General features: G+C 53.8%; 1 protein-coding gene across 8 annotated transcripts; it reads left to right on the top strand.

Annotated features, from left to right (window-relative positions):
- Nucleotides 1–2,166: 2,166 nt before the first annotated feature.
- Nucleotides 2,167–27,648, top strand: WDR5 (WD repeat domain 5). 8 transcript variants are annotated; one of them, XM_081267314.1, is made up of 15 exons: nt 8,854–8,977; nt 9,983–10,158; nt 11,118–11,284; nt 11,900–12,008; nt 12,347–12,420; nt 12,731–12,820; nt 12,972–13,061; nt 13,212–13,295; nt 17,468–17,523; nt 20,897–20,943; nt 23,133–23,208; nt 23,831–23,864; nt 24,135–24,209; nt 24,842–24,929; nt 25,732–27,648. In XM_081267314.1, the coding sequence occupies exons 3-15, from the start codon at nt 11,204–11,206 to the stop codon at nt 25,830–25,832; spliced, it is 1,005 nt and encodes a 334-aa protein (XP_081123440.1). In that variant the 5' UTR covers nt 8,854–8,977; nt 9,983–10,158; nt 11,118–11,203; the 3' UTR covers nt 25,833–27,648. The 8 variants fall into 8 exon arrangements, with proteins under 8 accessions (XP_081123442.1, XP_081123436.1, XP_081123440.1 ...); XM_081267312.1 differs by having other exon boundaries at nt 9,983–10,163; XM_081267313.1 differs by lacking the exons at nt 8,854–8,977; nt 9,983–10,158 and adding exons at nt 10,412–10,444; nt 10,756–10,863.
- Nucleotides 27,649–62,494: the final 34,846 nt, after the last annotated feature.

Here is a 62,494-nt window from a genome sequence, read left to right as displayed (position 1 = left end):
GTCCCGCCCATGCTAGGTAAGTGCTCTACCACTGAGCCACAACCCCAGCCCAGCCCTTTTTATTCTTTTTTTTTTTTTTAAAGAGAGAGAGAGGAGAGAGAGAGAGAGAGAGAGAGAGAGAGAGAGAGAGAGAGAGAATTTTTAATATTTATTTTTTAGTTCTCGGCGGACACAACATCTTTGTTGGTATGTGGTGCTGAGGATCGAACCGGGGCCGCACGCATGCCAGATGAGCGCACTACCGCCTGAGCCACATTCCCAGCCCCCTTTTTATTCTTGAGACAAGATGTCATTAGGTTGCGGAGGTGGTCTGGAGCCTGCGTTCCTGGCCTTGCCTGGCCTCCTGAGCGGTGTGGTCCTGGGTGTGTATACTTCTAGTGCTGTTCTCTCCACACCTTCAGGCTGTTCTGCCCGCAGCAGGATTTTCCAGCTATCTCCATCTTCCGTGGCTGTGGCTGTCCCAGCACGTGTACCAGGGCCTGTCAACCTGTGATCTCCTCATTACCCACAGTGCTGCTTGAGCATCCCGGCACCCTGAGCCCTTTCGCAGGGCTTCCTGAGAGACAGGTTCCTGGAAGGGAACTGGGAAGAATCCTGGTTCCAACGATTGGTGTCCATTTTTACTTCACTTTTAGGGACCATGGTTTCTCTCAGTTAAACCACCTCCACCACCCTCATAGTTCCCATGCCTGAGGCCCCAAGATGGATGAGGAAATCAAAGTCTGGGGTCAGAACCACCCAGAACCTTCCACGCCCTCTGCACCACACCTCCTCCTTCGCCCCAACTTCAAGCCAGCCCGCCTCCCAATAGCAGGCTTACAGTGGGGAGGCAGTAGCCACAGGGCTGGGCAGGGAGGCCACTCCCAGCTCCACTGCTGGCCCAGGGTGGAGTGGCCCTGCAAGACAGCTGCAAAGAAGCTGCAGACTCCAGACCCTGGGCTCAGAGAGGCCTCCTCCACACTCCTGCCACCTCCACCCAGAGCTGGCTTTTTTTTGGTGGTGGGGGAGGAGGAGGTTAAAGACCCCAGGGTTTGGAGGGAAGGATGGGCAGATGGAGGGGCCCCCTTGGGGGAGCTGGGGTGGAGTGAGCTGGCTTGCAGCTGCATGGGCAGCCAGTAGGGAAAGGCCTATGGCTTTGGCCCCCTGCTTCCTGTGTCAGCTTTTCTATTTTAGGCCGGTTGCTCCTCCCTTGGGGAATGCTCTGGGGGCCTGTGGGAAAGGCAGAGGCAGGCCCTACTGGGGCCCTGTGCTCCTTTCTTCAGCCCCCTTGGGCTTTCCATTCTGTGTGGGGCTCAGGCGTAGCTGGCATGCTCCCCCAAACACAGGCCACCCCTTTGAGAATGTTCCTGCCTCCAGCCCCAGCCAGGGCGGTCCTGGATTTTATCCCAAACAAACAATCCTCACGGTGAAACTACGGAATCCTGCAGTCCAGGCCAAGAGGCAGCAGGGGAGAGGGTGGGAAACTCTGCTCCGGAGGAAACGCCAGCCCCATAGGCAGGCAGCAAAACTGGTGTGGACACATCATGCCCACAAGGAAAGGGCCAGTGTGGCTCCAGGACATGGGTGGGCACTACGACCACCACGGAAGAACAGAGTAAAGCCTCAGCCTGTTATCTCTTGCTGTATGGCCTTGGGCAAGGCATGGAGGCTCTCTGAGCCCCATTTTCATCATTTATAAAATTCAGAAGAATGCCCATGTTTGGGCCAGAGGAGGCTTTTAAATCCTCAGGTGAGTAAAAGGCATTCAGTAGGCACTCAGAGGAACTACTGCCAGGGATTTTAAGAACACAGATAAATGGAAATCGTTTGGCTTGATGGGAAAGGAGAGGTGAAAGATTAGTAGCCAAATCTGTATTTCTTTCAAAATGGCTCTATAAACCATTTTGACCCCCAAATCTCAAGCATTTGAAAAATGGCCTTTGAGAGAGGCCTTTGGGGCCTCTGCACACAGGGACAGCCCCTCGGCCCCGGAGGTGGGCGGGCCGGCCGGCGGCGCCAGGTGCGGCCCGCGCTGGAGGGCTGCATTCCAGGCATTCCTGCCGGGGACCTGCCCGCCGCGCCGGGACCGCGCCGTCCCTGCCGCTTCCGGGCGCGGTGGCTGAGTCGTAGCGCCACCTGCCGGCGCAGCGAGCCCACGCAGAGACCTCGGCCTGCGTCCGCCCCGAGGTCGGGCCCCGGGACGCAGCAGCCCCCGGGGCTGCGCAGGAGGAGGTGGCGCCGGTGTGCGTGTGACCCCAGCGAGCGCTGTAGCTGCTGTCAGTAGTGAAGGACAGGGACGGTGAGCGACCCCGAATGCCAGCAGGGACAGTGGTGCCTCGAGGTGGGGCAGCCCACGTGACCAAGTATCCTGCGATGTCAGGAGACCGGGGCTGCACGGGGCCGGACTTTCTGTTCTGAAACCCGGAGGGTGTCCGGCACCCGGGATCGTACTCACTTTTGGGGCTAACCTGGAGGGGCCACCTAGATAGGCCCGGAGAGGGGTCCTGATGCAGGGAGCAGGCTGCAGGGTGAAAGGGGGCGGAAGGGATGTGGAAAAGGCCTGGAAGGTCACCTGGCCAGGCTGTAGAGGCAGAGAACAGGCGCTGGGCAGATGCCACCGACCCGTCCTCAGGCGGGGCAGGACTGGCTCCTCCTGTCCAACCTGCTCCTCTGCACCTGGGAAACGGGCCAGCAGAGGGCGACTACCAAGGCCTGGTCCCGGTTAGGAGAAGCTGTCAGTTGAAGGCCCTTGAGACCCAGGGCCTGTCCTGATGACCACCATGAAGGTGCAGGAACAGGAGAGAGGGCCCAGGGACCAGAGGACTAGCGTGAATCCCCCAAAGGCTATCCTGGCAGAGTTATGGGGGTGGGGGATTTACACCAACCCCACCTACCTGGGCTGGCTGGGAGCCCCAGGGTCTTTGGCAGTGTCAGCAGCTCCTGGACCTTGAACAGTGGCCCAGTGGTGGCAGGCCATCCAACCTGGAAATCTGGTGAGCAGAACCCCGGGCCCTGGGCATCCCTCCAGGTCCCTTGACTTCCAGACACTCCCTGGTCAACTGCCATCAGAATCCACCTCTTACCCACCGCCAGCTCTGGCTGGGCTGGCCATTTAAGAGCCAGCACCTGTCCTGCTGCAGGGCACCATCACTTTCTGTTAGGTCGATGGAGGTGGCTGAGGAACAAAGCACAAGCAACCCGTGCAAGAGAAACACCAATCAGGCGCTGACAGAACCGCTGGCGAATCAGCGGGGTCTCCTGGCCAGCTCTGGATCTTGGGGGGTGTCCCCCCCAATTCCCCCAACGCCCTGTAGGACAAGGGACTCTAAAACCCCTTTTCCTATGCCTAGCCCTCCCTTCCTGCCCTAAGCCCAATAAAAATTTCAGTCCGGTCCAGCCCCGGAGCACTTTTGCTCAGACCCTCGTCTTACCCTGTTGGTCTGAGGGTCCCGCCCAAGAGCAAAATCTCCATTAAGCAACCTTTTTAAATCTGCCCCCTAACTGGGCGTGGTGGTGCATGCCTGTAATTCCAGAGACTTGGGAGGCTGAGGCAGGAGGATTGCAAGTTCAAAACCAACCTCAGCAAAAGCAAGGCGCTAAGCTACCCAGTGAGACCCCCATCTCTAAAAAAAAATATACAAAATAGAGCTGGGATGTGGCTCAGTAGTTGAGTGCCCCTGAGTTCAATCCCCAGTAGAAAAAAAAATTGTTTTGCCTCATTTTGGTCGACACTGCCTGACCTTACACCTTCCCCCCTGGGGTTGGCTCTCTCCACTGCCCGCACATGATGTCTTGAGATGGGGAGTCCACTGTTACCCAGGAGATGCTCCTGGGTAAAATGTGGTTTTCCAAAAGCTTTAAGCCCTAAGGAAGGTGATACTTTAAATTTCAGCTTTCCTACTTCAGAGACACCCTCCTCCTGTTCATGGGGTCCTCTCTTCTTCAACCTTAGCACTTATCATTCGTTTATATACCCGCTCACCTTCCTTCCATAGACTACCTACCTGCCCATCCATCCATTTATGCATCCACCACCATCCATTGTCCATTGTTAGGGTCTGAATCTGAAATGTGCCCCCAAGATTCATGTATTTAGGGTTTGGTTGCCAAAGCAGCAATATTCAAAGATAGCACTTTGGGGGCAGTGATGGATCATGAGGGTTCTGACATCATTGATGGGTTAACCCATTGATAACTGAACAGACAGCTGAAAGGTGGTCAGAACTGCAGATGTGGGGCCTGGGAGGGTGATCTTGTCCTCTGTCTCTGCTTCCTGGCTGCTGTGAACAGAAAGCCTTCTGCTGCCCTTCCACCAGGATATTCTGCCCACTCTCAGGCCCAAAGTCATGGAGCCAGCCCACCATGGGCTGAAACCATGAGCCAAAATAAATCTTTCGTCCTTTAAGTTGTTTTTCTCAGATATTTGTCACAATAGAAAAAGTTGAGTACACACCCATCCACCATTCAACCATCCACCCATTCATCCACTCATCCACCAACGTATCTCATCCCATGACCCACAGATGTCCTCAGAGAAGAGTTGTCTCCAGAGACAGGCCTGGGAGTTCCTGGAGAGAAGGGGGAACGCAGGACCAGTAGGGTTCTTGGCGCACTTGAGGGAAAAGGATTTCAGCATGCGCTAGTCAAAGGCACGGACAGGCTTATTTAGGAAAGTGGAGACACATTCCAGGAGAATGTGGGTGATCTCGAGAGTTTTGGGGTGAGTAGGGAAAATACAGTCAATGGAGAATGTGGACCATATCCAGAGGAAGAGTCGCCCATTGGTGTGGGGTGTTAGTATTTATAGAGGGGTGGTTGCTTGGGGCTGGACTACAGGGGGAGCCGGGGCGGAGCTACACACTCTCATGCCTGTTTTCCTGGGCCTGCCCATTGCCCTCAAGTTTCTTCATTGCAGACCAGGGCATGGGCCAAGGGGATGGGTAGGTGGCACAGGAGTTGAAACCATCAAGGGTGCTTTCTGCATTTCAATGGTTCATGCGTGTTTTCCTTGAGACTCTGTATCTCTTCCTTTGATGTGTCCCCAGATTCCTATCTCAAATCTATCTAGTCCTCCCCCATCCACCCACCAATCCATAAGAACCCCTAAGGGCCACTAAGTTTTTGTATTTTGGTACTGGAGATGGAACCCAGGGACACTTAACACTGAGCCATGTCCCCAGTCTTTTTATTCTTTATTTTTATTTTTATTTTTTTAAAGAGAGAGTGAGAGAGGAGAGAGAGAGAGGATTTTTAATATTTTATTTTTTAGTTCTCGGCGGACACAACATCTTTGTTGGTATGTGGTGCTGAGGATCGAACCCGGGCCGCATGCATGCCAGGCGAGCGCGCTACTGCCTGAGCCACATTCCCAGCCCTTTATTCTTTATTTTGACACAGGGTCTTGCTAAGTTGCTTTGGGCCTTGCTGAATTGCTGAGGCTGGCCTTGAACTTGCGATCCTCCTGCCTCAGCCTCTGGAATTGTTGGAAAGTATTTTGGATTTGATTGGGTCGGACCTGAAGTGTACAGTGCGGAGGGCTGGAGTGGAGGGGGAGGGGGAGTCTGAGCATGTCCCTATGGATTGGAGGACATAGGAAGCCCATTCTGAGTCTTCAACAGGGGAGTGACAAATCAGAGCTGGGGTTTTAGAAGTTCCTCTGGAGTGGTTTGGAAAAGACCAGGCCTGAGTTGGGGCTAGGGTGGGGCCGAATATGGAAGGATTTGAAAGCCTTCTGAGAGAGGTGGAGGGTTGCCCAGTCCCTGTCTGGTCCAGGCAGGTGGGTGGAGAGAGACAGAGAAGCCATTCTTCATGGGATGTGGCTTCCTCCCCTGCCACAGTCACTGCCTTGTGCTCCAGGGCACCTGGCCCAAGGGAGCAGCAGGCCTCCTGGGCACACAGACCCACAGGGAGCTGTCTCTGTTTCCTTTAAGGGAGGGGATTTCAGACTAACTGCTTCTCTGGGCTCCTGTAGCTATAGCAACCGCCCACCCTCTGGCCTGGTATTTTGGTAGAGGTTCCTGTAACAGAGGTCCACTTGCTGCTCTGCCATTGCAACTTACTCTTAACGGACATGTTTCTTTGTTGCAGTTGGCAAAAGGTGTGACATATGCAGTCCAGGGGCAGAAATAAAGAATGTCCACGCGCTTCTGCCCTAGTCAAGGCTTTATTCACTCAACTCGCTCAATACAATTTCACTCTGTAGGTTCTTACTCAAGAAAACGGCAATCCTTAATGCTGGGCCCTGCAATAGACATAATCAATCCACAGCAAAGAATCCTAGAGTAATTAATTCACAGCAAACAATCCTAGATTAATTAATTCTAAGCCTGCAAACACACTTAATCATGACAGGCTAATGACAGACATTCCTTCTGCATATTAAGCTCAAGTGCCAGGTCTAAAGTCTCAAGCCTTAGGCTCTAAGTCCACAGATGCCCACTCACTCAGATAGCAGTGATCAGGTCAGGAACCAAGGCAGGCTTCTCCTGGGACGGAGCAGGCGGCTGGCTGAGGAGGGGGTCCTAGGGAGAAGTTACGGCTCTCACCAGGGTCAAGATATGGCTGTAGAGTTGGAGAGGGTGAGGACCAGGCAGAGGATCAGCAAACAATGACAGGTGATGGGACGTCAGTCCAGGTCCTCATCAGGCTCTCCAGCTTGTGGGCGTCAGTTTCGGCGGCTGAATATCTGTTCATTTACTCTATTATCTATACTAAATTTTTGGGCTTTTGACCCCTTTTCAATCCTTATCAGCTACCACCAGATTTCTCAGGGACATCATTTACCCTGGGGTTAAAGCATCTGGCCTGGTGGTCCCCACCCTGAGCTTTTCACCTTTACTTTTTTTTTTTTTTTTTTTTTAAGAGAGAGTGGGGGACACAGAGAGAGAGAGAGAGAGAGAGAGAGAGAGAGAGAGAGAGAGAGAGAGAGAGAGAGAATTTTTAATATTTATTTATTTTTTCTTAGTTCTCGGTGGACACAACATCTTTGTTGGTATGTGGTGCTGAGGATCGAACCCGGGCCGCACGCACGCCAGGCGAGCGCGCTACCACTTGAGCCACATCCCCAGCCCTCACCTTTACTTTTTATCAGGTCTTTCCCTCTTATCTGAGGAGGCCAGCTTTCCAGAGCCTTCTCTCTGAGTTTATCAGGGCGGGGAGAAGTGACTTGTTTGTGCCGGGGAGCCATATAGAGGGCTCTGTTAGGCAAGTGTGGTGAGACTGCAGGTTTCAAACTGGAGTTTTTAAAATGGACTTGCTTAGGCTCAGGCCCAAGACCATCCTCACATTCTTTCCTTTTCTCTCCCCGATACTCCCTAATTAATTGCTCCTTCTCCCTAATCTCAGGGGGAAGCAGGATTAGCAATCCATCCTAGGCAGAGTTACCTGTCCTTGAGCACATACATACACACCACAGGAACAAAGTAATTCAGACTTTGGGGATGGTTCCAGAAGATCTCAGAAATGACTATCTCCCAAGTTAACAAGTGAATTACAGCTCCAACAGAGAACACATGCTTTTGAATCATCTCCTTAAAAGCCTCCTGCTCCCCTTGATGGGCAGAATCACAGCCTCTGGGACAGGAGTTCTCTGTGCTTTTTCTAGAAAGCAATAGAACTTCTTTTCCTCAAAACCATGTCTTTGTTATTGGATTGGCATGGGGACAAGGATGGAGCTTTAACAGTTCCTGTGTCATTTGGCACGCTTTTTTTTAAAAAAAATCTTTTGTTTTTTAGTTGTAATTGGACATAATACCTTTTTTATTTTTGTGTGGTGCTGAGGAAAAAACCCAGTGCCTTGCACATGTTAGGCAAGTGCTCTACCACTTGAGCCACAACCCCAGCCCTCACTTTTTTTTTGTACCAGAGGTAGAACCCATGGGCACTTAACCACTGAGCCAGCCCTTTTTAGGTTTTATTTTGAGACAGAGTTTTGCTAAATTTCTGAAGCTGGCTTTGAACTTGGGATTCCCAGCCTCAGCCTCCTCTGCAGGAATTACAGGCGTGCCTGGTGCTCTTTTAACTGGAAGACAGAAGGCTGTAGAGTACCCTACCTAGGCCTGTGTTGAGCCTTGGGGCTGTGGGGTCATGCCACCCTAAGATTTGAAGACCCATGAGGCTGCAGAAGACCAGCTTAGGCTCTCCTCCCGCCCCGGTGGCCTCCTCTCTGGGTGTCACCTTCCTCATTTGTAAAGGGAGGCAGAGGAGGACGCCAGGAGAGAAGGCTGTGCCACCACCCACCCACAGCAGAGCAGCCTGCAGGCTCACAAAAGGGACCGGGAATTCACGTACACTTCTCTGGGTGCCAGGAGCAGGAATTCTGGTCACCTTCCCCCTTTGACCGCAGTCATCTGGCGCCATCTAAGGGGTAGTTACAAGGTGCCAGAGGCTTTAAAAGCTAGTCTAGGTGATGGAGGGCCGGTTCGGCAACTGCACGTGTCACCCCGCCCCTCCTACCCTCAGGTAGCCCCCGCTCCTTCTCCACAGGTGCCACTCTCCCAGCCTGCCCGGACCCGGGTGCACAGCTCTCTGAACCAGCCCTCTCTCCCGAATAAGTCCGAGTTTGAGCGGGCGGACAGGGAGGCCACCTGGCTGGGGCGGCCCAGGAGCGCTGCCCTGCAGGGGTCAGGCGTGGGCCCTCGAGGGACCAGGCGCGGACGCCGGTCCTGGGGCGCCGGCCCGGGCCGTACCGGCGCAACAGACCCAGCAACACGCTCCAGCGTGTTCCTAGAAGGAACAGGCGAATGGCCCACATCCGCCAAGCTTGAGCTAACGCTTCCGGTAGAAAACGCGGGTCGTACGCGGCTCCTTTAAGGCGGTGCGCCCTCCAAGGCTTTATGGCCCTCGCTGCCGCCCGTCGCCCCACCCCGCCGCCCCGCCCCCCGCGCACGCGCGCCGCCGCCCGCCGCCCGCGCCCCACCGCGTCCAGCTCGTCCGCGCTCGCGCCAGGCGGCGGCTGCCGCGACGCCCGCCCGCCCGTCCGTCCCGCCGCGGCCGGCAGGTAAGAGGCGGCGCGAGCCAGAGATGGCGGAGCGGGCGGGCTCCCGCAGGACCGCCGCACGTGTCCGGGGCCTCGGTCCGCCGCCGCCGCGTGATTCCTGCCGCCGACCCCGGAGCCCGCCCGCCCTCAGTGTCCCGCGTGCGCCTCCCGCGTCGCCCGGAGGGACCCCGGCCGCGGGCTGAGGCGGAGCGCACCCCGCTCGCGGCGTCTGCGGTCCCCGCGGCAGAGGCGCGCAGCCCCGCCACCTTCGCGCAGGTTTGAGCGCGGCTGCGGTACCCTCCCAGCCGCGCGCCGGGTCCGAGCCGAGCCCGCAGCCTGCGAGGGGGGGAGCCCCGGGAGCGGCCGACTGCCCCGCCGGGGCGCGGGGCCTGATGCGCGCGGACGGGGGCCACCCAGGTCACCTTTCTTGCGCTCTTTCCCCAAGGCCCAGCCCCCGACCCTTGGCCTGCTGCCTCAGCACTTCCTAGAACCCGGGCGTTCAGGGAAGGTGGCCCTGGACCCCACTCGGTGCAGTGGGAGCTGGTTTTCTTACATGTTAAGTGTTTTGCTCTCCTGAAGGTTTCTTGTAAGACCATCCTGTGTTGTTCCTCACCAGGGGCCGCCTGCCTACCTCCAGGTGAACGCTGCTTTAGGGGAGAAGGAACTGCTTCCGCAGCCCCCACTCCCCAGTGGTCCAGACCCAGCGCCACAGCCCCTTGTGTTGTGCTGGTGTGGTTCACCGGGGTTGGCGCAGGGCTCAGGTCTTCTCCGCTCTCAGCTTTGTTTGGGTCTCCTTGGTTCCTGTCTCTCTGATGCCTGCCCAACCCACAAAGGAGATGGATGGTGGCCTTGGGGTTACATCAGAGTGTCTAGGTTGTATCGAGGATAAGTAGCAAGCAGCTGGCATTTACCAGTGCTTTGTCCCCAGAGAGGTCTGCAGAACCCCCACGCCCACCCTGCCCCTGGGCTTTAGGCACAGCACTATCCATCTCTGGGTGGACTCTGTTGCAGGTGACTCTGTTGCAGGTGACAGCGTGGCTACACCAGTGTCCTGTGCGGTGGAGTTGTAATTTCTCTCCCTTTGAAGACCAGACATGCTCCTTTTGATGGCCTGTTTCGCCTTAGTGTTACATGGGCCTGTGCAAGACTTCAGTCTGAAGCTCCAAGCTAGAATTTACCGTGTGCAGACTCATTTTCGAATGGTAGAGCTGAGTATCAGTCCAACCAGTGGCATTTGCAAGCATGTCTGTGGCTTCTCTTTTAACGATGCGTCCCTGGTTGGATAGCACCTTCATGAGGTGTATTCAGGTCTGTCATGTTAGAGGAAACAGTCATTGGTTTTGGACTGAGATTGTTAAGCTGAAGCTGGATTGAGCTGCAGTTTTTTTCCCTCTGCAGTGTGAGTCTTAATGCAGGATGCCCAAGCTGCACCCTAGGCTGCTTCTCCGAGGGCAGGATGTGGAAACTCTTGGGGAAGAGCCCACTCTGGTATATTCTTGCGGTTTTTCAGTAGTACTGCATGGGCTTGGGGTCCTGTGAATGTTGGTGTTCGGAAGGCAGCCTTGCATCTGCAGTCTGTGCAGGGAGCAGCGAGGCCCACCCATAGGTGCTGACCACTGGCTTCGTACTCCTGTGTGTTCACACAGAGCTGTTAACATGATTGCATCCCCTAGGCTTCATTTTATGGTTTGGATGTGCTCCCAGGCTTGTGCACCCTGAAGCTCAGTGTCCTGACATTTGACAGGTTGGTTTCTGTCACGAAACCTTTCTTTTCTTTTTTTCTTTTTGATGTGTCAAAGGCTCCTGGAATCCCGTGTGTTTTGTTTGCATGCTTTGTGCTGCATTTCTGCAGATGCCTGGATAGCGTAATAGGAAGCCCTGCTCTGTGTCTTAGGATCACAGAAGAGGTGAGAGCAGGAATATCTTGGTGCCAACTGAGAAGTGGTGGTGGGAGTTAGGGTAATAGTTACATTCTCCAGTTTGGAACAGCTTCTTTCACGGCAGGTCTCAATATGGTCAGGTTTTTCTCTTTCTTATCCTTTCTCCTGGAAATTAATTGGGAGGGGGATAGTATGTAGATAGAACCCAGGGCCTTGTGCATGATAGTGAGCTACACCCCCAGTCCTGGAAATTAATTTTCTAAAAAATGATTTGTTTTTAGGCCTCCATTAAAGGGTTTGCTTAGCAGATAGGCTATTCCCTTGTGACTCTCCACCAGAGGTTTCCTGCCACGTGGGCTTCAGAGCAATGGCCACGGAGGAGAAGAAGCCCGAGACAGAGGCTGCAAGAGCCCAGCCCACCCCCTCCTCATCCGCTACACAGAGCAAGGTGTGCTCCTGGGGCTCCTTGGGGTCTCTGGGAGGTTATTGCAAGCCAATTGTCTAGCCTCCTCTACTCAGATAAGCTCCTTTGTGAGAAGCCACTTTTATTCATCGGCCACTTATTGTAATGACTGCCTACTGTGTGCAGTGTCAAGGATTCCCACATCTGTCACCTAGGGGGCAATGGTGGGGGGTTGGTTCTGATTGTAAATCTGTGGTACCCAGAAAACATCTCTGAGTAATCATCCCATCCAGCCCCATGTTCCATCTGTTCTGCAGACCCCCTCCCCAGGCACAGGAAGCAGGGCCTTCAGACGCCCTCTGGGAGGCCTGGGCATGCTGGAACTGTGTGGACTTGGTGGCCATGCCTGGTGTTGAGGACAGGGCAGGGCCCCAAGGGACCTCAGACATGTATCTGGAATGGTGGAGTTGCTGTGCTGAGGGGGGAGTGCAGCAGAATCAGGGCTTTGACGGGGATGTAATGGGCTGAGACTTAGACCTGGTCAACATGAAGGATGATGTTGGGTGGTTGGTGGGCACTTGGTGTCTCACTGTGGGAGTCCAGGCAGTGACCAGGCAGTGTGGTTCCTTAGGCTCACTTTAGCTGCACTCTCTCCAACAGCCCACACCTGTTAAACCAAACTATGCTCTGAAATTCACCCTGGCCGGCCACACAAAAGCTGTGTCCTCCGTGAAGTTCAGCCCCAATGGAGAGTGGCTGGCAAGCTCATGTGCGTATCATGGAGCACCTCAGATAATGGGATGGTGGTCTGAATCACAGATAAGAGTGGGGTGGGTGTGCTTCCCAGGGGCTTGTGGTAAATGGCATGTTCCTTCTCTGAAACTGAAGAATCACTGCTTGTTGAAATTGTGCCAGTTACCTTTCTGCAGTGAAGGGGTAGAGTTGGGGGGGCTTGCCCCTTCTACTTGTGACTGTGCCTTCGGGTCCCTGAGTGATCTGAGCTGGTTGGCAGGGGCTTAGGTTGTGGGACAGCTCAGGCTCTGGCCTTTGGGTAACTGGACAACTATATTCCTACCCTGAGCATCAGCTCCTTTTCATTTCTTTCAGCTGCTGATAAACTTATTAAAATTTGGGGAGCCTATGACGGGAAGTTTGAGAAGACCATCTCTGGTCACAAGCTGGTAGGTGTGGGGAGCAGGTGGCTCTGGTGCTCTTGGGAGGGAGGTACAGCTTAATGCCCTCAGCGTGTGATTGCCTGCTGCTGCTCTCCAGCCGTTCAGCTCCACAGGTGTGCGCCTGTCTGTCTCTGAGGCCAGCAGAGCCACTTTCTCTGGGCTCTCTGCCATCTCCTCTGGGCCAGAGTGTGTCTTCCTGTGGCTAACACTGGCCAGAGGATTTCCCCAGGGGGAATGATGAGTGTGGGGACTTTGGCCTTTTGCTGGCCAGTGGTGTTTTGTCCTAGAGGATGGTTACTGTGTTTTTCTCCTCAAGGGAATATCGGACGTAGCCTGGTCATCAGATTCCAATCTCCTCGTTTCTGCCTCTGATGATAAAACCTTGAAGATCTGGGATGTGAGCTCGGTGAGTGTCATTGGTCCTCTGTGGGCGGAGGTGGCTGAGGAGGGGAAGGGGCCAGGACAGGTGGAACGGGATGGCGGTTGCTCACAGTCATCGCTGGTGTCTGGGGAGACAGCCCCTGGGAGCCACGTGGTCTCATCCTGCTGTGTTGTAGGGCAAGTGTCTGAAAACGCTGAAGGGGCACAGTAACTACGTCTTCTGCTGCAACTTCAACCCACAGTCCAATCTCATCGTCTCAGGGTCTGTAAGTGCGCTGCTCTCTCCTCTGGGAGACGCTGTGGGTGTGCTGTGTCCTGTGCCCATGTCCAGCATGGGACAGGCAGGTCTGGGTTCTGGGGCCTCTGTCATCGCCCTTCCTTCCCATAGTCATTTCAGTCGCCTCTCTTGTCTTCAGTTTGATGAAAGTGTGAGGATATGGGATGTGAAGACGGGGAAGTGCCTCAAGACTCTGCCGGCTCATTCAGATCCAGTCTCAGCTGTAAGTCCCCTTGATGGGTGCATGTGGCTTCACCTGGCACACTTCTGCTGGTGTGCAGCCTCTGGGGCTGAGACCTTTTAGGCCTGTGTGCTGTGGAGGAGAGGGAGTGGGTGCCTGTGAGGAACACCCCAGGACCCCTTGAAGGCTGGGAGGCCAGTGGCCATGGCTTTCAGGGGTTTTCCCCCAGAACTGACTCCCATAGGCTATGCCTGGAAGGGTGTAGGAGAAGAGGGAGCTCTGTGTCAGGCTGGGTGACCACAGTTAGGTGAGTTCTGTGTGTGGGGAGCTGATGGGTGGCGGGGCCTGCCCAGTCATGGAGAGAACCATGGGGACCCCTGGTGGCAAGGGCATGGGGTCTGTGTCCTGCCATTGCACACGCACCATCCCAGTGTGCAGAACAAACGGACAGGAGTCATACTCTATAGAATGTAACAAACTATTGTTTAAGAGAGTGGCCCAAGCCAGTGGCACACGCTTGTAATCCCAGTGGCTCAGGAGCTGAGGCAGGAGGATTGTGAGTTCAAGGCCAGCCTCAGCAAAAAAGCAAGGTGCTAAGCAACTCAGTGAGACCCTGTCTCTAAATAGAATACAAAATAGGACTGGGATGTGTCTCAGTGGTTGAGTACCCCTGAGTTCAATCCCTGGTACCCTCACACCCAACAAAGAAAAAACACATTTAAAAAAAGAGTGGCCCAAGGCTGGGTGAAGCTCTGGCTGAGTGCTTTCTGGACATTCATGAGACCCTAGGTTCCATCCCAGCACCCCACAGACAAGGTGCTCGAAGGTCTCTGTGTTAACAAGAGCCCCAGGTGGTTTTGTAGCCACACTGTGGATGGAAGGATTGCAGAAGGATCAGGCATGTGGTTTGTTTTAGCCAGCACGAGTGGCTCACTTTTCTTTTTCTTGGTGCTGAGAACTGAACCCAGGGCCTCACCAGTGCTAAACAAGCCACAGCCCCAGTCATTTTTTTAGTTTTCGTATTCTGGGACAGGGACTCACTGAATTACATAGGTTGGCCTCTCAAACTTGTGATCCTCCTACTGCAGCCTTCTGAGTAGCAGAGATTACAGGTTTGCATCTCTGTGCCTGATGGAGCTGCTCACTCTTTGAAGTCCTGGTGGTATAGGATTTTAAGCATTTTTGGCCTTGGAAGGCTTTTGCCCAGCTAAGACCACATAGCAGACAGACAGGCTACCTGGCCCTTGCTGGCCCAGAGCCGCTGCTAGCGCATAGGGCACTCTGCTATGAGAGGTATGCAGGCAACAGTGCGCACAGGACTGGCTCAGCCTTGTTGTCAGCCCCTGCCCCCCAGCATCTGAGACCCCGGTAGAACTGGCTTTCACATGGGCTTGTGAGTGAGCCAGGAAACAGTGTCCCCAAGGAAGCAGGGGCTTGGGAGCTCCCAGTGGTGAGGGCTGCGGGGCTGTCCTCCATGGGTTTCCTGCAAAGGTTGTGTGTGCACACTTAGTAGAAAGGCAGGCAGGTGAGGAGTCTCCTGAGCTCTGCCCCAGCTGGTGACAAGAGCTGGTGTCCTTGGTGCCTGGGCTTCTGCTTTGTGTGCGTCTTCAGCCTTCCTTGCTGCTGTTCTGTTTTTAGATGACAGTGGTGATGTCTGTTGCTTCATAAGGTCCCTTGGGTGTTCTGGTTGTGTGTATCTGTGGGCCAACATGGGAGGCCACATACCTTGACGGATGCCTTTGGTGACCTTGCTTGTATCTATAGGAGTGACCGGTTTGTACTGCGTTGGCACTTGTGGGACAGCTGAGCAGGCATATCTTGAGCTGGATGCTGGGCTGTGGGTGCTTGGCTGGCTTCTCTGCCCCCCTCCACCTTGTCTGCCCTGCTGCTCTGCTGAGCCTTGCCCACATCCCACACGCTGGTCTTTCTGTCCATTCCCCTGGGCGCTGCCTGGCTGTAGCCGTGTTTCCCCTGCTCAGAGGTCTTCCTGGCAGTTCATCTGAGGTGGCACTTGGTCCCCCTGTGACCTCTGCCTCGCTGGTGTACCTCTTTCTCCCAGTCTGTGGTGTGGACTGTGTTACCTTGAACTAAATGTCTGTTGAGTGGAAAAGCCACGTTGAATGGGCCACTTTTGCCAGTAGGTAGGTAAGTGGAGCATGAACTGTGCTTATGAGTTTGGGCCTGTGTTGGCTCATTGCCATGGAGCAGAGTGCCGTCAACGAGAAAATGCTCAAAATCCTCAGGCTGTTTTGTGTGTTTAAGGCAAGGGCTGAGTGTGGGCAGACGGGTTGTAGTTAGTTGGGGAGAACTTTAGGGACAGCCCCCAGATGTTTGGTTAAGGACCTGGTGCTGCAGGAGCAGCTCCGTGTGGGCCGGTAGAAGCAGTGATGACTGTCAGGAAGCTCAGAGCTGCTCTGTCCAGGTGAGGCCACAGTCTCACGTGGTGTCAAGCAGGGGTAGTGCTGTGAGTGCAAGGTACAGAGGCAGCACAGTGGAGAAGTGTCAACTACTTTTTCATGCTTTTTATTAGTCTACATGCTGAACGGCATCTTAGGGTGAATGAGCCTACCAGTTTCACCTGTTCTGTGGACTGGAGCTGTGAGGGACCTCGCTACTACTGTGGCTTGTGGTGCCCCCATGGAGTCTAGCTGATGTCCCCTGGGTGAGCCCCCTTGGCCAGCAGCAGTACCTCCTGAGTGTATTTGAAAGGCATGTTTTTGGGCCTGTCACAGCCCCGGAGTCAGGATTCAGCGATGGGTCCAGGTGCTGCCCTGTGTGGTAGCAGTCTTCCAGGAGCCCCTGCTGAATGTGGTCTTGGCTATGTCTGGAGACCTGGTTGTCACAGCCAGGTGCTGCAGGCCTCTGGTGGGTGAGGGACAAGACTGTGGCTACATGGGGCAGCTCCAGGTCAGAGTCTGCTGAACTCTTCAGTGCCCAGGTGGGGGAGCACACAACCCAGCCCTGTCCCTGCATCGTGACACCCGGGGATTCCCTGTGGCTTGACTTACAAAGGAAATGTGTCCCTCAAAGCATGGAGCAAGGCTTGTTCTGGGTCGTGTCTGCCCAAGTTTTCACCAAAAATGATTGAAACTTGTGCTTTCTTTCTTTCTCTTTTTTTGGTCCTGGGGATTGAATTCAAGCACTCAACCACTGAGCCACATCCACAGCCCTATTTTCTATTTTATTTAGACACAAGGTCTCACTGAGTTGCTTAGTGCCTCCTTTTGCTGAGACTGGTTCTAAACTCACGATCCTCCTGCCTCAGCTTCCTGAGCTGCTGGGACTGTAGGCATGGCCACCGCGCCCAGCATTGTGGGAATTAACTCTTGGCATTGTGGTTCCGTTTATTTCCACTAAGGCTTACTTGGAAAGGAGAATTTAAGAGCTGAAATGAGTCATTGAAGAGGAGGACTGTTGTTGGGTGCAGTGTCCTTTCTATTAGAAAGTGCTGTCCTGGGATGTTGCTCCATGGTGGAACACTTGTATAGCAAGTGCAAGGCCAGAGCTTTAGTCCTAGTACCCCTCCAGGAGAAAAGGAAGGTAAATGACCTCGTTCCCCTCTCTGGGGAGCAAGGCTGGACCTTTAAGACCTTTAGATGAAGAGAGCTGTTCGTCATTGGAGGTCGGCTTGGGCCAGTGGCATGTGCGGAACTCAACCTCTTCTTGAGGCGGGTGTGGAACCACCTGGATCCCTTCTGTCCAGCTGAGAGCTCGTGTGGGCTCTCCAGTTCCCAGCCTGGGATCAGCAGTCAGATAGGTGTCTGGGGCTCAGCTTCTTGGTGGCTCTGGTGGGCAGGCACAGGTGTATGAAGGAGAGGGACTGGAATTCCTACCTTTTGCCTTTCCTTTCTGTTGAGTCAGGGAAATTAGGTTCGGCTGTATTTGCCCTGTCAGGCTGTCCCCAGCAGGACAGATAGACAGGCCTGGAAGCTGCCCCTCTAGAGTCCTGTGGGCCTTTGTGGTTTGGCTTGAATCCTGTGGGGTGGTTTGGCTTCGTGCTAGGGCTCAGTCCTCTGTCACTGACTGTGCTGGACAGGGCAGGTGGGGCATCGCTGAACTGGTTGCTCCTGATTGGCTGTGTATGTCTGGGTACCTAGGAGTGGTGAGGCCTGTGTCACCCTGTCGTGAGTCCTGGGTGGAGGGTGCTGGGGAGAGGAGTGGTATGCGGATGACTTGGAATAATTTCTGTTTTCCTCCTGTTCTTTAATTCTTAGGTCCATTTTAATCGTGATGGATCCTTGATAGTTTCAAGTAGCTACGATGGTCTCTGGTGAGTGAGAGGATCTTATTTCATGTAATCAACAGGTGCTCATTCAGGGCCTGCTCTTGAGCTTTCTGGCTCTGGGGTGCAGTTACAGAAAGGGACACATGTTCATCTTCCAGAAGCACATCCCAGTGGGCTGCAGTTTCAGTGCAGGTGGGGGAGGAGCTAGGGAGGGAGACCAGCCAGGACTGCTGGGGGAGTGGTGGCCAAGAGCTGCGAGTGTGTCCTGCATAGCTTGTGGAGAGGGGCTGACCTAGCTCGAGACGACTCTCTGGTGCCATTAACCTGGCAGGGGGTGTCCCAGCCAAGTCCCCTGGGTGTGTTATACTGACCTGGAGGAGGTAGATGCTCAGGGTTGGAGGAGATGGGAAGACCCCTGGGGCAGGTACGAGCCCAGGCGGGAAGCCTCCGATGAGTCCTGGCTGGGGACCTGGCTGAGTGGTGGGAGAAGGAGGGACCACTGATACTGGCAGAACTTGACAGTGGGAAGTGAGGGAGGAGTGCTGGCAGAGCGTCCACCTGTAGCACAGAGGGACAAAGAGCATGCCTGGCCATGTCGGTGGGAAGGCGTGAACCACAGAGGGGAGCAGGGTCTGTAAGCATGTGGCAGAGGGCGGTCAGAACCAGCAGCAGGGCCAGTGAGAAAGAGCCCAGAAGCACGGCAGCCGGAGCATGGTGATAAAATCCAGAAACGGGAGGAGAATATGACTGGTTTTCTTTTTTCCCCAGTGTTGGCAATCTAAGCCAGGGTGTTCTACCACTGAGCCCTGTTCCCAGCCCTTCTTATTTTTTGAGACAGAATCTCAAAAAGTTCCACAGGCCAGTCTTGAACTTATGATCCTCCTGCTTCAGCCTCCTAAGTTGTTGGGATTTCAGGCATGCACCACCACATCCAGTACGACTTAAAAATCTTTTGATGTTTACGTTTTTAAAATTTTTATGTTTTGTGGTGCTGGTGATTGAATTCAGGCATCGTGTATGCTAGGCAAGCACTCTGCCACTGGGTCATACCGCAGGCCTGTGAGTGCTTTTAATGTATCCTGTAACTCATAGGAGGAGGACTTGGGACTTGGTAGATCTGGTGGACACCTTTAGCTGCAGTTTGCTGTGCATAGACTGTATTGTGTGCTGCAAAGAGGAAATGGGTATTTTCTTTTTTTTAAGCACTTTTTTTTTTTTTTTTTTTTGGCAAGGGGTACCATGGATTGAACCCGGGGGCTTAACCACTGAGCCACATCCCCAGCTTTTTTTTTTTTTTTTTCACTTAGAGATGGGTTCTTACTAAGTTGCTCAGGGACTTGCTAAGTTGCTGAGGCTGGTCTCAAACTTTGTGATCCTCCTGCCTCAGCCTTCTGAGTCACTGGGATTACAGGTGTGGCCACTGTGCCAGGCTAAGATGTATTTGTTAAGGCCAAAAAAGCAAAAATGAGCAAGACTTAAAATACAAAGGGAGATCACAAGTTCAGGGAGGGTGGGCTGTACAGGTTGGTGAGCCTTGCTTTTGGAACGGGTGAGGAATCTGGAGCTAGGTGGTCCATCACCACTGAAGAGCTGGAGAACGTGGTTGAAGATCTAAAGGTGTCCTTGGTCCTCATGATTTTATACCTGAGTTCAATAAATAACACACTTTTAAGGTTATCTAAACTTTCCCACACTAGAAAGAGGAGCTTCCTAATCTAGTCCATCTTTGGGGTCTTGCATACCCTTCCTGCCCAGAGCCCGAGGGCTGTTCCCTCATGAGCACTGATGCCCGAATGCCAAGGAGAACCAGCAGGCTGAATCTGAGCGTGCCCCACACGGTGCACCACACCTGCCCAGCCAGGGGACTCACAGGGTGATGACGGAGGGGGTGGCAGACACCCGAGAGCTGGCTCCCCAACACTGAAGGCGCCAGCCTCCTTGTCATTACCAGTAGAGATAGGTGCCTGAGCAGATCTGGCAGCCCTCCTTGTGGACACCTGTAGTGGGAGACGCCACTGTGGTCATTTGTGGAATCTGGAAAACCTTGTAGTGTGTGGTGACAGGTAAACCCCTGGCCTGAGCCAGGAGCAAAGTGTGCCTGGCCGTCTCCCTCACTTGACACCCTCAGCTCTTCTAGTTAGTGTGACAGGAGAACAGTTGGGTGAGGTTAGATGGGGCTCTGTCTCCTCATAGAGAGATATTTACATGTCCTTAAAATTTAAAATTAAGCACTGCTAAGGTGCTTTGCCCACATTTACCCATTTACCCCCTTTTGAGGGTCCTTCCTTGGTTCTTGTCATCCCTACTTTGTGCTTGGAAACTGAGCTGGCATAACACTTGCCAGTTGTCCCTCAGCTGGCCAGTGACAGGCAGGACCCAGGCTTCGCAGCTGGGCTGTGAGTCCCAGCCCTGCTGCCACGGTCTGTGCTGTACACTGGGCCAGGGACTGTTCTCCTGTCTGCTGGGAGTCACCAGCTAGAAGATGGGGTGCTCTGGTGTGAGAGCAGCACAGCATGGAGCTGTTCAGGAGTGTGCTCATCAGAGACCAGGACCTCAGAGAACAGGCATCTGATGGAGGACACCTGTCTGGTGCAGGGTGGGACTGGCAGCACTGCCCTGAGCCTCTGCAGTGTGAAACGGTTGCCTTAGAGAATCCCCCCAAGTTCTTGCTGCGGCTAGGTAAAGGGGTGAGGCTGCAGGGCAGGAGGGCTGCTGCCGACTCAGTGGGTTCTCGGAGCTGAGGTGGCCTCCTAAGCACACAGGTGGTCTTGTTTGGGGATCCCAGTGCTGTGGGGTCCCTCCTAAGGCTGGGGAGAAGAGGCCATATCAGAGTAGCCTGGGGCGTTGTCGCCTTGGGGTACAAGGAGTATGGCCCAGCCTGGGGACTGGGGGACTTACACTGGGAGATGACCTGTGCACGTGTTATGGTTAGCAAGTTCCCACGTTCAGCCAGCACCCCCACCCAGCATCTCTGGGAGTGTGGGTGCTGAGAATGCACGATGGGGCATGCTTCCAGTGTGCATGTTGGCAGAGGTCACAGGAACCCTGAGACGGGCGTGACGTCAGAACCTGGCATGACTCCTGTTTTCCTGTTACTGAACTAATGGGGTTGCTAGGAAATGGCACCAGCCTCCTTTTTACAAGGGTCTGTCCTGCCCTGCCTGCCTGTGTGTTGGGGGTCTGTGGAGTCTAGACCTGCTGGTGAGCCCTGCACCACACCCTCGGACTTGGCTGCCTTCTGCAGAAGAGCCTAGCCCAGTCCCTGGGCCGTGGAGGCCTCCTGTGATCACAGGCATGCTGCCCAGTCAGTGTCTAGAACATAGGAGAGCAGCTGCCCAGGTTGTGAGTGCAGTGGGGCTGGTCCCAGAGCCAGTGGTGGCAGCTGGCCTTCTCATATGGTTTTGTTCTTGCTTTGAAGCCGCATCTGGGACACCGCCTCGGGCCAGTGCCTGAAGACACTCATTGGTGAGTGTGCCATAGGGGTGGGGCAGGGTGGGGCTGGGCCTGCGCTCTTCATCTTCACTGTGTCCATCTCCTACTAGCACCTACTTCCTGTCGAGCTCTCTTGTTCCTTTTGTGAAACTTGCTGCTGTCTTCTCTCAGGCCAGTCTGGGGCCCCTTGGCCTGTGTTGTCTGGTCTTGCTCAGGGCTGCTCCGCTGTGTCCTCAAGTATCTGTGCTCTGCTCCTGGCTGCTGCCTCTCTGGGGAAGTGTGCTCTCCTGTTTGGGTGCTGCTGAGGCCTGAGGGCTTCTTAGGGATGAGGGAAGGGGAGGACCTGGCATGGCGGGGTGGGGCAGGTGGAAGCCTGTGGCTGGAAGGGTGTTCCCTGGAAGGTTGGTGTTCAGGGCCCAGTCTCTGCAGGCCTGGAGAATTGCAACTTCAGCCTAGGATGCAGAAGGGACAGCAGTGAGGAAGCTGGGTGGTGGTCACCCCACAGGCCTCCCCTCAGTGTGTCCACTTGGGAAGCTGTCTTCGGGCTAGTCATGGTCCTGAAGCTCTTGGTGGGGCCCCATGAGTGGGGGACAGTGTACCTGGACAGTGGCCTTTATGCCTTCCTGCTCTGGAAGCCCATCTTATTGCCACCCACAGCAGACTCATAACCGTGTCTGTCAGCTTGTCTCCTGGTGCATGCCCAGCTCTGCTGCCAGGACCCGTCCTGGTGCACAGAGACCAGGGAGGTGCTACACATGATATCTACGTGCTCCTGTTACCACACTGTTGTCCTCACAGTAAGCTGCCCTCAGGGGTATCTGCTTGTCACAGAGCAGGTACTGTAGGCAGAGAGAAGTCAAGTAACTGTTCTGAAGCCATACAACAAGTGCAGCCATTGCTCTGTCTCTGGGGGTTTGGTTTGAGGACCTCCCATGAATACCAGACTCCTCAGGAGCTTGGTCCCCTATGTAAAAAGGCGTGGCTAGAGTAGGGCCCTCACACATTCTCATCTCTAGATTGCTCCTGTGTGCAGCAGAAACAGTGGTCACAAGGCGGACTTGCAGCACGGGGCTCCACGCTGGCCAGAGTGCAAGGCTGGCAGGTGCCCGGAGCAGGGTCTGTGTGCGCTGAGTCCCCTCATCCACAGGGACCAGGCAGTGCTAGTCTCACAGCAAATTCAAGTCTCACCTTTGAGATTTTCTGGAATATTTTTGTTTTTGTAGTAGTTTTGACCTGTGGCTGATTAAGCTGTGGGACGGAGACTGCAAGTGGCAGGGCCAGGACTTGGGCCGGGACTTGGGCCTGGCGTGGACTAGAAGAAGGCCTGAGAGACAGGGCAGGGTGGGGGCGGAAGTGGCGGGGTGGCCGTCTCTCCTCTGCCTAGTGAGCTAGATTGCTGGGGCCCAAATGGCCAGGCAGCTGGTGTGTCCGGTGTCCTGCTGGTTAAAGTGGCTTGGGTTTAAGCACCGGACGCCATTTGCACAGGTGAGCCAGCGGGCCGAGCTTCACACTGCCTCGTGTGCCTTTTCAGTGTGGGTGACCAGCCCCAGCGAGCGGAGGCCCTGGCAGACCCCTGGTGGTAATGCCGTGTGCTTGGGGCACGGGGCATGGGGACCCTGGCAGGCTGGACAGTCCCTTCCCAGGAGCACCTCCCCTTCTTACCCGGGAAAGGGTAGACGCCTTGGTCCCCCTGGGAGAATGTGCATCCTAACGTTCCTGAAGTGGACCTCGACGTGTCCTTAGCGGAGACGGGTGGCCCCTGCCTTTGCAGGCCCTGCGTTGAGTTTTAAAACCAGGGCATGAGGAGCAGAGCTGGGGGTCACAGAGGCTGGGCCCTGAGCCACACCAGAGGAAGGCATCGCCATGGCCCCAGCCCAGCTTCCCCTGAGGAGGTCTCCCGGCCCCCTCAGGGACTGGCGAACCTCAGTCTGTGTGGGGCAGCCAGTGCCTGTCCTCCAACTGAGGAGGCCCCTCAGGCACTTTGTCCCTCAAGTCCTGGCATCTGAGGGCCCTTGGGTCCAGGATGCCAGGCCTCGAGAACACACTACAAGGCTGCCCTGGGATGGGGAATGGGTGCTGGTGGCTCTTCAGGGCTCCCAAGGGTGGTGGTGCTGCACTGGTGGCAGCAGCCTCACACGGTTGTCACACTTGGTGACGGGGAGCAGCCGTTGGGCAGGCTGTCCTGCTCTATGTGTGAGTCGGCCTGCCTGTTTTTGGCACAGATGATGATAACCCCCCGGTGTCCTTTGTGAAGTTCTCTCCAAATGGCAAATACATCCTGGCTGCCACTCTGGACAAGTAAGTGCTTGATTTGTGTCAGGGGCAGGGTGTCTCCCACCAGCATGGAGCTCTGCAGGCTCCTTGTGCTTGGCATGGTCCAGACCTAGTGTGGCTGGGCTGTAGCTGGTCTAGCCTGTGCCTGGAGCTGCAGGCGGGACAGGCGCTCTGCCCCTGAGCTGCCCCTTGGCTCCTGAGCACCTGGTTTACCCAGATTGGATAGAGTCTCCCCTGCGTGCAGACTGGATAGAGGTCTCCCCTGCGTGCATGCTTGGCATGGCCCACTGGCTGGGTGTTTTCCATGGTCTGCACCCTCCCTGGGCTCAGGGTGAATCTCACTACCCTGGGTTTGGTCTGTGGGATCTGGAACTGAGGACTTGCCCCACCTTTTTGGGACTGGCAGCTGAAGGAGGGGCTACAGCCCCCAGAAACTGAAGTCTGGCTGTGAGCTGCTCATGTGGGGGGTTCTCCTGCTGGCTCCAGCGTGCCATCAGGTTGCTGGACTTGGTAAATCTGAGTCCCCCTCGTCTGGGCACCCTTCCTGGTGGGCTGGGCTTCCGATCCCAGCAGCCTTGTGCCTGGTGCTGGTGGTCTCCGGTTGTGGTGACGTGGCGGCAGCTCCTCACCCCTCTCTGTCTTGCAGCACGCTGAAGCTCTGGGACTACAGCAAGGGCAAGGTGAGCTCCGGCCCGGGGTTGTCGGCGATAGTGCGGCAGTCTGGGAAGCCGAAGCAGAAGGGGCTGTGGGGCCCACAGACCTGGGGTTTCTTGCTGCCAGCCTGCAGGTTGAAGCTTAGACTGTGGTTGGACCCTGGGTTGGGCTGTGTGGGTTCTGTGTATTTAGAATAATTTCCAGAGTCAAGTTCAGCCAGCAGACTGTGCTCAGATCTGAGCGTTCTCCAGAATGCAGGGACTTGGGCTCTGACCCTGCTGCGTCTGCCTTTTCAGTGCCTGAAGACGTACACTGGGCACAAGAATGAGAAGTACTGCATTTTTGCCAATTTTTCTGTGACTGGTGGGAAGGTGAGTCCCCTTTGAGTAGCCTGCCACCCTCCTCCTCTCTTCCTGTTGCCACCCCACAGGTGGCTCATGTCCTTCAAGTTTTCCTGAGCCCACAAGGTGTGTGTTCTAACAGGGTCAGGTCACAGCTGTGCAGTGCAGGGGCACCTCCTCCCCTGCTGCTGGGCCCACCTCACTCCTGGGGCCAGCCTTGCTAAGGGGCCGAGCTGTCACTGGCCAGCATTGTCTTCCTGGAGTCGGGATGCTGCGACTGTGGCTTGCGTTAAGCCCTCTGTCCTCTCCCAGGCCTTTCCTCCCGGCCTGGACTCTGGTGTCATGCTCTGACTCTCTCCAGTACCTAAGAGTAGATGGTGACTCTGGGCGGAGTGTGAAGGACAGCAGAGCCCAAGGGTGGTGCCTGAAGGGAGCAGTTCACACCCTGGAGGCCCTTGGGGGATTGAGCTCTTGAGTGTCAGCTCAGGCTGGGGTGAGGGGTCAGGGAGACTGGCAGTCCTGCTGGAGACCGGGAGCTTTGTGTTTTGGGTTGAGCATAGCAGCCACGGGAAGGATGGCGCCCGGGTATGTAGCTGGAAGTTCAGCTGTCCCCATGCTGAGCGCTGGCCTGTCTTCTCTTGTCCCCGGCTGTGGTGACTCAGTGGATCGTGTCTGGCTCTGAAGATAACCTGGTGTACATTTGGAACTTGCAGACGAAGGAGATTGTCCAGAAGCTGCAGGGGCATACAGGTGGGCCCCCTGTGGGGTGACTGCCTAGGGGCGGGAGGCGTGCTCTGGGGATGTGGTCCCTGCTTCCTGCTCCTCTTTCCAGGCCTGCCGCCAGGTGTGTAGCGCTGGGCCTCAGAGCTGGTCAGTCTGGCTTGTGGTTCCTGGTTCATGCCCAGGGCTCTTGGCCTCACCTGCCCTCCTTTTGCCAGATGTCCACTTGGCTCTGTGACTCCCAGGTGGCTGAGGTGTGCGATGGTCCCCTAGTGGCAAGTTGCATTTTCTAGAGGCTCCATCCTCTTTGAGGAGGCGCTTCCCACCTCCAGCAGAGTGTGCTGAGCAGGCGCCTTACGTCCTTGGCTCTGAGGGGGTGGCTCCTGTGCATTCTCAGTGCCCTCCGCTGTCCCCTAGCTGCCCTTGTCCCTGCTCTTCCACTTGGGTCCTGGGAGCAGCGTGTGGCGCTCCTTTGGAAGTCTGAGGGGTGCTGCGCTTTCTCCCTGAGGTGGCAGTCTTGGGGCTCGGTTTACGTAAGGCTGCAGACACCCGACAGTGCCAGCCTGCTGTGCCAGCTCCTTGGTGCCCACGTCCCTGCCTGGTGTGCAGTTGCCTTAAGGTGGCCGAGCATCCTGGTGGGGCTTGGGCTCTGTTCCGTGGTGGGGGGAGGCACAGAGGTCACCTTGAGAGAAGAGCGACCCCTGCTGCTAGCAGCACTTCCAGCACTTGTCCTGGAACCCTTCCTGGGTGGTCACTGGCTAGGCAGGGTGTGGCCTTGTCCTCCAAGGCCAGCAGGGCAGTGGGGCTGGCCTTGACCCCTTTCTGTTTGCAGACGTTGTGATCTCCACGGCTTGTCACCCGACAGAGAACATCATCGCCTCGGCTGCGCTAGAAAACGACAAGACCATTAAACTGTGGAAGAGTGACTGCTAAGTGCCCTGGTGCCACAGGGGCTGTCGGGACGTTGACCCTGATGGGCAAGAAACGTGGCAGAGGGGCCCAGTTCAGGCCTGAGGTGGCCGAGGGGAAGTGCACGCCACCAGAAGGTTCTAGAGGTTGCTGTGACACTTCTGCCAACTCTGCCCTGTCTGGGAGGAGATCCCAGTCTGTTGTGCTCAGAGAGGCAACCAGATTTTTAATTTTTTATTACAAGAGTGAAGTTCAATTTATCATGGGTTGTGTTTTTTCCAGTAATTGTTCTGTACATTTTTGATATTTTACTACCCAGTGGGAGCGCTGTGACCAGTCCCCTCCTGGGGCCCTGGGCCACTTTCTCGGCCCCTCCCACCCTCGCCTGCCATGTGGTGTCCTCACGCCGCAGCTCTGTCTGCCTGCCTGCCTGTCCGTCGACCCCTGCCTGTTGTAGTTCCCGGCGCGTTTCCAAGTCTTCCTGGAAAGTGCAGCGCTGTAAGGTTGCCTGTGTGAAGTCCTGTGTTTTGGGAGTTGGAGGCTGGTGGCCTGGCAGCTTGGTGGCTGCAGACAGTTTCCCCTTCGTACCCAGCACTCACACAGCTGCACACGAGCTGTAATAAAAGGTGGGATTTTATATACACTTGTCCACGGCGTTCTGATGTGAAGCTCGTCCCCTGGAGGAGGACAGGAGGTTGGAAGGGGCTTTGTCTCAGCCCCTGCTGTTGCCTCCTGTCTGAAGGCCAGTGGGAGGGGATGCTCTCCATTGTCAAGGAGCGAAGCCCTGAAGTGGCCTGTGTGGCAGGAGGCGCCTGAGTGGCTGTAAACAGGTTGGGCTCAGGCCAATTTGTGCGGGAGGGAGGAGGGCAGGTGTTGCCTATCCCCTTGTTGATAGCCTGAGGACCAGCAGGTTGGCTGCCCCTGAAGGCACGACCTCCTTCCTTCTTGGTGGCTTCTGCTGCGGGCTCCTCAGGGATGCTGGGTGCTGCCCGTGGGCCTGCCCCTTCCAGTCCCCACCCAGCTGGAGCTTCTGCAGCAACCTGGCAGGTCTGGGAGGTGGCAGCTAGCTCGGAACCTCAGCTGCAGTTTGTCACAGCTGCTGCCTCACTGTGCTCCTGGGGAGCTTGACCCCCGAGCAGGGTGGATGCAGGGGTTCCGACCCAGGTCTGCTGGGTGAGACCTTGTTGGTGAGGACACGGTGGAAGGCTTGTCCCCTCACCTGTGTGCCCTGACTACAGCAGTGCGTGGAGCTGGTGCTGGTGCTTGGGAAGCCTGCCAGGTTTGGGTCTGCAGATGCCTCGGCTAGGACAGGCTGGCTCCCCTGTTAGGGCCCCAGGTGGACAGGCCTGGGAGAGGGAGTTGGGGCTTTCCTGGAGGGGCAGTGGGGTCACTCAGCTGTCCCTAGCCAGGCTCATGGGGATCCTCCAGTGGCTAAACAGGGTGAGGTAAAAATCCTATAAGGATGCTTCCTGCAGTTTCTGTCTCCTCCTCCTGGAAAGATGTAAGCACGTGGGTTATCTGTTCACGAAGCCCACTGCTGCAGGAAGAGGTGGCTTCTAACGCCGGTTGCAGCCCTGTACTGCCACTTGCTTGACCGTCACCAGAGGGTCCCGCTGGCCTCATGGCTGTGGTGCTGTGGCTCCCCTGGCACTTCCTGAGGGGAGTGGCGCCTGCCCACCCTGCCTTCTGAGGATACAGCCCCCTCCTGGGTGGAGGAGGAGCTTGCTATGCTCAACGCTGTATTCTTGAATATAGTTTATTTTTTCTACAGTTGAATTCTGTTGTAGATTTATGTAAAAATACACCTCTTTTTGGAAATAAAGATTTTCATGTCTTGTAATTTTGTCCCATAAGAATTTCTTTTCTTTTTTAAATAGCACAAATTTTTATTTCTCACTTCCTTTGACAAGGAGCTGGTTGAAGTCCTTCAAGGGTGCAACATCACGATCCCTGTGTCCAGGGCTTAGTGGGAAGCTGGTTTTGGAATTTGGCCCTAACTCACACTGTCCTGGGGCTTGAGTGGCCTTTTCCAGGCAGGTATGTCCTTGGTGCACACAGGACATCCCTCACCTGAGCTGAGTGCAGCCTTGCCTCGGGCACTGCCACCTTCCATCCTGCGGGAGCTTGTGTGGGTGAGGGGAGGTGGTGTGCCTGCTCCTCCTGCAACACAGGAATGGCACTAGTCTTCGTGTACTGTTTCCACTCTGCCTTTCTGCTGTCACTCCTCTGCTAGCCCCTTCTGTAATTAGGGTTCCAAAACGTGGGTGCCTCCAGCCACAGTGAACATCAAAGGCCATTTATAGATTTGGGGTTGTCTACAGGATCCCCATGAAATAGATTGATTTTATTTTTGAATTTCAACTTAAAGTTTTAAATTAGGCACTCTCTGAAATTGCATGTGTTAAAGGTAGAGATGTGTAGGGACACGTTCTGGTGTCCAGACAGTGGGGACCAGCGCCTGGCTGGGTGTAGGTACTGTGGCTCTCCATCTTTTGGGTGAGCTGAATCTGGATCATCTTATTCTTGCTCACACAGGCTAGTGAAGGTGTTGCCACCATGTGAAGAACTAGCTGATTTAGAAAAGAGCTTGTGCTCATTTCAGTCCCAGAAATGCCATTGAAACAGCCAGCAAAAAGCTGGGGACATAGCTCAGTTGGTAGAGTGCTTGCCTTGCATGCACAAGGCTCTGGGTTCAATCCCCAGCACCCCCCACCCCCACACCAAAAAAAAAAAAAAAAAAAAGCTTTGATGGTGGCCTTCAGAGGTGTGAGGTTTAGAAGTCCTCCCAGTGGGGCATTGTGGCCCCAACTGTACACCCAAGTGATTGGAGGCTGAGGCAGGAGGATTGCAAGTTGGAGGGCAGCCTCGGCAATATAGTAAAAACTAAACTGAAAAGGGCTGGAATGTAGTTTGGTAAAGCACACTGGGGTTAAGTCCTCAGTAACAAAACAAAAAAATCTCAACAAATTGTGGGTCCAGCAAGCACCAGGGGTGCACAAAATGGCCTAAATTTCTAACTCACAATGTAGGTTTTTTTATTTTTTTAGAATTTTTTTAATATTTATTTTTTAGTATCGGTGGGCACAACATCTATGCATGTGGTGCTGAGGATCGAACCCGGACCGCCGCTTGAGCCACATCCCCAGCCCCACAATGTAGTTATGATGAGGAGGGTGACGGTCCTTGACATTGGCCCTCAGACTGATCAGTGTCTCCCAGTGTGCTTTGCATGGTTTTAAATAATAACTTCTTATTGTGGAAGTTAGATATTTGTGTTAATTACTGACATTAAGAGTGCAAAGCTGGGGGCTGGGATTGTGGCTCAGCGGTGGAGCGCTAGCCTGCAGGTGTGAGGCCCTGGGTTGGATCCAAAAAAAGAAAAAAGGTAAATACCTTTGTGTCCAACTATAACTTAAAAAAAAAAGTGCAAAGATGATAAATAACTCAAATTTCTACCATTGCTAACAATTTGGGGATGTCTTAAATGTAGTCACTATTACAGAAGCTTTCAGACAGAACAGTGGAGAGAGGGAGGCCTGGTGTGGTGGCACGTGCCTGAGGCCAACTGATCAACTTAACCAGATCCTGTCTCCCCTGCCCAAATCACGCAGCCCTCATGTCCCGTCCCCTGCTGCTGTTCCCTGGAGGTCAGAGTTTGGAACGACGGGATCTAACGCTCTGACTTCTCAGTTGTCTTGTGCTTTAACGCACTTGCGGACATTCCTGGACCTGCCCGCGGCACGCAGGCACCGTACCAGGTGCCTTTCCATCCCGGACCCCGGACCACGAGGTGGAAAGAAAAAAAAAAAAAAAAAAAACGATGGTTAGATGCCACGAAGTAGGTGGCAATGCCTTAACCGTATGCGTGTTGTTAGGCCCGAGGGCCTCTTCCATCCTTGTCAAGGGGAGTGCTAACCTTCTCTCCTTTCATACAACACGCCTAACCTTGCGCGAGGTGGTTATTTAAGGACCACTTTCCTGCACACCTTTTGGTAATGGTGACTTTCAGTTCGCCATGAGTAGCAGCCACAGGTGGTCACAAATCTTTGACTATTGAGTCACCACTACTACATTTGATCGCCTTTATTAATTTGAATAAGAAGGGAGCAGATATTTTTCTTATGCTTTAATGAATTCATAAATCCAGCCAATCAGGATAAGGGGAACACCGGAAGTCACGAGCGTCTTTCTAAGAAGCCTACTCCCCCGGAAACAAAACAGGGCGGGCGCGCACTTCCTACGGATGGGTACACGTCTCGTGGACGGCGGGAAGAGGAACCGAATTGTCTGCGGAAGTGGAAATGGCGGGTAACGAATCAGAGGACGAGGATCGGAGATTTCCCGCATCGGACTTCCGGACGCGGCCCACGCGCGGAACTGTGGGTGCTGCGCCTGCTCTGCGCTTCCGCTCAGGTCCGCGCCTGCGCCAGGCCGCTCCGCCTTTGGCTGAGGGTTCGAATCCCAGAGCCCGTGCCGCCTCTGGCTCGCGCGTTCTCTTCCGGGCCGGGATGTCGGTGCGGCGCTGCAGACCGGCGTCCGGCTGTCGTTCCTGCGCCAGGCGCTCAGGCTCAGTTCTTTTCTGAAATAAAGCCAGTGAGCTCAAACGGCCAGGCGGCGCCAGCCTGATCGTCACACCACGACGGTGTGTCCACGCGTGCGCTCGTGTCCGCACGCGCACTCCCGCAGGCCGTGTGCACACACTCACTCCCGCAGGCCGTGTGCACACGTGCACCCCCGCCTCCTCTCCTGGAGACGGCCCGGAGTGGCACGAGCGCCGGGAGGACGCGGCGCCAGGCGTGCCCGTGTGGGCACCGCGCAGAGGGCAGGGCGGCCGCGCCTCGGCCCCGGGTGCCCGGCCGGGGAGCGGGGCGAGCCCGCGTTAGCGACAGTGAGCGCGGGGAGCAGGGGCAGCGGGGGGCAGGGCCGCGGGGGACAGGGCCGCGGGGGAGGCAGTCCGCAGGAGCTGCACGCTGCCCTCAGGCTGCCCTCAGGCCGCGGAAGGAGAGGTTGGAGCGGGCCCCAGGGTCCGCAGGGACCTGCAGCCTGGGGACCGGCAGCCCTCACGTCCTGGCCACCTGCCTGCAGTCGCATTTGTCCTGGTCACATTCACCTGGCCTCCGGTTGTTCCAGACCTGAACTCTGCCATCTTACCCGGAGGCCCGGGGTGTTAAAATGCTAAGCCCTAACTTCGCCTTGGGGGTCCCAGTGGCCTGGTGAGGTTAAGAGATGCCCTCGGCCCTCAGCACTGCCAGGTCCTGCCCTGACCCTTGTCGTGGCTGGGGAGGGGTTGCAGCCAGGGCGAGGGTGGGCAGCAGACCCCGCACAGGCCTGGTCACCACCTGGGTGCGAGGCCAGGGAGGTCCCACCCAGGTGTTCTCTGACTTGGCCCCCAGCCCCATCAGAAAGAGGGTGTCCCAAGGAGGAGGCCACAGGCCAACAGCGACAGCTCCCTGCTGTGGGCAGGAGCTGGTTGGACAGTCTGCTCCTCTCCTGTATGTCAGCTTCCCTGTGTCATGGCTCACAGCTGGTGGCTTTGGCTGTAGCCCTGCACATGGGAGGCTGTGTTAGGCGCAGGGCTTGCTCTTTCCTCAGTCTGCAAGTTCATGGTCTCTGATTGTTTAGAGTGTGAGGGGGCAGCTGGGTCCTACTGAAGGCCAGACCAGACCCCTCCCAACACTGTTAAAATAGACGCTCTTGCCCCCAGTTGAATTCAGGTCCCAGGCCCAGGGATCTGTGGGCATGAAGCCTGGGGTCCTGCTTCATGGCGGCCTGTGTTTGGGTGCAGGTGGGGAGTTGTCATCTGTGGACTTAGCAAGAGTGACTAAGGAAAGACAGCCGAGGGTCTTTGCAGAGTCAGGACTAGGCTGGAAGTCCCTGGCAGGCCACTGCCCTTTCCTGAGATCCCTGCAGACTGGTGAGCTGTTGGCTGCATTCACTGAGGCAGCATTTCCGGTGTCCCTGGTGCTGCTAGGCCTCGTGCTTTGCCTGTTGACCATCACACTGAGCCCAGTGTCTTGTTGAACACATGCCCCATCGGGATGGGGATCACCACCTCAGCCTGCATGCTGGCCTCCGCACCTCCACCCCAGGAAGGAGGAGGCACACTAGGAAGGCCTTTGCACCGGTGTCCATGTAGCCTGGGGTGGAAGCACAGATGGTACCATCCAAGTGTTCGCTATGGGATTTGCTCTGCATTTCCTGAGTTATCAAGAAGGTTCCTGGCTGAGTCTCCTCCCAAGGGCATCCTCAAAGGCTTCTATGTTAAATCAGGAGCTACAGAGAAAATTCTAGAAGTAAGAAAAGGTGAGGTCACCTTGCTGACTTGCACTTTCCATACACGCAGGCACACAGAGGAGAGGAACCTGCCTAGGGGCACCAAGTTGTCACTGGGGAGGTCGGGATGGGGACCCAGCTAGCCTGCTCCTAGGAGCTGGGAATGGAGAGGGGTTGGCAAGGGTTAGCATACAGACCTGGAGGAGCCCAGCCTGTGCTCACCTTTCCTTTCAGCTGTCACTGGCAGGGTCACTAGGTAGAACCCAAGGTGCCCAGTGTAACTGGAATCTTGGGTGAACTATCAGTGATGACTTTTTTAGTGCATGTCCCAAGGGTTTCAGAGAACGGGCTTCACTAAAACATTATTTCACCCGAGGCCACATGTGGTGTCAGGTCCTGTGCATTTATTCTCTAAACTCTGCTGCTTCATAATAGGAGGGGCACCTTTGTCATTTGCCCACAAAGCAGCTTTCCCCAACAACTAGTGGCCACTTGTCCCTTGAGATGCCCATGGGAAAAGGGAGGAAAACTGATGAATTCTTTGTTAGATAAAATTGCAGTATCCCTTTCTCTGTAAGGAAGGGTGGTGGGCTGGTGGAAACCAGGCCTGTGGTGAGCGCGGTTAGTCCCATTGAGGCCAGTGCGTTCCTCGTCTGGTGGATTGAGTTCTGTGTTCTAGGAAGTCAGTGTCTGGAGGACGATGGGCTCAGGGAAGGAGGGCGATGAGAGGAAGAGGGGGGCCAGAGGCAGGCAGGAAGGCTAATGGCTTTACCTTGGCCTAATCCTGGCCAGAGGTCACAGGGCACCATCTGGCATACTGCCAGAACCCAGCCCTGTTTTAGAATGTCCCTGGGCCCTGGGAAGTGCTCTTGGACAAGCATCAAATGCTTGGCTTCAGGCAGGGGTCCATCCAACCATTCGGAGCAAAGGCTGCTTCAGCCTGGTTATAGCCTCATATCCAAGCCCCCGTGGTTTTGGGGAGCCTGCATTTCTCAGGCCTGGGATGAATTCTCTGCCCTGGATCTGGGGAAGGGGGTGAATCAGGACTCAGACAGCTGTTTGGAAGTCTGAGGCCCGTTTGGGCCCCTGGATGTGTCCATTTCCTTTTCCCGGCTCTCTGGATGGCCAGGTGGGCCTGCCCTTTGCAGCAGGAAGCTGTGGGTGCCATAGGAAGGAGGGCACCAGAGAGGAGAGACAGTGGGGGCGTCTGCAGATCAGCCCTGCAGAGCTGAGGTGGAGGGGTTTCTCTGGGAGACAAGCTTCCTGGCAGTGTCTGTGGGGTGAAGGCCAGGGTGTTGTAGGGCAGCCTGGCCCCTGCTGCCCACCTCCAGCGCACAGACCTCCACCGCAGCTGGCCTTTGTGAGCTCCTGGGGCAGTAGAGTCAGCGTAACAACAGGCGCTGGAATCGCAACAGGGACCCACTGCCTCTGAAATGGAAGGCCTTGGTGACCTGGGTCCCTCCTGGGGCCATCATGAGCCTTCTGGAGTGACTGCTGGGGCCCACAGGGTCAGCTTCAAGGCCACTGTGAAGGCCACCACACTGAACCAGCAGCTTTTGGAGTTGGTGGCTGTGGGCCCTAAGGGGACTGGTGGGCTACCTGGGTAGTGGTTCCTATCCCTGGCCTTTGCGGTCATCTCCTTGGGAAGAGCCCAGGGAAATGGGGTTTCAGTGTCAGGCCTCTGGGCATTAATATGTGGACATCCACTGTGGGCCACAGGGACTCCTCTCCTGCGGTGCCCTGCTGGGTGATTCTCGAAGCCACCACTAGGGGGCGGGGTGGTGCCGCTCAGAGTTCTGAGGTGCTGGATCAGCCAGGCAGCAAGGCCCTGGGCAAGGAGCCTGTGACTCCCCACCTCCAGGCCTCAGCCCCCTGGGCGGGGCTGACTGTCTGGCCTCTGTGTGGGCTTAGGTGAGTGGCCTAGTCACTCTGTGCCTTGGTCTGACCACAGAGCTGCAAGTGGCCACCTCGGCTTGGTCATGGGGAGGGCTCAGCAGAGCCTGGCCGTGGCTGGCTCAATTTCCTAGAGAGGAACCGGTGCTGACAGGAGTGCTTACGGGATGCCTTAAGGTGACCCTGGGCTGGTGGGGTGCTGGGAGGCGCCTCAGTGGCCTGGAGGTGGCCCCCCTGCAGGGTTCGTGGTGAGAGCCGGCAGTGCCCCCACCTCCTCTCCCTGGCTCTGTCAGAGGTCCACTTTGTCTGTGTCACACACGCATCGGCCCCTCACAGCAGAGGACCTGGGCCCACAGGAGCAGGACCCTCGGCACCAGCTCCTCCCTGGCTCACGGGCTGTGTTTCTGGACCCGGGTCGTTCCTGGCACTGTGGCTTCTCTATTCCTGTCTTCTGGCAAGTGAGGGGCTCAGAGGCCCTGGCCAGGAAGCCGGGAAGGACAGCAGTGAACTGTTTTCTCTCCACGTTCTGCGTGGCATGGCCTGGCAGAGCTGGGCAGAGCAGGGAGGCTGGACAGGCCTTTTGGCAAGTGACTTCCCGGGTTGCTCTGTGTATCGAGGGCCAGCGGCTCAGCACAGGCCATCCCCCTTCATGCTGGCGCCAGGCCCTGCTCACTGTCCCTGCAGTCCTTCCCCACGTGCTTTGCCCCCCAGGGCTGTGGAGGAGGGCCCCTGGCTGGGTCCTGGAGTCCTGCCTGTCCTTTCCTGCAGCGTCTGCAGCCCCGGGCAGGGTGGTGGCTGAGGCTGCACTCCCTCTGAGGGATGCCCCCGGGCTGCTGGCCAAGCCCGCACAGGGGCGGCCTTTCTGCTACTGTAGGGAGAGAGGATGGCGACCATCCAGGGGGTGAGGCCCGTCCTCAGGGACCTCTATTAATAAAGTGACCGCTGACCCCTGGACGTGCGGTGGGGATGAGGGGACGGAGCATTCCCAGGGCCAGCGTTTGACTGGAGGCCTTCTTGCCTGACCCAGCTGCCTCTAGAGTGCTCGGTGCTGCCCTGGCTGGCCCCTGCTGCTGCTGGACCGGAAACCCTGTGTGGACCCAGCACCAGGGCTGCCCTCCCTCTGGGATGTGAACATCTTGTGACCAGCTCCCTGGGAGCATCCTGAGGGCCAGGGGGTGAGGCGGTGGGGTGGGGGGACAGAGCCTGGGCCGCAGGACCACGCTGGATCAGATACATGTTCTCTGCCTACAAGGGGCTGGCCCAGAGCTGTTCCAGAACCTTCTCAGGGCTGCCCACTGTCTGGCTGGTCATAGATCCTAGGGATGGCCTGGAGGAGGAGTCCTGCTCTAATTCTTGGTCTGTCTCTCTCTTTTTTTTTGTACCGTGGATTGAACTCAGGGGCACTCAGCCACTGAGCCACATCCCAGCACTATTTTGTATTTTATTTAGAGACAGGGTCTCACTGAGTTGCTTAGCACCTCACTTTTGCTGAGGCTGGCTTTGAACTCGAGATCCTCCTGTCTCAGGCACCTGTGCCTCTGGGATTACGGGCGCGCACTACCGTGTCCAGCTATAATCCAGTTTTATTAGTGTTTGGATTTCATGCACTATGAAGCAGCCACGGGCCCTCTCTTCTTTGGCAGTGTTGGCATCCAGCACAGGGCCTTGCCACGCTAGACAGGGCCTCTGCCACTGAGCTACACCCCGCCCCGGCTACAGGCCCCTTATAAGGCCCCTAATTAAGTCAAGGAAGTTTCTTTCTTTTTTTGTGGGGACATATTGGGGATTGAACTCAGGAGCACTCAACTACTGAGCCACATCCCCAGCCCCCCTTTTTTTAAATATTTCTTTTTTTAAAATTAAATTTTATTTAATCTGATTTGTTATACATGATGGCAGAATGCAATCCCTTTCATATTATACATACCAAGCACAGTGTTTCAAGTCAGGGATTGTACACAAGTATTTTCACACCACTCGGGTCTTCACACACGTACTTGGGGAATGATGTCTAACTCATCCCACCGTCATTCCTACCCCTTAGCCCTCTCCTTTCCCCTCCCTCCCCCTTGCCCTATCTAAAGTCCCTCCCTTCCTCCCATGCTCCCCCCATCGCCATTATGAGTCAGCCTCCTCATATCAAAGAAAATATTCAGGGGCTGGGGATGTGGCTCAAGCGGTAGCACGCTCGCCTGGCATGCGTGCGGCCCGGGTTCGATCCTCAGCACCACATACCAACAAAGATGTTGTGTCCGTCGAGAACTAAGAAATAAATATTAAAAAATTCTCTCTCATTTAAAAAAAAAAGAAAAGAAAATATTCAGCCTTTGGTTTTTGGGATTGGCTAACTTCACTTAGCATTATCTTCTCCAACACCATCCATTTACCTGCAGATGCCATGATCTTATTCTCTTTTATTGCTGAGTAATATTCCATTGTGTATATTTGCCACATTTTTTAATCCTTTCATCTACTGAAGGGCTTCTAGGTTGACTCCACAGTTTAGCTGTTGTGAACTGTGCTGCTGTAACATTGATGTGGCTGTGTCCCTGTAGTGTGCTGTCTTTAAGTCCTTTGGGACTAGTCCAAGGAGAGGGACAGCTAGGTCAGATGGTGGTTCCATTCCCAGATTTCCAAGGACTCTCCATACTGCCTTCCCAATTTGCAGTCCCACCAGCAGTGTGTGAGTGTGCCTTTCTCCCACATCCTCGCCCACACTTATTGTTGTTTGTCTTCTTTTTTATATAACTTTATTTATTTTTATGTGGTTCTGAGGGTCGAATCCAGGGCCTTGCACATGCAAGGCGAGCACTCTACCCCTGAGCCACAACCCCAGCCCTGTTGTTTGTGTTCTTAATAGCTGCCATTCTGACTGGAGTCGGAGGGTCTTAGAGTAGTTTTAATTTGCATTTCTCTAATTGCTAGAGATGATGAACATTTTTTCATATGTTTGTTGATTGATTGTACAACATCTTCTGAGAAGTGTCTGTTCAGGTCCTTGGCCCATTTATTGATTGGGCTAGTAGGTTTTTTGGTGTTCAGGTTTTTGAGTGCTTTATGTATCCTAGAGATTAGTGCTGTATCTGATGTGCGTGTGGTTAAGATTTGCTCCCATCTGTAAGCTTCCTCTTCACCTCACTTTCTTTTGCTGAGAAGAAGCTTTTTAGTTTGAATCCATCCCATTTATTGATTCTTGGTTTTAATTCTTGTGCTATAGGAGTCGTATTAAGGAAGTAGGGGCCTAATCTGATATGATGGAGATTGGAGCCTACTTTTTCTTCCATTAGGCACAGGGTCTCTGGTTTAATTCCCAGGTCCTTGAGTTGAGTTTTGTGCATGGTGAGAGACAGGGGTTTGATTTCATTTTGTTACATGTGGATTTCCAGCTTTCCCAGCACCATTTGTGGAAGAGGCCATCCCCAGCCCTTTTTTGTATTTTATTTAGAGACAGGCTCTCGCTGAGTTGCTTACTGCCTTGCTTTTGCTGAGGCTGGCTTTGAACTCGCGATTCTCCTACCTCAGCCTCCGGAGCCGCTGGGATTACGGGTATGTGCCACCGGGCCCGGCCTAATTCTCTCTTACTCAGTTGTTTCCACAGGTGTTTGTGGATGTGGGCTGGGGACGGGGGGGGGGGGGATGACTTCTACCCCCTTCCAGAGGCCCAGATGGGCTGGGGGGTGGGAAGGCCAGATGGGGGTGGGACTGAGTGTCTAGTTCCTGTGGACCCTCAGGGTTGCTTCCGCCAAGGCCCTCAGGGTTCCAGGGGGCAGTCATCTGGGGACAATGGGCCATGACACCACAAGGGTGCGAGAAGCCCAGAGCGTGGACAGGCCAACTCCTGGCCTGGGCCTCAGGGAGTGAGGAGGCAGGTGATGAGCGGGGGGCCGGGAGCCCTGCCTGAGAGCCTGGCCAGCCTGTGCCGGCCCCTTGGCAGCAGGTGCAGCTTTGGAAGGAGCACTGGGCCCAGAGGCCTGTCAGGTGGGGACTTGGGGAGGCTGGCCTCCTGGCAGATGGAGGCTAGTCCTCCCCTGTGGAAGCTGCCTGGACCCCCAGCAGGGGTCACAGCCCGAGCAAGGGCGATGCCTGGCTGCCTGCTGGCCGAGGGGGTCGTTCCTCGAGGCCGGAGAGGTCAGTGGAGCCTTCTTGGGAGTGGCCCTGAGACCTGACACCGAGCTGAGGTCTTGGCCAGCCGGGGTGCCACTCGGTGCCACCCCAGGTCGTGCCTCCACACGGCCCTGTGCTTGTGGGTAGGGAAAGGCCGCGGTTCCGGTGGGGATGCCCTCTGGCCCTTGATGTCTGCCGAGTGCCTGTGCCACCTTCTGTCTCAGGCCGCAGTGCCCATGAGGTTGCTTTCCCTTGGTGGCGTCCCGGCCCAGCTCCAGGGCGCAGGTTAGCCCAGGGCAGCTCTGGGTCTTCCAGGTGGAGCTGTCAGCTTCCTGATGAGCACTCACCCCCGAGAAGGCCCACCCCGTGGGAAGGATCGCCTGCCAACACAGCACCAGGCTCCTTCCCTTGGCCACCAGCACCCACCCTCAAAGATCCGTTCAGAAGTGCCACCATGCAGTATTGGTTGGGGAAGCAAGGGTGGTGCCAGCCTCTGCCAACCAAAGCCCCCTCCTGGTGCCTGCCGCTTGGCATTTCTGGCCCTGGGGAGAGGGCCGCTGCCTTCTACTCATGACAGAGGAGAAAGCTGAAGTTCAGAGAGGACCCCAGTCAGTCCTGAGGAAGGATTTGAAGGCAGCTCTGGTGACAGCAAAGGCCAGGCCAGCCCCACCCCTGATTTTGACAGGACCAAGTTGGTGACCAGGTCTGCAGGGAGCCAGGCCCCGGCCCAGCATGGCTAATGCACTGGGAACTCACTTGCTGTCCTGGGGCAGCCTGCAGCGGGCTCTGAGGAGTGCTCGGCCGCCCTCCCCAGCTTCCGTCGGGTGCCTACGACTTGGCCCCGGAGGTTGTGCGGTGGCAGCTGCCTGTGGAGAGTCCGGAGGTGGCCCGTCTCTGCCTGCCTGCCTGTCTGTCCCAGGGCAGGGCTGGGCAGACTCTCTGTGGGTGGGTGTCGGCTGAGACCAGCCAGCTGGCTGCCAGGAGGCTGGCTTCACCCTGCAGGAGCTCTGTGGGCCTCCCGCGAGCCCCGCCCTGGACCTCTCTGCTGAGGAGTGGGGATGGCAGTGCCCACCTTGTGGGCCATTGAGGGATGTAGTGCCCTGGGCAGGAGGCCCTTGGCCGGTGGCAGCTGTGAAGCTCCTGTGTCCAGGGGATGCCTGCTCGTTGGGAGTGCAGGGGGGCTGGCCTGAGCTGGCTGAGAGCACTGGCTGACGCCCCTCTGGCCACCGTCTTGCTGTCCCAGGTGCTGCTGCGGAGGCGGAGGGCGCCGTCGCCGGCCACGCAGCCTGCTGCTGTCCAGCCGGCCTCCTGCCCTGTAGGGCCTCTGGGCTGGGAGTCGGGGTTGGGACTCGGGGCCAGCTCCGGAGGCCTGGGCCCAGGCTGAGGGTACGCGGGAGGCCTAGGGGAGTGAGGCGGGTTCCCGCGGCTCGCAGGCTTCTCCCAGGTCACCCTGGGGCGGGGACAAGGCAGCCTGGCCCATTACTGCCTGCACATGGTGTGGAGGGGTGCCCCTTGAGGTGGCCCCACTTCCCGTCCCCTTTCTGTCATGGTGGCCAGGGGCTGGCCACTTGAGGCGGCCGGCAAAAATGCCTGCTTGCCCCTGAGGCCTGTTCCCAGAGGAGGAGGCTGCGCAGGGCACCAGAGTAGGGGTGGGGCTGGTCCCAAGCTGGGCTTCCTGTGAGCAGTGAGGTGCTCTGGTGGCAGGGGTGGTGGCCCCGTGGAGGCCTGGTGCTTTCTGCGGCTAGTCCATTCTTGGTCTCCTGAGTGTCCTGACCCTGACCCAGTGACCGTGGCCTTGTCCTGTGGCCTGGGAAACTTCTGCTATTTCTGGCTCTGCCGAGCTGGAGCCTGCTCACGTCCACGGTTCCCTGCAGGCACCACGCTGGGCCCGGTCCATCCGGGAGACCCAGGGCTGGGCCTAGGCTGGACAAGGGGCCTGGGGGAGCCTGGAGCGCAGGCAGGAGGGCCGGCCAGGCAGCCAGGCTCTGGTGCTGCCTCCCAGGCTGAATCCCTGCTCCGCCCAGGGGGCCAGAGAAGCCCCCGGGTTTCCAAGCAGAAGGAATTGACTCTCTCCCAGGCCCGGAGGCCTCAAGGGGTTTGCTCCCTGCTGAGGCTCAGGGGAGGGTCATTCCCACCTCTCCAGGTGGCCACCTCTCCCTTGTGGCCCCTGTGCTCCCTGGCCTGGGTGTGCGTGGTCCACTCTGCCTTCCCGTGGCCCCTGCCTGTTTCCCCTGCTGTCTCACAGGACACCTGTCCTTGGGTTTAGGGCTGATCTCATCTCAAAGTCCTCTACCATTTGCAAGGACACTTTTTCCAAGTAAGGTCACCCTCGTGGTTTCCAGGGGGCATATCAGCCCATGGGATGTGTCCACCACCCCTGGGGCCTCAGCTCCACATGCTGCTTCCTGGATGGCTTCTGGCCCGGTGGCTGGGAACCGTTGCCCACTTCCCACTTCTCATCGCTGGCTGGGGCCTCCCCGGCCACTCCTTCCACACCCCGGCTCCCCGTCAGATCCTGTTCCTGCCCCTGGTTGTCTCTGTCCTTACAGCCACCTCTTGGTGACCTGTCCCCTCACTGGGGACTTCCTCTGTTCATTGTGGGGCCTGAGGTCCTCAGCAGGGCCTGGCTCAGGCAGAGTCCCAGTAGGGGTGTGGGAGGGAGCTGAGGAGACGGAGGGGGAGGACAGAAGGGCTGACGGGTACCGGAGGCAGGGGCCCTGGAGCAGGTGGGCACCTGGAGAGGCCCAGGCGAGGGGGAGCAGGTCCCCACAGCAGAGGGGCTAGGGCGGGGTTCTGGCCAGAGCCTCGCCACTGTGCCCGCTTCAGGCCTGTGTCCTCTGGGTCCTGGGCACAGCCTACGTTGTGTCTCCTAGACCTGTCCAGCTGGTGTGGAGGGCACCTGGCCCTGTGGTGGACAGTAGTTCATCAGGTGGCCTCAGCCATGGTCCCTAGCTGAGGGGGTGGTGGGCTGGCCCACAGTGGCCATGCCAGGGCTTCCATTCTGCCCCAAGATGGCGGTGACCCTTGGGCATCAGCACCGATGGCAGGTGAGGACCGAGGCTAGGGACGGGCAGCAGGTCCTGAACATCTGTGGGATTTGTGACACGACCCAGGAGCTTTCCTACAGCCCTTGTCCAGGCACCGTGGGGTTTTGGAGAAGCAGTAATTTTTAGTTTTATTATCATGAAAGAGTCCAAGAGAGACCAGTGCTCAGAAGAGGAAGAGCGAGGGGTGATGGGAGGACGGTGTGCTGCCTGGCGCCCCCGGGTGAGCCTGGAGCCGCCCGTGGGGGGAGCAGTGTAAGCATGTGGCACGTGACGTCATGTGTGGATGCGTGTGTGTGTGTGTGTGTGTGTGTGTGTGTGGCCTTGGTGTGTGGCACGTGACGTGGCGGGTGACGTGGTGTATGTGGCACAGGTGTGGCACTATGTCATGTGAATGTGCTGTGGGATGTGGTCCTGTCCCTGGGGCTCGCCCCCACTGCTCCCCGCTGCCTGTTCCGTGCCTTCCAAGGTGAGATCTGTGACGTGACCTAGAGTCCCCAAGGTCCCCAGAGGTGGGAAGGCTCCCGTGGATGGGCTGTCCTGAATGTCCCTCCACTGACCCGGCCTCCCCGGCAGGGGCGCGGAGTGGGGTGGCCGTCCTCAGGGCTGTCCGTCTGTGGGCGAGGGTGGCCATGCTCCCTTCTCGGCGGCCCAGAAGCTGGACACCTCCCTCCTCATCCCGCTTAGGGACTGTCATCGAGCATTACCACTGTGGCAGGGGTGGGAGAGGGCTGTGCCGCTTTACCTTTGGGATTTCCCAGCGGGCGGTCTGAGTGGGCCTGGCGAGTATCCTGGCTTTGCTGGGGACGGAGTGCGAGGGCGTCCAGCTCCCCACTGCAGGTGTCCCCAGTCGGCCTTCTCCCCTTCGGCTCGGCTTTGGGATTTGCTCTGATCCCTCAGTGTTTTAGGTGCGGGGCCCAGTTGCCCTTCGGTGATGTCTGGCCGGGGTGCACGCTGGGGGCTTTGAACGGTGTGGCCCTTGTGGTGTGTGGTCGTGGCAGGTGGCAGCTACCCTCTGGAGAGGACGGGTGCTGCAGAGCCAGGGCTGGGCTTGGCTGAGGGACAGGACGGGTGGGTGCGGGAGGAGGGTGGAGTCTGACCTTCCTAGAACACTGCAGGCTCTGCCCTGCTGCCTGCCGCCTTGCTGGGTGCTGCCCTCCGGGGTGCAGGAGCCGGGGCAGCCAGCACCTGTCTTGTTTTGCGGAGATGCATCTTGCTGCGCTGCCTGGGCTGGGGTCCAGCTGTGGCGATCCTCTTGCCCCAGCCTCCCAGTAGCTGGGACGACAGCTGTGGGCCACCCCAAGATCACTTGCCTGAGGCCACCGGGTCCCTCAGGGGACAAGGTTCCCTGGGCCATTCACAGTGCATAACAGCAGAGTGGGTGGAGGCCAGGTTGCCCTGGGAAGGCCACACCCCAGGTGCCCTGGGTGGCAGCCACAATGATGCACTCTTCCGACCTGTTTTACAGGTGGAGAGCTGAGGCCCAGCCGAGTGAGCGGGAGGCCAGCGGGGGGAGTCCCTTTTCCTGCTCCTATCCTGGCACCTTCTGCCCCAGACCACAGCTCTGCTGCCGACCAGGCCTCTTGGAACAGGGGCCAGCAGCCATGGGGGCTCCCCTCCTGCCGGCAGCCCCTCACTGTTGAGGTGTGGTCAGCCCCACCTGTCGGCGCTGCCTCTGGGGCAGAATGACACCAGGGACGGGTCACACTGCAAGCCCTGTGCCAGGTATGGAGGATTCAGCCACTTGCACACAGCAGGAGCGCAACCAGGATGCCTGGATGGATGGAAGGGGTGCGTCTGTGTGGGAGCTGCTGATGGCCCGCCTTCCTGGAAGCGGCACAGGGGCTGCCCGTGAAGGAAGGGAGCTCGAGCGGCCCCAGGGGTCTGGGCACAATCTCCTCCCTGGTGTCGGGACTGCTTCCATCCAGGCAGTGGCTGGGCTGATTCCCCAGGGACACCTGGGCTCAGTCCTCCTGTCTGGGTGACACACTCATCTGGCACCGGGTCCTTGGACTGCAGAGGACGGTGGGCCTGAGGCCCTGGCTCAGGTTCCCGTGCATCCTCCCGCTGGGGATGGACTCGGTGTTCTCCTGCGAAATGTGTCTGAGGAGTACTGTCTGCCCAACCCTGCCCCTGAGGCAGTGCCAGCCCCTGGGTCCCCTGTGAGCCCCTGTGAATACACAGGTCCCTGCCACCTCTGGCTCTCCCGGGGCCTGGCCAGGAGGCCAGCAGAGGCTGGGCCTGGCTTGTGGCAGCAATGAGCCCTCCTGGTGTGCTGCCGGCTACGGGGGTGACACGCCGACTCTGTACCTGTGTGCCAACCTCATTTCCACCTGCCAGGCCGGCAGACAGGCTGTTGCAGGTGGAGCCCAGATACTCTGGTGGAGCTCTGCCCAGAGCCCTGTCTCCCCGTGCAGGCCCTGGGCCACACAGGTCCTCAGGGTAGGGCCCCAGAGCCTCTGGAGGGTTGGGCCTCCCAGGTGGGCAGCAGAAGGCGGTGGGGCAAGATTGGAGTGTCCCCAGACCTTCCAGACAGGGTGACCCCCAAGCCCCACGGCTGGCATGGGAGTCCCGGCCCCCAGCCTGGCTCCCTGTGGGAGGAGGAGAGGGTGATGGGGGCCCTGGGGCACAGGACCCCCAAATGCGCCTCAGCTGGGAGGGCCACCGGGGACCCCTGCCCATCGCCAGGGTTTCAGGCATGCAGAGTGTTTGATTTTCTCCTCACCCCTCCCTGCTCGGAATCCAATCAATCAGTAGAAGAAATCTCTCGTGTGGCACCTTTCTGAGCCCGCAGGCTCCTACGAGATTGATTAACACAAACATCAATTTCTCGGGCCGCACGCCTCTGAAAACATGGCCCTTTTTCAGATTGAATTGCTACTGTGCGCCCGGTGTAAATAAAGGAGAGGGGATAATACAGGAGATTTGTGGCGCGTGCAGGGCCACCACTCCCCCTCAGGCTGGTTCTATTAGAGGCTGCTGGGGAGAGGGAGGGTGGGAGACAGACAGATGGAGGGACAGGGTGGAGACCTCAGCGTGTGGAGAACCAGAGGGTGGAGCTGTGTGCCTGGCAGCAGGATGGCCGCAGGGATGTGCTAACTGGGTATTTTCTCTGGCCCTCTGGGAGGGGTGGGAGGGGGTGGGGGTGGCAGCAGAGGGTGGGAGCTGCGGTCCTGCAGCAGTGGAGGGGTGGCCTGGACCTGGCCTCAGGCTCAGGAGGCTCTTCCTGCTCCCTCCCCTCAGTTGGGCAGAGATCACAAGCGACCCCTCCTCTGAGCAGACCCCAGGGAGGCAGCTCAGACTGGAGTCTCCGTGACTGATGCAGGGCCCAAGTGCCTGGCCAAGAGGCCAGGGGCCAAAGCCCAGAGCAGGGGACTAAAGCCCAGAGCACCCTTCCTAAGGCCAGCGTGTGCCCTTCAGTCCCCCCAGGATGTGGCTCTTACCTTGGGGAAGTGCTCACTGAGGACACACTGTGTCCAGGTCTGTGGGTGCCCAGGTGGTGTCCAGAGCTTTCTGTCTAGGGTCCTGCCTTGCTTCTGGAGGTGGGGCCTGCCCTCCCAGAGCCAGGGCCCTCTGGAGAGTGCCTGATAACGCCAAAGTCGCGAGTTCGTTCCCCATTCGGGCCACCAATTGCCTCAGTCTGGCTGGGCACAAATCACGAGTCACTCAGGCAGGAACAAACTTTATTTCCGAACTCCCCGGAATGCCACCCACTCGGCCCTTTCAGGAACACCACACACCAACCGGAACTCCCTCCACTGGAACTTCCCCAACCAACTCGAACTCCCCAGGAATCCCCACGAGAACTCCAAAGTAGTGGCGCCCAAGGTGGGCAGCAGGGGTCTATATACAATTGAATACACAGCCTGTTTCAATCCAGCATCATCCAGTCACAGCAGTTATACACAGCTTAACTTAATTATCATCATCTTAATGGCTCGCCTCTCAACCATTACTTCTGGCAAAATGCCAGGGGCCATTCCGACTCGGAGGAGGCTCTCAACATCCCAGCACCTTGCCTGCACCTTGCCACTATGTCCTGAGCACTGGCTCTGAGCCACCCTGACCTACATCAGGGACAGGTGCTCCCTGGCAGACAGACAGACAGCGTGCAGTGACAGTACAGAGGGAGGGGCTGCAGGGCACGGGTGCTCCCCAGCCCACCTGGCATCTAGGAGGGCTTCCAGAGGAGGAGGCACCTGGGGAGGAGCTGCCCCAGAGACTCACAGGTGCACGAAAGGGGCGGGCACCAGAGGGTTCTGGGCAGGTGGGGAGGCCTGGCCAGACTGGGAGAGACCTTGGGGGCAGGCGAGTGGCCTGGGGTGGGGCAGCAGGTGTGCAGGAGAACAGAGGGTGACATGGCCTGGACCCAGGTGGCTGGGAGGTGGGAGGTGGGTGGGTTGGGGGATGCAGAGGCAAAGGGACTGCTGTAGGGGCGAAGGTGGGAACGCATGTGGTGTCCCCGGCCCCTCCCCCTCCCCTGGACACCCTGCCCCCTCTCCCCCTACCCTAGAGCCCCTGCCCCTCTCCCCTGTCCCTAGACACCCCTGGCCATCTCCCCCTTCCCAAGACACCCTGCCCCCGGACACCCCATGCCCCCTCTTCCCTGCCCTCAGACACCCCTTCCCCCCTCCCCCTCCCCTAGACACCCTTCCCCTTCCCCCTCCCCTAGACACCCTGTCCTGCTCTCCTGCCCCCAGACACCCCTGCCCCCTCTTCCCTGCCCTGACACCCTGCCCCTCTCTCCTGCCCCCAGACACCCCTGCCCCCTCTTCCCTGCCCTCAGACACCCCTTCCCCCTCCCCCTCCCCTAGACACCCTTCCCCTTCCCCCTCCCCTAGACACCCTGCCCCTCTCTCCTGCCCCCAGACACCCCTGCCCCCTCTTCCCTGCCCTGACACCCCTGCCCCCCTCCCCCTCCCCTAGACACCCTTCCCCTTCCCCCTCCCCTGACACCCTGCCCCTCTCTCCTGCCCCCAGACACCCCTGCCCCCTCTTCCCTGCCCTCAGACATTCCTTCCCCCCTCCCCCTCCCCTAGACACCCTTCCCCCTCCCCCTCCCCTAGACACCCTGCCCCTCTCTCCTGCCCCCAGACACCCCTGCCCCCTCTTCCCTGCCCTGACACCCTGCCCCTCTCTCCTGCCCCCAGGCACCCCGCTGCCTCTTCCCTGCCCTCAGACACCCCTTCCCCCTCTCTCCCTCCCCCAGACACCCCTTTCCCCCTCCCCCTCCCCTAGACACCCTGCCCCTCTCTCCTGCCCCCAGACACCCCTGCCCCCTCTTCCCTGCCCTCAGACACCCCTTCCCCCTCTCTCCCTCCCCCAGACACCCCTTTCCCCCTCCCCCTCCCCTAGACACCCTGCCCCTCTCTCCTGCCCCCAGACACCCCTGCCCCCTCTTCCCTGCCCTCAGACACCCCTTCCCCCTCTCTCCCTCCCCCAGACACCCCTTTCCCCCTCCCCCTCCCCTAGACACCCTGCCCCTCTCTCCTGCCCCCAGACACCCCTGCCCCCTCTTCCCTGCCCTCAGACACCCCTTCCCCCTCTCTCCCTCCCCCAGACACCCCTTTCCCCCTCCCCCTCCCCTAGACACCCTGCCCCTCTCTCCTGCCCCCAGACACCCCTGCCCCCTCTTCCCTGCCCTCAGACACCCCTTCCCCCTCTCTCCCTCCCCTAGACACCCTTCCCCTTCCCCCTCCCCTGACACCCTGCCCCTCTCTCCTGCCCCCAGGCACCCCGCTGCCTCTTCCCTGCCCTCAGACACCCCTTTCCCCCTCCCCCTCCCCTAGACACCCTTCCCCCTCCCCCTCCCCTAGACACCCTGCTCCTCTCTCCTGCCCCCAGACACCCCTGTCCCCTCTTCCCTGCCCTCAGACACCCCGCCCTCTCTCCCCCTCCCCTAGACACCCCTCCCCCCAGGCTCTTTCTCCTCCTGCTGGTCCTTCCTGCGTCTCCATCCTCCCCCACTGAAGAGAGGGTGGGCTAAAAAGGGACAGTGTGCCCACCACTCCTGCCTGGAGGGCTCAGTGTGGTCCCTGCGTTCCATAGTAGTCCCAGGTTAATTGTGTCCAGAGTCCTCAGTGGAGAGAGCCCAGAACCATGGCTGTTGTGTCTCTGATGAGCACCAAGGAGCCCTGGCTGGAGAGCAGTTCCGGAACCCTGGGGGAAGGTCTCCCCGAGGAGCCCTGAGGATGGACGAGGGCCACGCTGACTGTGGGTTTTAGGTGGCATCAAGGGAGTGGGTCAGCCCCGGGGAGGGTGGTGTGCAGCAGGCGGCAGGCACTTAAGCTGAGTGTGGCTGCTGTGGTATAGGATGGCGCTGTCACGGCCACCACGTCTGCACCTTGGAGTCAGCATGTGTGGCCCACAGGGTGCACCTTGAGGCCAGGAGGGAGTGTCTGGGGTGGGGCGCAGGACCCGGGCCCTGCTAGCCCCTTCCCCCAGCCAGGGCCCTGGGGTGAGGACCTGCAGTCACGGGCCCATGGGGCGGGCAGCGTTGGCCCAGCAGGGTTAGGGGCTGGGGCTGAGCAGGATGCCTGCCAGGGAGCTGTGCTTCCCAGGCAGACCCCCAGGAGCCGGCCCACTCCCCCTGCCTCTTTTCTTGCATCAGGAGACGCAGGAGGGGTCTGGGAAACATGGCGTGGAAGCCAGCCCTGGGAACCTGATACCTCTTAACCCCAGGGGACAGGGCCAGGCCACTGTGGACTGTGGGAGCAGGACTTGTATTTCTCCTCAAAAGCATCCTTGCCCCTTGGCCAGGTTCTAGACTGGAAGGAACTTGCTGGAGAATCAGCAGCAGGTAATTCTGAGTTCTCCCCAGAGCCAGACAGCTCAGCCCTGACCCTGGGCTTCATTCCGCTCAGCAACAAGTGAGCCCTGAGCTCTGGGGCTATCTTTGTGGGTCAAAAGGGAAGACCCCTGCCCTGCAGCTCTGCTGACACTGGACCCTCCTGGCTGGGTGACCTTGGATAGGAATCACAGTACTCCCTGCTATGAAGGGAATATTGTGGGCTGGGAAGTGCTACCTCCCCTCTGGGACCACAAGTTGAGTGACCCTTGGTGTCCGAGAGGTGCCCAGGCTTCAGGAATCTGTGGCCTGGTGCCATACCAGGCAGACTGAGCTGAGGATGGCTGAGCCAAAAAGGAGCATTCGGGTGGCCTCCTGGAGTCTGGCTCACCTCTCCTCTGACTGCTTCTTGGGGTTGGCCTGGGGCAGGGTGGAATATTGGATATCCAGATATTGGACACAGAACCCTGGAGCCCCAGGTGGCTTTCCCTCTTCACCCTCAGCCCCTGTAATCCCTGCTCATCCCATTCACCCAGGGCCACACAGCACAGGGGAAGGGCTAAGACCAAGGTTAATGCAAAATATTTTGAATGAAAATTAAAACACAATATATTGATTTTGTGTGATATAGCTAAAACAATAGAGAAAAAATCTTGGCATTACATGCTTATATTAAAAAAGATCAATGATCTAAATATTCATAAGAAGAGGCGGAGGAGATAACTTCATTGAAACCTGCGGCTACAGTGACTTCTTCCCTTCCCTTCTAATACCTTTCCTCCCAAGCATCAAATAAATTTATAGGAGTAAACAGTAACTCAACAGTCAAACAGAACAAGAAGCAACATGAGCAGCTTCAAGAAGCAAGGAAGAAAAGGAGTACAAACAATGCAGGACAGCCTAAATATTCAGGAGGACCTAGAGTCATCAGAAAAATGGTCATATAAAGAACTCAAGGAACACCTCAGACGGATGGAATGGAACCTTAAAGAGGATACAAGACAGCAAATTCAAGCAGCAAAAGAACACATTGAGAATGAATTACATAAACAGATAAAAGAAGAAGTTAAGCATCTTTATCAGGAGATAGAGATTATAAAAAATAATCAAACAATAATTCTAGAAATGAAGGAAACGATAAACCAAATTAAAAACTCAATTGAGAGTATCACTAACAGAGTGGAGCAAGTAGAAGCCAGAACGTCAGATAATGAAGACAAAATATATCATCTTGAAAAGAGTCTAGCCAACTCAGAAAGGCTGGTAAAAAATCACGAGAAAAACATCCAAGAGTTATGGGATAACATAAAAAAACCAAACTTACAAGTCATCGGGATAGAAGAAGGTACAGAGATTCAAACCAAGGGAATGAGTAACCTGCTGAATGAAATAATTACAGAAAACTTTCCAGAAATAAAAAAGGAAACAGATATACAAATTGAAGATGCATACAGGACACCGAGCACACAAAATCACAGTAGACCAACGCCAAGACACATTGTTATGAAGATATCCAATATACAGAACAAAGAGAAAATATTAAAAGCTACAAGAGAAAGGAGACAGATTACATTCAGGGGTAAACCAATAAGGTTAACAACGGATTTTTCATCACAGACACTGAAAGCAAGAAGGTCATGGAACAATGTATTTCAAACACTGAAAGACAATGGATGCCAACCAAGAATTCTGTATCCAGCAAAATTAAGCTTCAGGTATGACAACGAAATAAAAATCTTTCATGATAAACAAAAGTTAAAATAATTTGCAGCCAGAAAACCAGCATTGCAAAGCATTTTGAGCAAAACACTACACGAGGAAGAAATGAAAAACAATAACCAAAACCATCAGTGGGAAGTGCCTCAGTAAAGACAGAGGGCGAGGGGAAAGACAATCATGGAGAAACAAACTAAAATTTTTAAAAAAAGGATAAATAATCAAACATGGATGGAAGTACAAACCATATATCAATAGTAACTCTGAATGTTAATGGCTTAAACTCTCCAATAAAGCGACATAGGCTGGTATCATGGATTAAAAAAACAAATCCAACAATATGCTGCCTCCAGGAGACACATCTGATTGGAAAAGACATACACAGGCTGAAGGTGAAAGGATGGGAAAAAATATACCACGCACACGGTCCTCGTAAGCAAGCAGGGGTGGCCATCTTCATATCGAATAAAATCGACTTCAAGACTAAGTTAATCAAAAGGGATAAAGAAGGTCATTATATACTGTTAAAAGGAACCATTCACCAACAAGACATAACAATTATCAATATTTATGCACCAAATAATGGTGCTGCGACATTCATAAAACAAATTCTCCTCAAGTTCAAGAATCAAATAGACCACAACACAATAATTATGGGTGACTTCAACACACCTCTCTCACCATTGGACAGATCCTCCAAACAAAAGTTGAATAAAGAAACTATAGAACTCAATATCACAATCAATAACCTAGACTTAACTGACATATATAAAATATATCAACCATCATCAAATGGATATACTTTTTTCTCAGCAGCACATGGATCCTTCTCAAAAATAGACCATATATTATGCCATAGGGCAACCCTCAGTAAATATAAAGGGGTGGAGATAATACCATGCATTTTATCTGATCATAATGGAATGAAACTGGAAATCAATGATAAAAGAAGGAAGGAAAAATCCTACATCACATGGAAAATGAACAATATGTTACTGAATGATCAATGGGTTACAGAAGACATAAAGGAGGAAATCAAAAAATTCTTAGAGATAAATGAAAATACAGACACAACATATCGGAATCTATGGGACACAATGAAAGCAGTTTTAAGAGGAAAATTCATCGCCTGGTGGTCATTCCTCAAAAAAAGAAAAAACCAACAAATAAATGAGCTCACACTTCATCTCAAAGCCCTAGAAAAGGAAGAGCAAAACAACAGCAAATGTAGCAGAAGGCAAGAAATAATTAAAATCAGAGCGGAAATCGATGAAATTGAAACAAAAGAAACTACTGAAAAAATTAACAAAACTAAAAGTTGGTTCTTCGAAAAAATAAATAAGATCGACAGACCTTTAGCCATGCTAACGAAGAGAAGAAGAGAGAGAACTCAAATTACTAATATATGGGATGAAAAAGGCAATAGCACAACAGATGCTACAGAAATACAGAAGACAATTAGAAATTATTTTGAAAACCTATATTCCAATAAAATAGAAGATAGTGAAGACATTGATAAATTTCTTAAGTCATATGATTTGCCCAGACTGAGTCAGGAGGATACACACAATTTGAACAGACCAATATCAATGGATGAAATTGAAGAAGCAATCAAAGGACTACCAACCAAGAAAAGCCCAGGACTGGATGGGTATACAGTGGAGTTTTACAAAACCTTTAAAGAAGAATTAATACCAATACTTTTCAAGTTATTTCAGGAAATAGAAAAAGAGGGAGCTCTTCCAAATTCATTCTATGAGGCCAACATCACCCTGATTCCGAAACCAGACAAAGACACCTCAAAGAAAGAAAACTACAGACCAATATCTCTAATGAACCTAGATGCAAAAATCCTCAATAAAATTCTGGCGAATCGAATACAAAAACACATCAAAAAAATTGTGCACCATGATCAAGTAGGATTCATCCCTGGGATGCAACGATGGTTCAATATACGGAAATCAATAAATGTTATTCACCACATCAATAGACTTAAAGATAAGAACCATATGATCATCTTGATAGATGCAGAAAAAGCATTTGACAAAGTACAGCATCCCTTTATGTTCAAAACACTAGAAAAACTAGGGATAACAGGAACTTACCTCGACATTGTAAAAGCTATCTATGCTAAGCCTCAGGCTAGCATCATTCTGAATGGACAAAAGTTAAAGGCATTCCCTCTAAAATCCGGAACAAGACAGGGATGCCCTCTATCACCACTTCTATTCAATATAGTTCTCGAAACACTGGCCAGAGCAATTAGACGAAAGAAATTAAAGGCATAAAAATTGGAAAAGAAGAACTTAAATTATCACTATTTGCAGATGACATGATTCTATACCTAGAAGACCCAAAAGGGTCTACAAAGAAACTATTAGAACTAATAAATGAATTCATCAAAGTGGCAGGATATAAAATCAACACGCATAAATCAAAGGCATTTCTGTATATCAGCAACAAAACTTCTGAAACGGAAATGAGGAAAAACACTCCATTCACAATATCCTCAAAAAAAAAAAATACTTGGGAATCAACCTAACAAAAGAGGTGAAAGATTTATACAATGAAAACTACAGAACCCTAAAGAGAGAAATAGAAGAAGACCTTAGAAGATGGAAAAATATACCCTGTTCATGGATAGGCAGAACTAACATTATCAAAATGGCGATATTACCAAAAGTTCTCTATAGGTTTAATGCAATGCCAATCAAAATCCCAACGGCATTTCTTGTAGAAATAGATAAAGCAATCATGAAATTCATATGGAAAAATAAAAGACCCAGAATAGCAAAAGCAATTCTAAGCAGGAAGTGTGAATCAGGCGGTATAGCGATACCAGATTTCAAACTATATTACAGAGCAATAGTGACAAAAACAGCATGGTACTGGTACCAAAACAGGCGGGTGGACCAATGGTATAGAATAGAGGACACAGAGACTAATCCACAAAGTTACAACTATCTTATATTTGATAAAGGGGCTAAAAGCATGCAATGGAGGAAGGATAGCATCTTCAACAAATGGTGTTGGGAAAACTGGAAATCCATATGCAACAAAATGAAACTGAATCCCTTTCTCTCGCCATGCACAAAAGTTAACTCAAAATGGATCAAGGACCTTGATATCAAATCAGAGACTATGAGTCTGATAGAAGAAAAGGTTGGCTCCGATCTACATATTGTGGGGTCAGGCTCCAAATTCCTTAATAGGACACCCATAGCACAAGAGTTAATAACAAGAATCAACAAATGGGACTTAATTAAACTTAAAAGTTTTTTCTCAGCAAAAGAAACAATAAGAGAGATAAACAGGGAGCCTACATCCTGGGAACAAATCTTTACTCCACACACTTCAGATAGAGCCCTAATATCCAGAGTATACAAAGAACTCAAAAAATTAGACAATAAGAAAACAAACAACCCAATCAACAAATGGGCCAAGGACCTGAACAGACACTTCTCAGAGGAGGACATACAATCAATCAACAAGTACATGAAAAAATGCTCACCATCTCTAGCAGTCAGAGAAATACAAATCAAAACCACCCTAAGATACCACCTCACTCCAGTAAGACTGGCAGCCACTATGAAGTCAAACAACAACAAGTGCTGGCGAGGATGTGGAGAAAAGGGTACACTTGTACATTGCTGGTGGGACTGCAAATTGGTGCGGCCAATTTGGAAAGCAGTTTGGAGATTCCTGGGAAAGATGGGAATGGAACCACCATTTGACCCTGCTATTGCCCTTCTCGGACTATTCCCTGAAGACCTTAAAAGAGCATGCTACAGGGATACTGCCACATCAATGTTCATAGCAGCACAATTCACAATAGCAAGACTGTGGAACCAACCTAGATGCCCTTCAATAGATGAATGGATAAAAAAATGTGGCATTTATACACAATGGAGTACTATGCAGCAATAAAAAATGACAAAATCATAGAATTTGCAGGGAAATGGATGGCACTAGAGCAGATTATGCTTAGTGAAGCTAGCCAATCCCTAAAAAACAAATACCAAATGTCTTCTTTGATATAATGAGAGCAACTATGAACAGAGCAGGGAGGAAGAGTAGGAAGAAAAGATTAACATTAAACAGAGACATGAGATGGGAGGGAAAGGGAGGGAAAAGGGAAATTGCATGGAAATGAAGGGAGACCCTCATTGCTATACAAAATTACATATAAGAGGTTGTGAGGGGAATGGGAAAATAAACAAGGAGAGAAATGAATTACAGTAGATGGGGTAGAGAGAGAAGATGGGAGGCGAGGGGAGGGGGGATAGTAGGGGATAGGAAAGGTAGCAGAATACAACAATTACTAATAGCGCATTATGTAAAATTGTGGATGTGTAACCAACGTGATTCTGCAATCTGCATTTGGGGTAAAATTGGGGGTTCATAACCCACTTCAATCGAATGTATGAAATATGATATGTCAAGAGCTTTGTAATGTTGTGAACAACCAATAAAAAGATTAATTCAAAAAAATGCCAATAGTAAAAAAAATAAATAAATATTCATAAGAAGAAATTTTTAAAAAGGAGCAAATTGAACTCTAAACAAAAGTAGGAAGGAAACAATAAAGACAAGAGTGAAACAGAAGAAACAATCAACGAAAGCAAAGCTGCTTTTAAGAACAGATTGACATGATTGACAGGTCTGTGATTAGACTGAAAAAGGAAAAAAAGAGAAAAGACACAAATTGCCAAATCAGGAAAGAAACAGGGAACATCATTCTGCTGATACCAAGTTGGCAAGAAGGAATATTATAAGCAATTTTATGACCATACACTTTCCACTTAGAAGAAATAGACAAATTCTGCAAAAGACAATTTATAAAACTCAGAAAAAAATAGATGGTCCCGTATAGATGTTAAAGAAATTCAATTTGTTATTAAAAATCATCCAACAACAAACTGACTCTTGGCCTAACTGTCATTTCTGGTGAAGTCTACCAAACAAATGCCAATCACACACAATCTCTTCCAGAAAGGAGCAGGGAGAACAGCTGTCCAACTCTTTTTGAGGTCAACATTGCCCTGATACCAAAATAAGACAAAGACATTATAAGAAAACTGCAGACCAATTTCCCCTATGAACATGGACATAAACATCTTTGGTAAAATATTTGAAAGTCAAATTCAGCAAAATATAAAAAGAATAACACATTTTGCCAGTGGGATTTATCCCAGGAATGAAAGTCTGATTTAGCATTCAAAAATCAATCAATCCAATTAATCATATCATTAGATTAAACAAGAAAAACCATATGGTCACATCAATAGATGTCAAGATTTTTTGACAAAATTCAAAGTCTGTTCATGAAAAATTCTCAGAAAACTAGTGAGAGAAATGATCTTCCTCATTTTTATAAAGAGCATCTATAAAATACCTACAACTAATATCATAATTAATGATGAAATACTAAATATTTTTCTTGAGGATCAGAAGAAAGCAAGGGTATGCAGTGGCATTACTCCTAACAATATTGTACTAGAAAGCCTAGCCAGTGGAATAAGGCAAGAAAAAGAAACAAAACGTATACGTATGTATACCTGCATACATATATACACATAAATATACACATATATAGATAATTAGATTGGAAATGAAGAAATGAAATTGCTTGTATTCTCATTCATTATTGTCTATAAAAAAATCTCAAAGAATCTATGAAACATTTACTAAAACTAATAAGTGAATTTGGCAAGGTCACAAGATACATGGTTAATATACAATGAAATAATTAAAATCTTAGGTACTTGAAATAAATCATTTAAAAGAGCCACAAAATCCATAAAATATTTAGGTACAATCTAACAAAGCATGTGCAAGATCTTTATATGAAACCATAAAACACCAAGAAGGGAAAATGAAGACCTAGATAAATGGAGAGAGACACTATTTTTATGGATTGGAGGGCTCTGTACTTAATATGAACATGAGAGTTAATACAATTCCAACAAAAATCTCAGGAGAAATGTCTATAGAAACTGACAAGCTGATTCTAAAATTCATGAAAAGGCAGTGGAGCCGGAAGAGACAAAATATATTTGGAAAAAAAACCCACAATAAAAAGACTTGGAGGACTCCTACCATCTGATTTTAAGACTTACTTTAAAGCTACAGTCATCAAGACAGTGTGGTCCTGGCAAAAGGGCACACCCATGGATCAGTGGAACAAAGTGGAATTCAAAATAGACCCCAATGATATGCTTGGTTGATTTGCTAAATTGCATACACAATTATTTATGTATATGCTTAATTGATTTTCACAAAGGTGTGAAATAATTCAATTTGGAAGGAAAACTCTTTTATACAAAATTCAGGAGCAGTCGGATATTCTCATGCAGAGAAATAGAGAGAGAGGGAGGGAGAAAGAGAAAGAAAAGAGACTTGCCCCATACCTTACATCCAATACAGAAATAAACTCCAAATGGAAGACTGAGTCCTACAGTCCCAGCTAACTCGGGAGGCTGAGACAAGAGGACGACTTGAGCCCAGGAATTCGAGGCTGCGGTGCACTCTGCCTGCCAATCAGGGGCCTACATTGTGTTTGGTATTAGTATGGTGACTTGCCAGGAGTAGGGGACCACCAGGTGGCACACACTGATCAGTTGTGGGATCCTGACTGTGAATGGTCACTGCACTCTACCCTGGGCAACATTAGGGAGCCCCCAATTCTTGTTTAAAAAAAAAGATGAAAGCAAATTTTAAATTTAAAACCATAAAATTTGTAGAAGGAAAGAAGAAGAAAAATCTATTATCTTGGTTTTGGCAATGATTTTTTTTTATATCTGACAACAAAATCACAATTCATTTAAAATTTGGTAGATTAGACTATCAAAACTTTAAAAAATCTAAATGGCAAGACAGTCCACAGGTTTAAAGAAAAATATTTTCAAGATGCAAATCTGAAAAAAGTGTTTATATCCAGGATATATAAAACACTCTCCAAACTCAATAATAAGTAAACAAATTCCAAATAAAAAATGGAAAAAATATTTGAACACCTCATCAAAAAATATATATGCATGCCAAATGGGGACATAAAGTATGCTGAAGACAATCAGTCGTTACATATATGCTGAGATGAGACACCACCATGTGTTATGAGAGTGGCTTTTTAAAAATTGATGGCAGGGACTTGGGATGCAGCTCAAAGGTAGAGCACTTGCCTAGCACGCACAGGCCCTGGGTTCCATCCTCAGCACCTCATAAAACAAAAACAAAAGCTATAGAAAGCCCTGGAAATGCCAAAGATTGGTGAGGATGTGGGACAAGTGGGACTCTCAGATATCACTGATGGCAGCACAAGACGGTCCCGCCACTCTGGGAAGCAGGGTGGCAGTTTCTTGTAAAGTTAAATACATACTTATGGTATGACTCAGCCGTCCCCCTCCTTGGGACTCCCGCTAGATAAATCACATGAGAATCTGTGAATACGTGTTTACAACAGATTAGTTTATAATTGTTCCAAAGTGGAAACAACTCAAATATCGTTTAACCCATGGCGCATCCATACAGTAAAACACTGCTCAGCAACAAAAATGAAAGAGCTATTGATAATGCAAGATTATGAATGAATTCCAAATGAACTATGCTAACGAAAAGAAGCCAAACCCAAAGACTGGTTTATATCCTAGAGCTTAGATTACATCCTAGAGCCAGGAGTGGTGGTGCACACCTGCAATCCCAGCAACTTGGGAGGCTGAGGCAGGAGGGTTGTAGTTCCAGGCCAGCCTTGGCAACCTAGTGAGACTCTGTCTCAAAATAAAAAGGAGAGAGGCTGGGGGTGTAGCTCAGTGGTCCGTCAGCCCGCAGTACTGTGCATGCACAACACATGACATTGTAGGAAAGGCAAAGGTATAGAGACAAAAAAATAGATCAGTGCTTGCCAGAGGCTGAACCTAGTATCTTTTGATGTTGTTGAAGTGGTATCATTTAAATTTTTTTTGTCACTGGGAATTGAGCATGGGGGCCTTTTGTATGCTAGGCAAATGCTCTACCACTGGACTACATGCCCAGTTCTAAATTTTTGTTTTTATTCATTTAATCTCATTACATAGAAATAAATATTTTATATGTTGATTTGATATCAAATATCCTTGTTAAACTTTTAGTAAATGTAATCATTGACCTATAGGTTATTTTAGAGCTATGTATGCAATTGTGCTATCTTTGAAAAATGATATTTCTGTCCCTGGATTCCTATTTTTTTCACCTTTTATTTCTTTTTCTTACTTTATTGCACTGGCTACTGCTACTACTACAATATGGAATAGACATGGTGAGAGGAGTCCCATGTCTGCTTCTAATTTTAGAGGCAAAGTTTCAACATTTATCCATTAAGGATGAAGAGTGCTGCTATCTTCCTATGGGTACTCTTATATTATAGGAAGTTGTCTTATTTCCAGTTTGCTGAGAACAGTTTTTGGGTTTTTTTTTTTTTTTTTTTTTGGTAGATGGACATAATGCCTTTATTTTATTTATTTCTTTGTGTTGCTAAGGATCGAAACTATTGCCTCACACATGCTAAGCAAGTGCTCTGCCACTGAGCTACAGCCTCAGCCCCAATTTTAGTTTTAGTTATGTATGAACATTCACTTTTCTCAAATGTCTTTGTTATGTGTAGTGAGATTCTGTTCTTTCTCCCTACTTTGGTGGATCACATTGGCTGCTTTTCTAATGATAATAACATGTATATTTCTGATATAGGGACAACTCTTTAATGATAATCTGTCCTTTTTATTGCATCAGTTTGTTAATCTTCATATTTTTGCACTATATATTTATGTATGAACATCGATATGTCTATGTATCTATTCTCCTCTGTCCGGGGCTGGGACTACAAGGTCCCCGAGGTGTAAAATCTAAGTTGGTCCTGCTCTTTTCCAATCTGATTCTTGAATATGGAGCTCTTAGTTCCTCGTTCATCTCCTGGCCTGAATCTTCTCGTACATTTTTGTTGATTTCTAACTCATCTACCCTTACACAATGGTTCGAGGCACATATGCTCTGCTTTCTGGTGGAGTCTGCAGGTCTGAGGTCACTGCTGTTCTTAAGCATTTAGTGGATCCAGAGGTGGGGTCACCCAGTCCTTGGGCTCTTATGGAAGTTCTGTTTAGTTACTGATTAAGTTCATGTCACGATTAAAGGACTAGTTTTTCTTTTTTCTTTTTTTTAAAGAGAGAGTGAGAGAGGGAGAGAGAAATAGAGAGAGAGAATTTTTTAATATTTATTTTTTAGTTCTCGGCGGACACAACATCTTTGTTGGTATGTGGTGCTGAGGATCGAACCCAGGCCACATGCATGCCAGGCGAGCGCGCTACCGCTTGAGCCACATCCCCAGCCCCTAGTTTTTCTTTTTCTATTAATTTTCTATTTCTTCTCCAATTTGTTTCAATGTGTCACGTATTTATTTACTGTGAAGAATTGGCCCATTTTATCTAATTCCATACAATTATCAGATGTATTAATTCACTTTATTTAGTTTTGTCCCAGGGATTGAACCCAGGGGTGCTTAATCACGGAGCCACATCCTCAGCCCCTTTTATTTTTTATTTTGAGACGGGGCCTCACTAAGTTGCCGAGGCTGACCTGGAACTTGCCAACCTCCCGCCTCAGCCTCCTGAGTCCCTGGGGTCCTAGGTGTGGCCCCTGCCCCTGGGGACTTACTTTCAACAGATGTCAGGTTTTCGCCCACATCTTCTGGCCTGAGCACCTTGTGGTGGGGTCTGCCCTGTTGCCATTTGCGATTGATCTGTCCCTCTCCGTGTCTTTGTCTCTGGGTTGCAGGTTGTGGGCCTGCTTCATCTGCTCCTACCCCTTCCACCTCCTTCACGTCCGGCTCCGACTGCTGTCCAACATCTGCCCTGGGCCCCATCGGCATGTGGTGCTAACGTGGCCTTTCTGCAGTGGACACGGCGGGCACGACACAGAGCCAGCTGTGGAGGCAGAGGTCACCTCCTCAGCTGCAGTGTCCGACAGCTCACCCTCAGTCCAGGGCTGCCCGGCCTTTCCCCTGTCCCTTGCCTCACTGGACACAGTCTGCCCTGCCCACAGGGCGTGCTGGGCGTCAGGCTGTGGTGCCCTGCGCCCTCTGCTCTGGTCCTGGGGTGGGGCCCTCATTTGGGTCCTGCAGGCTCTGGGTCACCTTCTACGCCCATTGCTGCCTTGAGGGGACAGTGTGGGGGCTGCGTGCATCTGCAGGCTGTGGGGTCACGGAGCCCTTGTTTGGAGAGGGTCTGCTCCGTCTGTGGGCCGACGCTCTGGGGACCAAAGGCCTCTGGTGTTCTCTGGGTGGCAGCAGCCCTGGCTCGCGGCTTGAGAGGAGATCCGCCCCCTGCCAAGCAGGCGCCAGGGGCTTGCTGTGCCTGTGGCATCACAGGCTGGGGATGTGGCTCTGCAAGTGGCCTCTGGTCACCCTCAGACTCAGGGCCTTCTTGCCGCTGTCCTCTGACTGTGACCTTCCTCCTCCAGCCTTCTACTCAGGGTGACCTGCCCCACCCTTCCTGTTTCGGCTTAAACCCACTTCCTCAGAGACAGGAGCAGGAGGCCCCCACTCGCTTCCCCTGGTCCCCGAGTTTGCCTTTGGGGAATCATCAGCCAGGCCTGGTGGCCGCCCTCTGGAGGACCTTTCAAATCCAGGCCCTTCACCATCCCACGGCCTCCCCAGGGAGTCCAGGGAGGCTGGCCTCACGCCTTTCCCCACCTCTGGGCACCTGACCCTGGGGCCTGGTCTACCCTCTGGGCAGTTGCTCTGCACTGCCCGCTCCCCACCCTCCCTGAGGGGCGTGTGAGGCTCCAACTTGGAATGTGCACATCTCTTGGAGAGGGCCAGGGTGACTTCCTGTTTGAAGACTTTCTAAGTCTATGGAATTTCAGAAATGCTCTGTTAATAAGAGCAGAGGTGACCTTTGACCTCCCTCCCCCCACATCCTGTAATCGGAAGCCAGAGACTGGCTGCGGCCCCACCTACCCCAGGGGCAAGGAAACATCCCTGGGAGAAGAACCCTTGCCTTCGGCCCTCGGTCCTCGCTCGGGAAAGTTCTGTGCCCTCCCCTGGGGGGGGGGACGAGTGAGACGGCCGACCTCTGGATGCTCAAGAAGGGCCAGAGCACTTCAGGGGTGCAGAGTGGGGTGCCCACGCACAGGTAGCCCTCGGGGAGGTGGGAGGCTGGGGGAGGAGGCCCCTGAGCACGTGGGGCTGTCTGCCGACTTAGGGACCCGAGAGCCTTGCTCTCCAAGGGGAGGGCCGGTGGAGAGCCGCCAATTTAAGAGCTTTATTTACCTTGAACCACTCAGCCAGGCAGACACATTATTTAGGGACTAGAATAAAAAGCCATTCACTTTACTTCAATTGACCATTAGTTCAATTTGCGTGTTAGTGCAGGTAATTACTCTAGTAATAACACACAGTGATCCTCGCTGATTGGGAGGCGGCCGGCTCTGTATTAATGCCGCGTGCCATATATACTAATTACCCATGTGTTACCATGGTTATTTGCACGGACGCTGTGCTAACGACACCCTGGAAACATAAAGCAAGAGCGGGTTTTGAATTAAATCTTTGTGTTCTCTTAGAGCTAAAAGTGCATTTCACATAAAATAATCATGAATAAAATGAGATCATCTTGGCGGAGTTGCCAGGAAGCTGATTAACTGAACTGCATAAATGTGACTTTGCCCCACTCCAGAGTGGAGCTCCCAGACGTTGTGGGGTTGCTAGGCAACGCCCCAAGATTACATCACTCACACAAGCCGCGCTGCTGGCGATGTCATGGTACATATTTATAGCGCCTCCGCAGAGAGGTGTGCATTATGGAGAGACTTATTTTTCTCCCAGATGATGGGTATGAATGGCCGGCGGCCCTCGAAGGGATGTGGAGACAGAGGATCTGGGGATACCTGTGTGACTCCCCGGCGTGTGAGGGGAGCTGTTTCCACCAGGTCACGCTAATGGGTGTAAATGACAGGTGCCTGGCACAGTGGAGGAGGGTCCCAGAGCTTGGACGGGGGCTTGCCACCTTCCTGCCTGTGAAGGGACGGCTGGACATGTGCCTGGGCCTTGAGGGAGGCACAGGAGCACCATCCTCTGAGCAGGGAAGAGCCCCCACCCCGGCACCATGCTCCACCCACAGCTGGCACCAGGTGACTGGCTGGGGCAGGAGCACGGGCCTGGGGTGTGAGCAGCCCGTCCAGGGGGCTTCAGGGGAAGCCAACGGCCCAGCAGAGAGGAGGGGAAGGCCGAGTGGCTCCCCAAACCCAGTGTCCAGGGCCCCAGGGTCAAGTCCGAGTGCCTACTCAGCACAGGCTGCTGTGGGGCACTGGAAGGGGACCCATTGGGGGGAGACCGCATGGAGCTCAAGGAGGAGACCTGCTGGGGGGGCTGCCGGGGCTCCTGCCCTGGGAGACGTCCGGACCCCCCTGGGCACAGGCCTTCACAGAGGGGGCAAGTGTCTTCCTGGAAGGTCCTCCTGTGGCTGCAGCAGGACAGGACAAGGGGCCCGGGGTGGGTGTGGGCACCAAAATCAGAGTCTGCCTCCCTCCTGCAGGCTCACCCCTCCTCCCTCCAGGCCTCTGCCCTGCCTCTCGCCAGCTTCCTCTCTGTCGAGGCCTGGTCCTCACACCCCGTGAAGGGGACAGGTTTCCCTGTTGACAGGGATGTCTGTGTGCTGGCCCAGCCTTCCCTCCTCCAGCTGCACCTGCCTGCTCTCCGCACGCGCTGGGCGCCCCTCCCTCCTGAATTCCCTCCCAGGTGGCACCTGTCTCCTCGCCTTTCCCCACCTGGGGAGCCTGGGCTTAGCTGTCCCCACCATGACCTTTCACCCTCCATGTGGCCATGGCTCCCATGTGCCTCCATC

Source organism: Spermophilus citellus, assembly GCF_964194105.1.
Source record: "Spermophilus citellus genome assembly, chromosome: 2".
Taxonomy (NCBI): domain Eukaryota; kingdom Metazoa; phylum Chordata; class Mammalia; order Rodentia; family Sciuridae; genus Spermophilus; species Spermophilus citellus.
This window is presented reverse-complemented; position numbering and strand designations above follow the sequence as displayed.

Excerpts from the sequence above, each read along its gene's own strand:
- WDR5 (XM_081267316.1), top strand. The coding sequence starts at position 11,204 with ATGGCCACGGAGGAGAAGAAGCCCGAGACAGAGGCTGCAAGAGCCCAG. Across the intron at positions 12,421-12,730 it reads CCATCTCTGGTCACAAGCTG|GGAATATCGGACGTAGCCTG; the intron begins GTAGGTGTGGGG and ends TTTCTCCTCAAG. Across the intron at positions 23,865-24,134 it reads GGGACTACAGCAAGGGCAAG|TGCCTGAAGACGTACACTGG; the intron begins GTGAGCTCCGGC and ends CTGCCTTTTCAG.